The sequence below is a fragment of the Misgurnus anguillicaudatus genome, chromosome 2 (assembly GCF_027580225.2).
Source record: "Misgurnus anguillicaudatus chromosome 2, ASM2758022v2, whole genome shotgun sequence".
Taxonomy (NCBI): Eukaryota; Metazoa; Chordata; class Actinopteri; order Cypriniformes; family Cobitidae; genus Misgurnus; species Misgurnus anguillicaudatus.
The window spans coordinates 34,056,155-34,128,243 of record NC_073338.2 but is presented as its reverse complement, the minus strand read 5'-3'; the positions used below and the strand labels follow the sequence as shown (position 1 = coordinate 34,128,243).

Sequence of the window (72,089 nt, the reverse complement as noted above, 5' to 3'; positions counted from 1 at the left end):
TTTCAATAATTTTGTGTAATTCTTTTCAGTACACAACACTAAAAATTATCATTCATTTGCATTGGACGATTATGATCTGCTGTGACAGTAGAATAGAAATGTTACATTAGTGTCAATAGTAACATGTTCTAAAATGTCCTGTATCATTATATATATATATATATATATATATATATATATATATATATATATATATATATATATATATATATATACTGTTAGAAATTACCAGCATTTTACAATCATTAACAGTGTTATTTTACCATAACTTGTTGTAATTAAGTTTCCCTGTAATATCCCAATGAATACCTGTGAAAACTATAGTATCCTTGGATTTTACAGCATTTATCTCTTATTTTACAGTAAAATATTGCAATCTAAAACCTGCTGTTATATCACAAAAAGGTCTGTAATATCACAGCAACGCAGTAAAAAAATTAAGGATTTCACAGCATTAAACTGTATTATTACAGTGAAATATTGTATTGAAATATGCCCTGGGAAGTCACATGACATAACCAAACTGTTTTGAACCATAGACTGTATAAAAACATGGACGTAGTCTGACTTATTAAAATAAATATGGAATCAGAAAAATATAAATTTATTTTAAAAAATATGGCACGTTGATGTAGATGAACCCAGCTAACAGAAAAATGTTCTAAGAACGTTCACTGAAAGTTCCCAAGGTTCCCAAAAACGTTTTGCCAACGTAAAAAGTGTCCAGTTTTCTTGACGTTCTAAGAACATTTTTGTGTTGTCTGAACGTTAGAGGAATGTTTTTTACCATTTTTAAATGTTATGACAATGTCATGTTTTAATGTTCACACAATGTTTAAAACCACAACTGTTTATTATATTGACTTGTTTAATTGTTATGTAAATTATATAGAAACATTGCATTTTATTTCATTGTGTACATGATTCTAACTGATTATAGAAAATATCTGACCACTATGCCATGTCTGTGATTCAATGGTGTTTCATCTAATGAAGTCTCTGCTTTACCTGTGTCATTCTGTGGGTCAGTGTTAAATCATGTGCTTTATCTGTGTCATTCTGTGTGTCAGGTTAGCACATGCCTATCAGACACTGCAGGCAGGGGTAACTTCTGTCCCTCAGTAATTATTATTATGATAGGCATCATGTGTTTCTATTTGTTATACCCATTTACTGTAACATTGCCAGATTGTCACTTAAGTAGCATAGGTTAAGATTTCTGGCTCAATAATGATAATGTATTTGTACACACATTTATTAGAACTTCAGATTCATCTAGAATTATCTAGTGAGTGAAAGATGAGGTTATTTATGAATTGACAAAATTGATATGGAAATGTACTTTATTGTTAACATTAATTAACTGATGGAAAATATCATACATTTTTTAAGACAGCAATAAATATTCGCGACTGTAAATGTAATAAAATAAATGCTTTAACATTGTAATAATATGCAAAATAGCCCGCTTCCATGCCCGCTACACGCTCATCATATGTACACGCATGCGCAGACATCCTCCGGAGCCTCGTTTTATTAAGTAAACTCAACTTACTCTGCAACATAACCTGCTCCGGAGCAGGTTATCTTCAGAGAGTCAGTTGCTATGGTTACTTACATAACCCGAAAGTTACCTCCGTTTTTGGAACCGAAAGCAGAGGTTATCCACTTACTACTAAACTTACCCAGGTAAGTCACATAACCTGCTTTCTGGAATACATCCCAGATGTCTTTGTTATGACAACTTAACATAAACCAATACATCATAACTTATTATGACAACTTGACATTACAAAGACAGCATAACTTGTCATAAATCTGTCATAAACATGACAGATAAATTATCAAAATTAAAAAACTACCTAGCTTTATGGGTTAACATTACAATAAACATGTGGTTGGTTTTGACATTGGCTGTCATGAGGCCATTATAATTGTGTCTGACCACTTTTTTACCAGGTTATACAAATTGAACTTGTCATTAAAATATCATTATCAAGTGTTAATACGCTGTCAAGTAGTTTTAAAACAGTGTCATGAATATTTTTCTTGACCTCAAAAGTGGTACATTGAATTGTGATTGTGAACTACAGTACATGACCTTAACAAATCCTTGCCAGAAGTCAGAATTGGTTTTCACGCCTTGCAGGTGTGGCTTTTGTATCTGTGGAGGGGTAGGAATGCAACACAATGGTGGTGAGAATGCTGTCTTTAATTAGGTTAGAATGTGGGAGGTGTTTTTACTGTAAAAATTTTAAAGATCTTTGTTATTCATGACATCTTGTTTTATTTGTTAACGTCAAACCTATTATCATTGTCTATATTCATTGGGATGTGGCGAGCCCAGTCTCCTGAAGATGCGTATAAATAGCACGAAGTGTAAAACTCGTGCAATACATACGCCAAATTCCACTTTGGCGTGCATATGATACGCAAGTCCTTCCCATTCACTTTAACGGTGCATCTTTTTTGTCGTTTTATTTATGGTTTCTCAATTTTTTTGCTATTTTTTACCATTTTCGCTTGGGTTACCAGTATCTTTAAAATGGGAAAGTCAGTTGAGTGTTTATACATGAAATAGACCAAGACTTCGTGTTTTTAACCTTTTCAGGTGATGGTTAAAAATGTCACAACTGTCCCTTTGGTAACTGCAATTTTTAATTGACTTGTTTGAGTTTTTATGGCGACACATCAAGCTTCACGCAATCTGATAGTTAGCAGCATCTTTCTCATTCAACACATTGTAAGTTATTTAAACAAACCATACTAAACATATTAAAGCAACACTATGTAGTTTCCATGTAAAAATGACTTACAGCTCCCCCATGTGGTTGAAAAGCCCAACAGTGTCTGGTATCAGACACTCTTCTGCAGGCAGGGGGAGGGGCGGGGCTGTGTGCTCTACCCTCCACATCCACTTTCAGAGTGTGCTTGTAGCAGCTAGGAGGCTGCTCAGGTTGCAGCAACAGTACAATTTGTCCAGTTAAAAGTTGTTCTATCACTGAAATAATTTTAAAGACATTATTTAAAGGTAAAAAAAACTACATAGTGTTGCTTTAAACTATTAGATGTATTCAGTATTGTTTTTCGTTTTATGAAAATATTATTACATCGCTTCTTATGCACTAGATGGAGACATGAGCTTATGGAATTATTATCTTATTTTAAAATTATTTGCTTTTTTATTTAAAACATAACAAAAGTACACGTAAACACATTACGAACTATTATAAACATTAACTAATAAGCAGTTAAACCAATACATCATAACTTGTCATAAATCTGTCATAAACATGACATAGCAGACAAATTATCAAAATTAAGAAACTACCTAGCTTTATGGGTTAACATTACAATAAACATGTGGTTGGTTTTGAGGCCATTATAATTGCATTATAATTGTGTCTGACCACTTTTTACCGGGTTATACAAATTGAACTTGTCATTAAAATATCATCATCAAGTGTTAATACGCTGTCAAGTAGTTCTATAACAGTATCATGAATATTTTTCTTCACCTCAAAAGTGGTACAAATTAAATTTGACATTAAAATGTCATTAAGTGTTAATACTCTTTGAAATAGTTTTATAACAGCTTCATGAATATTTTTCTTGACCTCAACTACAGTTGTACAAACTACATTTTTCATTAAAAGGTAATTAAGTGTTAATACTCATATGTCAATGTTTAAAAACATTGTGAATATTTTCCCCCTTGGTATCTTTCAATAGCAGGGGACTATTTTCAGGCAGTGCGTAATATCATTGCACCTCCTGCGGCCGTGTTGCGGCGGCGAAGTCCTTGATTATTAAGCCAGAATGAGAGTATTAGTACAGAAGATTAAAGTTTTAAATAGGAAAAATATTGAAACTCTTTGGTCAATTTTGAGCGCGATGCATAGACTGTAAAAAAGATGGACGACGCAACGTCGCCTCCCACCATTGTAATGAATTGAAGCCAAAAATGTCCGACCACGGTCGCCGCCATGTTACGTAAAAACGTCAGTTTGGAGCCAAGGCATGCGCAGAAGGAATCGTCCATGGGGCCAGAGGCGGAGCCGCGGTATCAAACTTCCACCCAAACGCTCGCGCGACCAATTCAACCACGCCAATCATAACGACACGCCCCGTTTCTATAGCATTAAATTACTAGCTAAAATGAAACTTACCACAATAATTAACAACTACTTGAAAGGACCAAAACCATCTTTCAGAAACTTTTATTGGAAGTGTAAATAATTGTTTTATTTAGAGCAGAGTCCCATTCGTTTCAATGGAGAGGGCGGGGTTTATGACTTGTACTGCAGCCAGCCACCGGGGGGTGATCAAAGGCTTCACTTTTCAAGGCTTATGAGGCACACCAGGCACGATGCTAATGGTCTAATCAGATTCAGTGGATTATGCTAAGCTATGCTAAAAGTGGTACCGCCAGACATTGAGATCAGCTGAATGGATTCCAAAACGGTAAAAATCAAATGTTTGTCTAGGGGAGCTGGAAAATTTGCATATTTTCAAAAAACGTGGTGTGTATCTTTAATGGAAATTATACAGCAATCTTAATGGTATGAAGAATTTATAAATGTTTTACGTTTTGTAGCTGTAAAAATTTATTAATACTACAATTAAATGTTGTAAATACATCTACATTGTACGCTTCAGCATCTACTTAAACGTATACATAGTGTATTTTCGAAAGTTAATATTAATATATTAATATTACGTATTAATAGCCTACATATTAACAGGCTGCACAGAAATAGCTGTAAAGTGGTTGATGTTGGCAAGCTTGCACATAAAAAACAAGGAAACACATACATTACATAATGTTATTTCATTTTAACGTATGAATGTTTTTTTGTTTTAATACAGACCTATTGTCGTCATTTCAAATTAATGTTTTTAAAAGATGTACAGGGAAGAGAGTTTAAAAGAAAGCAGTGAACACTGAACCTTGTGAATTGGAAACCATATTTGAGTAGAATATAAATATTTAACATATCTGCAGTTGTTTATATTTTAGTTGTGTTGGCAGATATACAGTCTTCTTGGACTTATACTGACACCTGGCAGCGTGGATGCAGCATTACACTAAAATGTTTTGCTGTCTGTCTGCAATCAGCCACCTTTATTATATTAATGATATTACTTGATTATATTAGTGATGTGACTCTGCCTCTCATGCATTTCTATTAATTCCTTTGTGTTTGAAATATTTGTAATAAAACATATCTTTATCACCATCTGCCAACTTTGGCATATAGCACCATCTGGTGAGACAAAGTAGAAAAGATTACTGAAAATTAGAATTTGCGCCTTGAGACCCCCATAAGACATTGCTAAGAAGTTAATCCGTATGTCCTGTTAAAAATAAGATCACACTGTGTTTCCTGCAAAATAAATGGTGCCTTATTAAACTTTATAACCACCATAAAGTTCCATACAAGTTTTCAAAAATTAACAAAAACATAATAAAAACAAAAGCTTACATTAAAATGTTAGTACTGTTTTCTAAATGTTTTCTGGAGCCATCTACAAACCAACAGTGAGGTCCTATTATATTAGAAAAAAATAGCCTGAGGTCAACAAATAAGGAAACGACTAGACAAAAAAAACCATCTATGTAATTACATAGAGCCCTCTGGGTACAACATGTGCATGTGTGCCTGTTGTTTCTTATGTGTGGTTTGTCTTGTCTATTGACTAATTATTGCTGCACTTTGACTGTAAATGAAATTTAACTGCAGATGGCGTGGATCTGCTCTCTCCTCTGGCTCTCTTAATGGATTTAGTAATGGATGATATTCTTATCATTCTCGTCTCTGCTCATCTGGAACATCTGACTAATGACCCTCATTGAGTCTTGGCCACAGAGATACATCAAACAGTTTTTCTTCAGAAGAACATTTTTGTCCATTTATATTAATATGAGAATGGTTTTAAATTGTGAATACCTACATTTTAAAGGCATTTTGGCTTACCGTTCGCTCAGTTATTCTGTAATTGATAACAATGACAGAAATATAATCATTCAAGTGATGCTGAGCAATAAAACAGTTACATTTTAAGAATTAAGCAAAACGTTTACAAAGCAAACCTACATGTAATGTCAATTTAAACTGTTAAGCGTCGCTGTCCCGAATACGGGACACCTAAGTTTGCCTTAATATTGTTGATGTACATTTTAATCTATCACTACAAACTATATATCGTTGGAAAGGTTTAAGCCTCCAGAATAGACATTTCAACAGTGTTTTATAAAATAATGTAGGGAGAGTATTGATTCATTTATGAAGAGAGTGTGCCTCAAAAAATTTATTTTCTGCTAAATGTCACTGTCCCACCAGCAGGACGACTACATTTACTTCAATGTTTGCATATGAATTCTTATCGAATCATGACAAACTGTATATTGTTTGAAAGCTCCAAGAGTGTAGATTTAACTCAATAGGGTGGTGACGCTTAAAAGGTTAATCTTCCTGTTCCTTTATAGCTCAGTGGTAGAGCATTGAATTAGAAAAAGACATGGGTTTAAACACAGGGAACACATAATGATAAAAATGTATACCTTGTAATGCACTATGGACAAGTCACTTTGGATAAAAGCATCTGACAAATGCATAAATATGAATGTTAATGTAATCTAATAAAAAATAGTTATTTTGTAAGTGATAAAACAACAAATAATAGATGTCCACAGTTGTGATGATCTTTGGTTACTCTAGGACACTAGTTTGAATGGCAGCTGATTCACTAAAAATTACTTTGAGGCCATGCAGATGGTAACAGTAGCTGTAAAAGGCAGGAAAAGGGACGTTAGTCCTGAGAAAATCTCTAGCAAATTTTGCATAGATATTTAACAGTTTGAATTTGTGTTAGGTAATGCAAGAACATTAATATTTAAGGTTCGAAAGGGCACAATATAATTACATTTTCCATAATATCAACAATTGCCACTAGAGGTCATCAAAGTACTGAGATGGTAAAGACCTTACTATTTTGATAATGTCAAAATAACTACTAGGGATGCACCGATAGGATTTTTTTGGGCCGATACCGATACCGATTTAAACAGACAACTTCTGGCCGATACCGATGCCGATACCGATATTAAACAGTTTACAACACTATACAGTTGTTCTATTAGCTAGTTTATTTCTGCATCAAATTATTTTTACTGAACATGGATAGTATCTAATTAACATTCAACTGACCAACATAATAAGAGGCACAAATTAAGCTAAAACAAATATAATAAGACAACATGACAACCTTCAAAGGTGGTTTTTGCTATTCAGCATTTCTTTTATTAACAACATTAACAATTTATTTTTACATATAATGGATTTCTTTAATAAACATAAATAATGCCAGTGCTATTTCTTTAAACAGAGTATAAATATTGCTACTTCAAAAAAAGTTGGACTTCTTGCCCCACTAAAGTGCAGTCTGTTTCTTTTATTGTCCAAGACATTTGAGCCAGCTCAACAAAGGTTTTCTGTCTGTGCTTAAGTATAGTGCACACTAGGGCTGGACCAGAATGTTCGAATATTCGTTCCGTTGGTTGACATTTGATTTTCAGTTTTGAGATTCGAATATATATATATATTTTACAGCGTTAATGCAGAGCTTTTGCCAAGCAGGAAGTGCGCTTCACGCTCCAGCTCTATAGGTGGCGCAGAGAGATCAACATCCATAGCCAACAGCCACCAAACGCAGCCAGTAGAAGAAGAGATCGCCTCAAACGGAAAGCGGGCTTCCTGCTTTGGCATTCACGCTAATAGTGTTGTAAATAACGTTCAGTTTCTTGCAAAAACGGATTGATTTGCTTCACAAGACGTCAATATGTCACACGGAGTTATGGGGGATTACTTTTGTATTAGATATATATGCTTAAAGTGGCGGATCGGTTGACTTGCATGACGGAGCACTGGGGTTTCTGCAAAATATCTTCTTTATTGGTTTACTGATGAAAAAACATATTGGATGGTGTAAGTGTTAGTAAATAAACTTGATTTTGAAAGTATGCTACCGTTTTATTACAGTTTGTTGAACTTCATTAATTCGTTCATTTATTTACGTTGTTTTATTTAAATGGCCTAAGTTACCCTTTACGTAATAAATAATTACTATGCTTCTAATTTCTGATACGGGAGTGTTTGTTTGTTAGAAAAATGTTAGGCTACCTTATTAAAAGTATTGCTGGTGTTTTGTTTCACTAATGCTGTTCTCGCAGCACGCGTGACAGGCACGCCGCTACATACACACACAGATTCCTGCCTTTATTAAAGAGAAAATATGTATGTTCAGCTCCTCCTTCCGAAGCTTTGAATATTTGATTTGATTTCTACTAGAGCTTCGAAGCTCAAATGGTATTCGGAACAGTCCTAGTGCACACCCAAACATTAAATCATTTTAATTGAACAACAGACATGCAAGTCATTGCCTTTATGCGGTTAATTAATAAACAATCGGTATCGGCCTTTCTCGTGCTATTGCCGATATGCCGATGGTTTCAAATTCATCAAAAATCGGCCGATAAATATCGGCGGCCGATGCATCGGTGCATCACTAATAACTACCCCCCCCCCCCCCCACACACACACACAAAAAGAAATTTACATAGTCACGGCAATTTTTTAAACCACATTACAATTTTATTTATGCAAATATTTTGGTATATCTGATGTAGGGTTAACTGCAGCAAATTTTTACAAAGCTATGTGTGGTCTAGTTTTATTTAATATGAAATAAAATGCTCAGGAATACAAACTATGTTAATAACGAGATTGACTACTTGTTCTGTTTGTCTAGACAGAAGTGATAAATATCCATTTTCTCAGATGTACTTCAATGAACTGTGTGGGCAAAAAGTGACAGACATATAGACAGAAGTGGCTATTCATTACTAGCTTTGCACTCAGAAATTTCAGTTTTGTGTTATTAATACTTTGTAGCCTAATATGCATAATATGTAAGCTAGATATATGCAGTGCATACATTCATTGTGGACAGACTTTAATGTAGGACATTTGACTTAAATTTCGTAGATGACTACATATTGACAATCTGGGATTCAGTGATCAGAGCTGTTATGATATTAAATTAACAAGATCACAAAACTCCAAGACTTTTAGTAGTTCGAGGTAGAGCTTTCTGGCACCTAAACTTCCTGACACTGTTCTGGGTTCAGACACTCTCTCAGAGTAAATCTAGACTAAAGACACATGTGTTACACATAATGCATCCAGCATTCTAAGCTAATTTTATACATTACCAAAACTCTATCCGTTACCTTAAATATCTAAACTGCTGTTATGCTTTTTCTGCTCTTCTATCTTTGGATGCCCATCATGAGGCACCCAGTGGTTACACCAGCTCCATGTCAGATCCAGCCTCCCACAAGGAAGTCAGATGACCCAACACCAGTGGAAGATGATGCCAGACTGTGGAAGGACCTCATAGGACACCCACAAAGACATCAGATAACCCAACACCATGGAAGATGACACCGGCCCACGAAAAGACTTCAAGGGATTTCATATGACCCCATTCTGAACACCTATTTGAAATTATTCTTTGTAGTTTTTCTTGTAGTGCTGTGTTTCTTAGACTTTGATTTTTCTGTGTTTAATGTATGTTGAGTAGGGGAGAGCGGGGCACAAAGTAACGCTTTTTGGCATTGGCTCTATCATTAAAAAAAAATTAAGATAGATTTATCTTTTTTACACAATCAGTACACACATCTGTGCTACAAATGAACACTTAAAGTTTGTTTGTGGGACCTACCGTTATCGTACAATTACACCGTAAGTGACAGTAGTGCAAACGTTACAACTTACCCCATAGGTGGGGTTAATTGTAACAAACAGAGGTTTTGTTGTAACACATAGAAAATTGTGTTTAATTCACAATTTAATACAATTCTGTCTTTACATTGTTTATATATCAGCCTATAATAGATAGATATCCACACATTCATCCATCCACGATCCTTCATATAACTATCCTTGTATTATGCATCAATGCATATAAATAGTTTTTTTTTGAAAGGGCTGATAATTGTCCCTGATATTGTATTACCAGTTATCATTTTGATTAATTGTATTTACATTGGTTTTTATTTTATTATCATTGTATACCTGAGGCTTAACACTGTGTTACTAACTAGCTCACTGTGTAAAAATGTGTTCAATCCCATCTATCAGTTATAGGAGTTGCTGACATGTTAAAAATGCCGTTATGTTTTAGGTAACAAGACATTGATTAAAAGGCTGGATTTGGTGACTTACACATCAAACTCAGAAATAAAAAAACACAAGATGAAGAAAATTTACTTTCAAACACTCTCTGTTCAATATCTTAACAAAAACACATCAACACTTTTCACACTTTCTGTGGCAGTAAGAGAACAAGACCAAAAGCACAGATTGCTCAGCCCTGTATAAATATGTAAAGTAGCTGTGTTACAATTAACCCCACATTAGTTTGTGCCCCACTCGCCCCTATATGTAAATTTGATTTTGTGCCTTCTGTAAAGCTGCTTTGCAACAGTGTGAAATGTGAAAAGTGCAATACAAATAATAAAGTTGAATTGAATTAAATGATTTTATATTCTGCTCTGTTTCTAAGACATTAGTCAAATGTATGACTACTATTGTACAAAATGTCATATATTTCCTTTCACTGATGCACACAAACACGCTTTTTGTAACATTTTATAATGGTAAAATATTGATCAGTGGCCAGTTGCATAAACATAGCCATTGACTTGTGTCTAATCTGACCGAATAGCAATTAGTTAGGACTAAACAGTCTTTGTTTTGCTTCAAATTAGAAAAATCACAAATTACTGACTTTTGAAAAGTCTTGAAGAAAAAATCAGACGAATAAGGTGTAAGAGGTCTAAGCAGTTGCAACTGGACACTGTCTTTTATACAAAATATGCCATCTCAACTACAGTAAGTGCCCTCTTTAGGGGGGACTTACTAACATACTATCACATAATTCAACACTTTATTCAAATGAATATACTAACAATACAATTTTCTTTAGAAAATTTTAGAAACATTTGTATACAGGTCTCAGACATGCGGACCGCATTGTAGCTGACTGAGATCACTCACGCCTAATTGCTTAGGAGAGAGAGAGAGAGAGAGAGAGAGAGAGAGAGAGAGAGAGCAGCGCTCAAGAGATTGAGGGGGAGGAGTTAAAACACTATCACCTAGTAACCAGTAACGTAAACGGAACAGAAGGGTCGTAAATACGAAACCCGATCCGCGAAGTCTGGTCTTTTGTGCAGCTTTTCGTAGACCGAAGTTGTCTCGAGATCGAGAGGGAAAGGTGTTTCGGCGACCCGTGCGAATTTTAACGGAATAAAGAAACGGAAATAGCAATGTGCACGCGACACATGGACAACTTGGGAACGCGCGTATGTGGAAGACTGGCAATAAAAGACACGAGTTCATAAATAGACAACGAATGCTTCCTCCCCAAGCCAGTGGATTAAACCTGTAGTTTTTCCGCTTGCTTTGTGTTTGGTAGGTTGTGAGATTTATGTCTTATAATTTTCTGCAATCATATACATATTTCCTGCGCTTTCTGTTAAAACTGGACAGTATAGGCGTCGGAAAGGTAAGTAACTTTACGGATCGCTGTTTTGTAGTAAAGCGAATGAATCGAGAAACTTTTCATTTAAGTTTGTGATAAATACTAGCAACCTAGAGATTCGTTTAGATATACAAATATTATGAGCATCAACTAACGGTCAAGGATGAAACATGGGCTACTTGTCGTTGAACTAGTTGTGACTGTTTATTTCTGGGTGCATCTTGTAACGTTAGACCTTTGAAGTTCGTAGAGTTAACAAACAGTCGGCCAGGAGAAGTTTCTCAGTGCATTGCTCCGTTGCCTCGCTTCCTTTGATTCTTGTTCTTTTTGTTTATAGTGCTCTGTTTGTCAGAACTAGACTGTACTGTCCAAGTGTCCGCAGTACTGAATACTCGTGATCAAAGCGAGCGCGTACCTGAGTGACGTGGCGAGTTGACCGAGCGGTCATCAGATGCTGTGTTGCAACACAAAAAAATGCGCTTATGCCGTCAGGTAGTATCGCAATAATATTACGAAGTTTACTTACACTGGGTTGCGAGTTGCTCAGCACGATGTCGTGTGGTGAGTAATAGCACGTGGGAATAGAATAGTAACTTTAGTAGCCTACGCACATACATGAAAATCTTATACAAACAGATGACAAGGCAACTGTAAACAAAAATGGCATACATTATAGCTAATATATGGCCAGTATATATAAATGCCAAATACAAACGTAGTGTTATTGCACAAAAAAACAAAATATTATTGTACAAACCCTGTAACTTTGTACAGTGTATTATCTCTTTATTTTAAATGGAGTTCAAGTCAGTGATGTCACATGGATACAAACTGTTCATGACTCTGGAGGTGTGTGTCATATGCTCTGTCCTTGCTTTATATAACCAGAGCATTCAAACAAACTCTCAAGACACTTGAAACCACACTAATTTTCTTAGCATTTTTTTAAAGACTCATGTAGGTTAATGTGGTTTAGTATACATTACCGTGCAAAATGGGACACCATGCTACCATTAGATTTGTTGTTTTTTGCAATTGTATAGTGATCATATATAATTATTTCTCAGTCTCTTTATTAGAATACAACCAGAAAATACAGGAAATGTGTATGTAGTATTAAAAACAGTATTAAAGTATAAGCTGAAGTGTCAAGTATTTAGGGTAAACTCCCCTTCCACTTGAGCAATAGCAGGCAGCTGCAGGATCTCTTAAACCTGAATGAAATAACATCCTAATTTCTAATTCTAATTGAATGACTTCAGGACTTTAATCTTCTCAAAAAAGCTCAAGATGTGTTTTGTGCCAAGAGAGGTCACACTGAACACTGACTGATGCATAAAGAAGACATTTAGATCTATATATTTCCTGTATTTTCTGTTTTTATCTTAATAAAAAAGAGTGAAAAATAAATATGGATAGACAAAACTTTGCTAAAACAACAAAGCTGGTGGTGGTGGCCTGCTCTTCAGTGACACACGAGATATAATGCATGGCATGGAAGAAGTTAAGTGTGCTAAGTGTGGCATATGTAGGTCACATACACTTCATGCCATCAATCACAAAGCTGTAAGTACACGCTGACTTTATCCACCCCCCCCCCCCCCACACACACACACACACACAAGTACATTAGGGTTGGTTTCTTCATTGTATGGCTTTATGTGTGCACTGCATGGATAATTTATAGCTTTTTATCTGGTTGGGTTAGTGAGTGTTGGCGTACAGCATAATGGCTTGGCCAAATGCTTGTGTGATCAAACATTATTGACTTGAGCAGTCAATAACCGTGACAACTGTGGTTTTTCATTTCAATGCCACAGAACAGTGCAAGTTCAAGTGGTGTGCAATAAAGAGCCTGCCACACATTTTTTAAGCATTTATAGAGAAGAAAAGAAGCTGGTCACTCCGCATGGCTTACTTTAACATACTAGCATGTGTGTTACTAATTAAATCCGTTTGATATAATTAATGTTAGTTTTTTTTTCAGTTTAAATTGAGGAGAGAGTGCACAGTTTTTGATAAAGTTCATGTTTTGGTATGGAAATTAATAATGTAGATTTATCAAGTTTTCAGTAACGTTTAGAAGTGAATAGACTTCATCATTTTGGCATCCATGTTTGCCGTGGAGCTTTGAAACCGGTCCTGATGAATCATCTTGAAAACCAGATGTTTTCTGAGTCTGTTTACTCCTTACTGACATGCCATATCCCTTCAGAGCATGCATCTCAAAGCGCATCATACTTGGTCGTCAGTGTCATGCAGCAAAAACCTTTGTGCCATTACTGGGTGGAGAAGATGTCCGGGGAGAGGGCCATTTAATTTTTTGTGAGCTCTCTGCTTCTAGTGCACGTTGATGAGGTGTGGTTTTATTGGACCCTTTTACCCCTCTCATAAAGTGCTGAGTGTGAGACCGTAAATGAGTTCAGCATTACTCGCACATCATGAGCCTCAAAAAGGACCTAATCATCGTCATACTCTGTTCAGTCTTTTGTTTTGTTTTTGTGATTATAACATAATTGTAAAAAACATTCAAATATTTATATTTCTTCTCATTGTACTTGTTTGTGCAATGTTCAAAATCCAATTTAGTTTTTCATTTGCTCTTTTCAAAGATGCCAGTTTATGATATAATTGTCTCTTCACGAGATGGCAAGACTTTAGACCGCCCAGAGTCTGTCCGGTAAACGTCTTATGCACAATATGCACAATAAAAAGGAGAAAGACTGTCTAAAATTGTTGGTGTTTACCAGTTCTGGAGCCAAAATCATGTTTACATGGTGCTAGGTTGAAATCCAGTGATTTAGTTTATTTATCAAAGTTGATTAAGTTTGTGATATCAAATCTTTGAAAGAAATGTAGAATTTGGTTTGTAGCACTTGTCATCAATCATACTGTTTATATTTTCCTTATTATTTCTGTGACCAATAGACCCCTTCACGGTTCACGTCACAGGCGGTTCCCACTGCGCATGTCGGGGTCAGGAAAGTCATTACAGCAGATTGAGTTGCGTATTATTCGGTATCGTCAAAAATGCCTACTTACGTCGTGGGCCGTGAAAATCGCACCAGTTCTTCCGTTAAAGGAATAATCCATTTTCTTAAAATAAAAATCCAGATACTCTACTCACCACCATGTCATCCAAAATGTTGATGTGCTTTAAAAGTGTATATTTGTTATTTTTCTTGTCAAAAATGACAATCGTTTTGCTAGATAAGACGCTTATGCCTCGTTTGGGATTGTTTATAGTCCTTTGAAACTCCGTTAAAAAAAACTGTTACGTGTTGAGTTAAGTGTTAATTGTTGGTGTCTATTAAAGTCCATTAAAATGAGAAAAATCCTGCAATGTTTCCTCAAAAAACATAATTTCTTCTCGACTGAACAAAGAAAGACATCAACATTTTGGATGACATGGTGGTGAGTAAATTATCTGGATTTTTCTTTTAAGTTTTAAGTTTTCGCGATTCATGCATAATCTCAAAAACAAAAAATACAACATCTGCGGCTGCAAGCAATTAACGTGCAGACTGGGACAATGCAAATATCAAAGAGGCTTGTATTTGTAGTGCTCACTTCATTTCAGGTAAATCATAATTTTTCTGCCCTGTTAGATTAAACTAGAAAGCCTAAATTGTATGAACAGTTTGACCCCATGCTGCGCGCGCACCCGATAGTCATTCAGTGTTTACAAACCTTTAAGGGGTCTATTAGAAAATATAGTATAGATCTTTTCTGCCACATTTTTAGTGATTTCTGTATAGTCTGTACTGTTTATGATGCATTCAAATTTGATTTAAACAGAAATTCAGAATAAGTCTTTTTTAGAACATGACCTACATGATAGTGGAGGTTAAACTCTTTGTTTATTACTTAAGGTGGCCATATCCTCCCCTGTTTAGTCAAATACTGTATTCAAAGTACCCATACTTCAGTTTGTTTGAGTGAGTCTTTTGTATTCAGTCCGATGATGTAATTTCTGAGTTTTATCTTGCTTGACTTTGATTTGACTAGCCCGATCATGCCTGAATCATCTGCTACACCTGGAAATGGACACAATTATTCTCTTCATTTCATTCTCTTTGTGTCATATTGAGGTATGAATGCACAGCAGATTCTAAAACGCTTAATGTAAAAAATAAAGTGGGTGGTAAACCGGCTGTTTTTGAAGGTTTGATTGTGTTTACGGGGTGCACTGTAACATGTCCATGCTTCAAAAAAAAATTTTTTCACATATTTTACCATTATGCTACACCGCAGTTTCCATTTTCCTATCACAGGCAGTTGAGTTTTTGGTTCTATAAAGCCTCTTTCTCATAAATACAGTATGCAATATGCTCAGATTGGTTAGGTGGCCCAGTCTATTGAGGTTCGCCAACTACCTACCGCACATTGTCCAGAAATGTCATGCTCCTTACCATGACAGGTAGTTGCATGTGCTTTGATATTGTAAACAGTGTGATCTGTTTGATATTTGAGCCCGTGAAGAGGATCAAGCATAAACTGCGCGAGCACAAATCTTGCAGGGTGTTTCAGAATGACATATGTTTTTTTTTTTGTTGTCTCATACTCGCTGTTATTTGTAGGTATTGCGGACCTACAGTGATCACTTCTGACTGTAAAGCACTGGGAGTTTTGTCTGTATAGAAGAGTCAGTGTAGCCAAGTATCTGTCACTGGAACTTTCAGCCCATTTAAAAAAAAAACATGGCTTTACTATAGTGGCCAAACAAAACAGAGAACCATGTTTAACATGCCTGGACACAAACGGGAGTGGACACAAACATTGCAGACGCGGGCGGGAGTGGGCGGTCCTGGTCAGAAAATCAGCGGGTGCGGATTTGAGAAAACAATCCCGCGCCGGGCTCTAGTTTTTTGTAGATGTTTGTCGGATATGTATAAATACGCATTTAGCTAACTAGGTAGCGAAGCCAAATCGCGCTGACCTTTGTTTACATAAAAAGCAGCCCTAAACCCCTTTGTTGTGTGTTCTTGGGGAGGCAGGGTTTGTGTACATTTTGGGAAGAAGCTCACTGTAGTTGGGTAGTTTATTCAGCCATTTGTTTGTAGTTTATAAGAAGCGATTTCTGGTAAAGAGCACCAATTTCCTTTGGGGTGTAAGTGTGTATTAGTACATGTTAACGATATGCAAAAGGTACAAATCCCAAAGTTAACGATCACGTAAGTTTAGTTATCGTTTCCATGTAAATCTATTTTCTTGGACTACAACAAACACACAGTTCGTAGGCAACAGTTTACTTCCTGGGCCGGTTGACGTGGACAAAGCGCTCGTTATCATAATTCCTCCCACTTCTGCTATATGGCCTGTAATTAGTTTATGTTTTCATATTTAAAGAATTTACTACTGACTAAAACTATGAAGTTTTGAGCAGTGTAGAGTAGTGCTTGTTCGTCGTTTCTACAATCACAAATGCAGACATGGTTTTAAAGGGACACTTCACTTTTTTGAAAATATGCTCATTTTCCAGCTCCCCTAATCCATAGAATTTGATTAGACCATTAGCATCACGGTCAAAAATAACCAAAGAGTTTCGATATTTTTCCACTTTAAAACTTGACATTTCTGTAGTTACATTGTGTACTAAGACCGACGGAAAATCAAAAGTTGCAATTTTCTGGGCGATATGGCTAGAAACTATACTATTATTCTGGCGTAATAATCAAGGACTTTGCTGCTGTAACATGGCTGCAGCAGCCTTAGTGATATTACGCAGTGCCTGAAAATAGTCCCCCGCTATTGAAAGTAACCAAGGGGACTATTTTCGGGCAGTGCGTAATATCACTACAAATATCGAAACTCTTTGGTTATTTTTTTAGTGCGATGCTAATGGTCTAATCAGATTCAATGGATTATGCTAAGCTATGCTAAAAGTGGTACAGCCAGACCCGGAGATAGGCTGAATGGATTCCAAAATGGTACAAATCAAATGTTTAACTCTAAGGAAGCTGGAAAATGAGCATATTTTCAAAAAAGTGGAGTGTCCCTTTAATGTTTTAATATCCTTACATTACCAATCTGTTATGTCCTGCTCAAGCTGGCAAAGTTGATCTATCAATTTGGTCATCTGCACTTTTTGGATCAGATTCGGCTCGTATTGATAAGGTAGTAAAGACGATATTAACTCCTGTCAGCATTGCATTATGAGCTAATCTTTAAAACATGGTGAGAAGCGTTACATTTTTCCGGGTCAGAGGTATTAAGGCCAATCACAACGTCTGGCAAATCAGAGGACAATGCGCTTTTCAGAACAATGAGCTATGTACAAAATCAGTGCGTTTGAGGGAGGAAGGGATTAATGAAGCAAAAATAATGTATGGTATGTGGAAAATAATGTGTGCTCTTAACCATTAACCAGGCAAACACATAGTATTATACCAAATACACAAAATAATGTTGTTTTAGCAATGTAATAGGTGCTCTTTAAAGAAAATATCTCCCTTTGAATTGAACTTTGAGTGTTTGAACTTTGAACCGCAAAGTTACACGCTAACTGAAGTCAAAAAAGAGAAATCAACCAAGGACCCCTTTAACAAGGCAATGAGAGAGTACAATTAAAAGACCAAATTCAGTACACACCCTATTAATATTACTAATGCATAAGAGACTAGAATATTAATGTAATAAAGTGCTAACTAGCATTTTCTATGGGTGGAAAGTAACACATTCAAAAGTGAAAAGTTGGATAAACTTAAAAAAATTACTTGAATTGTTTCAACTTAAATGTTTCTCATCAACTCTGAAACTAAAGTTAAATTTTAAGTTGAAAAAAACTTTATAGTGTATATGTAATGTATGCTGTATCAATATTAGCGTGTGAACTGAATTTGGTTTTACAATATCTCCATCTCAGTACATTTTGCGGTTTTCACTTAAATTTTAAAAAAGAGTCCCTATTTTGCCTTTTCATGCCACTTTTAACATATTTAAGTATGGTGACCATTTTAGTAGGGTAATCATTTGGGTATGACCTTCTGATATTAGTTAAATTCACCCTAGATCATCAGAACTGAGAGGGTGTCACTTATTGCATCTCCAATTTATGATTCCTAATCATTAAAGGCAAATCATTGCACGTTACGCTCTGTTAGACTGATCAGTAGCTTCACTGTTTAAATAACATTTTGATGTTCCTAAAGTGTTGGAAAGAATTGAGATAATACAGCTTATCAAAAATACACTTTGTGTTTAACTATTCTCTGTTTTTCTCTTTACCTCCTCTGTTACAATTAGAAATATTTTGAAGGATCAGACAAGTGTGACTTGATGGATCTTTTCCTGCGTTTGCAAAATAAAATGAAGACATAAACAAAAGGCGACAGAGTGATAAAATGCACTTCCTTTTAAACTAAGCTGTAATCTTATTTGCTGCTTTTATGGGTTTACAGCTAATGTTCCAAAACCACACTGCTGAATTTTTATTGGAGATTCAGCACACTTTTTTTTTTTTTTACATAAAAAGGCTTTCTCGTAGAGCACCAGCCCCTGTTTGATATCAAATGAATTTTTAAATTATTTAGTAATATTTGCGAGTTATAAATGTTTGTCTGAACTAATGCTAGCAAATATGTAAGCATATTTAATATGCTAGTGAACTTGCCTCTGCAATTCTGTCATTGTCTAAGCTGTCTTCTGGTGAAGCACTTTAAAGCATGCAATTTTTTTTTTAAGCAAATTACCTCAGATCATGTGAAGTTTTGTTTAAGCATTAAGAAGTCACACATTGCAGCACACTGTAGAGTGAGTGTTGTTGACATTAATGTCATCTTCCACTTCCTGTTGCCCTCCCCACAGTTCTGTTTATTGAGGTTTGACTTGTGGTAAGTTAGCATATGTATGTGCATTTTAACATTAAGAGAGATTGGGCATCTGTTTGTTCTAATCAAATCCACTTTTAATAGTTGTAACACAATCTGTTTCCTTAAATTGTTCTGAAATGACACTTTGTGTGAATGTGTGAAAGAAAAAAATGTGTCATGACAATGTTAACACATTTGTACTGTGCTGCTAAAAACGCTCTGCGATTGTGAACTTTATTAATCTGATTTAATTCATCTGTTTGGTAAAGGTGATGTTGCGGCTTGATGCCTAAAACCGGTGGGAAATCATAAAGCCCTCATGTAAAACATGGTGAGAGGGCTCCTTGAAACTTATGGGAGGACACACAGCTGCAAGCACAGACTGCTCTAGATGACCTGAATGATGGGAATGATTATAAAACACATAGCGACAATGAACCAGTCACATTGACAGATCAGTCGCACGCCCCCACCCCTCCTCACGCTGCTGCCCGTCAGCATGCTGCGGATACTTCCGCTCAAATTTGGCCGCGTGTACCGGTGCGGCAAGTTCCTCTTCATTGTAGCGCTTTGCGTTATCCTGCTGATGAACACTCACAACCTTTTTGCCTCTTTCCAGAGGAATGAGCTCACCGATCGCCGGTTCATCGGCCTCAACAAGTGTCCGGCGTGTTTCGGCACCAGCTGGTGTCGTAAGTTCATGAACGGCCAGGTGACCTTCGAAACGTGGGGTCGTCTGCGCTTTCTAGACTTTTTTAACGTAAAGAACGTTTATTTTGCCCAGTACGGAGAGCCCAGGGAAGGAACCCGCAGGGTCGTGCTCAAACGCCTGGGCTCTAACCAAGAGCTGGCAGAGATCGATCAGAAAATATGCAAAAGGGCCACAGGAAGACCCCGCTGTGATCTTATTCAGTCCATGTACAAAACTGAGTTTGCCCGACTAAATGGGGATGTAAGGCTGCTGACCCCAGAGGTCGTCGAGGGGTGGTCAGATCTCGTCCACTGTCCGTCCCAAAGGCTTTTAGACCGGGTGGTCAGGAGATATGCAGAAACAAAGGACTCCGGAAGCTTCCTGCTGAAGAATCTTAAGGATACGGAGCGGATGCAGCTGCTTATGACTTTGGCCTTCAACCCAGAGCCTCTTGTGTTGCAGGTATTTACACACTAAAAAATCTCTTTATAAACTATTCACTGACTATTTTTGATTGCAAAATGCTTGCTCTAATGGGACATTATGCTCATTTTCCAGCTCCCCTAGAGTTAAACATTTAGATTTTTATCGTTTTAGCATAGCTTAGCACAATCCATTGAATCTGATTAGACCATTAGCATTGCCCTAAAAAATAACCAAAGAGTTTGGATACTTTCCCTATTTAAAACTTGACTCTTCTGTAGTTACATCGTGTATTAAGACCGAAAGAAAATTAAAATCTGCGATTCGGGGGATGTAGTGATATTACCCACTGCCCAAAAATAGTCCCCTTGGTTACTTTCAATTGCAGGGGACTAGTTTTAGGCAGTGCGCAACACCACCACGCCTGCAGCAGCCATGTTAGGCCTACATCAGCAAAGTCACTAACCATTACGCCAGAATGAGAGTATAGTTCCTAGCCATATCTGCCCAAAAAATCACAACTTTTAATTTTCAGTCGGTTTTAGTACACAATGTATCGAAAGTCTTTGGTTATTTTTTAGGGCAATGCTAATGGTCTAATCAGATTCAATGGATTGTGCTAAGCTATGCTAAAAGTGCTAGCGCCAGACCCGGAGATCAGCTGAATGGATTTCAAAATGGTAAAAATCAAATGCTGGAAAATTAGCATATTTTCAAAAAAAGTGGAATGTCCCTTTAAAAGCAAAAAGGATTAACAGTGTATCTTTGCATATTTTAAATTGTTGCGCAAGACTTTGTAAATAATAGAGAGTTTGCTGCTGTCAGCGGCCAGTCTCTAAGAGATTTTACTGCTTTGGGCATTAGCGCGGTTGTCCTGAGGAATTGCTGCACACATGAATCATGGCTATTTGTTATTCCGATTGCAAATTATAGGAAATTTAAAGAGAGAAACTTGTGTATCAGTCCAAAAAACGTAAGTATTTATGTCCTCTGTATTTATTTGCACCAACGACAGTTCTTGTCAGCTCCCTATTTTGCACACCTCTATCCGGCATTGATTTTTAGGCCCCAGCTAATCTATTCCAATTTCTTTTGCGATTGACCCGGTTGTCGAAGGGTTGGCCAAACAAAAGGACATCTCTATGTGAGCAGCCAATATCCGTTCTCACCTCCTGTCATTCACTCCGTCTGCCACACCTTAAGCATTCTTGGTGATAAAGGCAATCTGATCTCTCTCTGGAAGACCAGCCGTTAAATTTGATTAGCCACATACAGTTTAGCCCACGCTCGTCCTGCGACCTCTGCAGCAACGCTGTCAACATAATGAAATGTCATTAGTTTGCAGTGGGGTGCCGCTAATGAATTGTCTCCTAAGCCATGGATGAGATTACCTGTGAGCACTCACTGTTTCCGCTGTTGAAAACATAATGTAAAAGTTGGCTGATGTTTGTCCTTCAGAATGTTTTAAATGATTCATCACACTTCCTGAGGCAAAGACAGATTTACTAGTTTGCTGCAAGTTGTAGCAAGCGTTTCAGTGTAAAGGGACAACTGCTTTTTCAGTTTTGGCTGTCTCAATGACTATTTAGTCAGTAACTAAACACATGCCATTTTGAGTACTTTTACGCGACAAGGATGTAATAAAAACAAAAAAAGATTGCGTTTTTCACTTGCAGACGACAATGTCTATTTAAAGGGGACATTTCATTAAAATCGTACTTTTTCCATGTTTAAGTGTTATAATTGGGTTTCCAGTGCTTTTATCATCTTGGAAAATGTAAAAAGAACAACCCAGGCAGTAACTTTATTTTGGTAAACCATTCTCTGCAAGCATGTGAAAAAATAGGTCATTGAAATTTAGCTCTCCTTATGATGTCAGAAGGGGATAATACCGCCTCTTAATTTGCACTATCCAACCACGGCACTGCCATTTAGTGCAGAGATCAGCTCATTTGCATATAAAAGGACACATCCAAAATGGCACATTTTGCTCACACATACAAATGGCAATTTTAACATGCTATTATAAATTATCTATATGGTATTTTGAGCTAGAACTTCACATAGGTAAACTGGGGACACCAAAGATTTATTTGATATCTTAAATTCTTGTGAAACGTCCCCTTTTAATGGATCTGCCAAAATGACTAAAACGCTGTATTATGCATCCCAGGCCAGTAGTTTGCGATGTCACATGATGTTTGAACAAAATACCCATTTTGCGCATTATGTCACCATTTTCACAAATTCACGTTTTTGTTGTTTATTCAGAAATTATATTGTTTTTGAAAGTGTGCACTTTAAAAAGTTTTACATTATTAGTTTACAAACTTTGTGTATCAAAGGTATCTCATTTCAAATAGGCTCCCAAATCCACCAGAATAAGCTTAAAGTCTGCGGTCGTCTGCACACCCCATTCGCGTGTAGCCCAAATTTTGAGACTGCGTGGACGTGCACGTACAACAATGCATGCGCTAAAACAATGTTGAGACAGGAGAGTTCACTATACACAATACAGACAAGACACATAGTCGTCTTTATTCGTTTTTTTTCTTCTTGCAAGAATGCTAAGAGGCATTTCCTTCACTAAAATGTTTAATTCCTGTTTTTTGTTGTTTATTATTTGATCTGTTACTTTCCTTAATATTTTCAGAATTTGCGCATGTCTTGTAAATGCCCCGAATCAGTAATGCCCTGATTGTCCAGTAGAGTATAACAATTATTTCTACCGTGTATGTGCCACTTGTAAAAGCTGTTTGGACGTGTGCGCCTATGGGAAGTTACACAAACATTCAATATGGATGTTGCTTGTTACCTTTTTTCTCCATATACCGCTGGCAAAGGATCTTGGACACAATCTTAGGTGGCTATTTAGACAGACACACTTTAAGGTGACCATATTAGCAATTAGTCATCTGTTTGTAGCAAGAGAAATCAAACTTAAATGCGTTCATATGGCGTCAATGCTATTTTCCATACAGCATGGATCTTGAGTTAGTCGAGTTCAGGTTTTTGTGGCATGTCTGTGTGTGTATTTTTAGGTGTAAGTAAAAAATAGGCCAATTTTGCATTAGCAGTCGATGGTGGCACAAGGCTAATGTTTAGCTCCGGGGAGAATAAGAAGCTCTGGAACAACCAAGACACTGAGAGGATTACAAAATCAGCATGTGACAAGAATTCAGATGCCCTGTTTTTTTGTCCAGTAGCATTTTTACAACTATTTATATATCCACCCTTCTTTCTCTCAAAAGGTCAGAAACACAATTTGTTCCCCTTGGCCTAGTGTTTTGTCAGATTGTGATGAAATATGTGTCTATTGGATAAAAAGCTGCTCGCTCGCGTGCCTTCTTTCTTCCATTGAGAACGTGGCCCATCTGCTCGCCGGGGCTGAGAATAGCACAGGCAGAGCCCCGAGGGTCACGTCCATCATGGCATTAATCTCGTACACAACCCAGTGTGTGTCGTGCGCCTCGTCTCCCTTCACCTGACAATGAGGTTATTATGAGGTTGCCATGCCTGCAGCACCTTCCTAAACAGTCCCAGAGCTGACACGAGTCAACTGCTGTTTGTGTGCAAGGTTTTCACAAACAAGACTGAGCACAGCAAGGTTGTTATCAAGGACGTGCCTATTATTTAGGACGTTTAAACCGGTGTACTCCTCCCTTATGGATCTGCAGAGCTTTAAAAAATAAAATCTGTTAGAAACGCCTTTGAAATATGAGATTTATCAGACTATACAACAATAGCACTACACCATTAGTAACTAATGTTGCTTTTAAGTTAAATATGGGGTTTATTTGAAGAATTTATATTAATTCTTATGTACGCATCTACGTTCAGATCAGTAAACAATAACCATGAAAGGTTTTTAAAGAATGCGGCATTTCTACTTTACATTTTTTAGCAAAATGGACAAGAGGTATAAAGCATAATTTGCATTTTAATATTTTTTTTGTTCTTTCTAATAGCAAATAATAATTCAATGTCAGGAAGTTTTAGAGGAGAGATTGGGAATAGCATCAGTAAAATCATGGCTTAATGTTTTGGCGCACTACGCCACTTGCTTGTAACATCATTACACCATTACTGTTTTTTTGTCTGTTTGTCACTTACAGCATGGCCATCTGTGCAGAGTTGATATTCCCACCTCACACTTCAGCACCAGTTTGACAGGCTCTATAATTGCAGAGAGTGTGAGCAGACTGTAGTCTTGGGAGCTTTGAAAGTTGCAGTTATTTGTTAGTTGTCAAGCAGATGCGTTCTTCTTTAAAGAAACTTGAGTACATATATTACCAGCGCAGTCTTACTTGGATCCCCCTGGGGTTAAGCATTTGAGTGAGGTGGAATGACAACACCTATCCAGTTGTGAAACGGCTCTTTTCGGGGTTTGAACCAACTGCTTTTAGGATAGTAGCAGAGGTTTTAAACCATTAAACTGTCATGTGCCATCTCTTATATTTTGTAGTTGTGTTTGAACCACTTCATTCCCCTCTTTTTTACCCACAATGCACTCTGATTGTACTTGCTATCGTGTTCCAGCATAAGACTGCCGCCTGACTGTGCGTTCACACCAGATGCGGAAGAGGTGGCAAAAACATGCTATTCGTGCGTAGTTGGACGCTTGAACATTTTTAGTTTACTCGCTTAATTCGCACCATGAGGGGCTTATATAGCTCAAATTGAGAACTTACCAGATTGTTCGACCTCCTCTCTCACTTTCAAACAAGATCATTTTAATTCCTGTTAAAGTACGAAGATGTCTCGTGTAGCGATGATGATTGTCCTCCATTGTCGTTTTGTTTTTCTGTCTCCGCTCACTTCCTGTAATCACGTCACTGCTAGAGCAAGCTCCTGATTGGTTAACGCGGCGCGAAAATCCGTCAAAGTTCAGATTTTTTTATTTGCACTGAGCGCCGCATCATCCGCGCCACGCTTACCGCACCGCAGGATGCCTATTCGCGTCTTTGCATTGACTTGACATTAGGCTTGCCGCGATAGTCGGTGAAACGGTGATAACCGGTGCTTCAGCCTCTCACCGGTTAGATCACTTGCCCACCGCGACACCATCTTTCACCGTCGTTTTGATATTTTCGTGTAATTAAATCATTTAGTTTCGTTAGAGAGAGCAAACTGAATGTGTCTTGTGCCTGAATTAAGCGGAGCTGAACGCGCTTCACGTCACAAAGCAGCAGGTGTCAAATTTCATTTATTCCTGTCAGAGTTTGCGAGGCAAGCTGACTGACCAGACGAAGGCAGAAGCCGCGTGCCTACTCGTTTTTGTTATAATATCCATATATGATGTTTAATATACGCGAGATCGTTTTGTTGTTTGTATTTTTCAATAAGAAAAATAATAAACTCATCATTCAAGCAGCGCTTTATGGAGGAGTAGCCGGTTGTTCTGCTTGGGACTGGCGGGTTATGTGAAAATTTCCTGCGCACATTGACTCAAGCACTTAATTAAACCAGCTGTTGCACTCGCATTGCACGCAAATGCATACGCAATTTAACGTAGCGTACGCAAGCACTGCATTTAAACAGTTGCGTAATTCAAAAGTGAAAGTAAAATGTGCACGTCTGCATGCGCATTTATAAGCCCCTCCCACACGGTGACACCGGTATCACCGGGTTTGTGACGCGCTGATTAACCGGTGGGAAAATTACGTCACCGCGGCAACCCTACTTGACATGTAAATCACTTGCGCTTGCCGTAGGGCTGCAGCTATTGATTCTTTTTGTAATCGATTAATCTAGCACTGAATCGATCGATTAATCGAGTAATCGGATAAAACATTTTGTGTTTTTTTTAAACGACCAAAACAAATAATGCATAACGAAAATGACGTGGCTGTAAAATGTTTAAGCATTTGGCTTTTATTTCTAAAAAAAACTTGACATTTGGCTCCAAAAAATAAGCCTATTTATTTCAATTTTTACCCATTTAGTGTTTATAAGTGCCAGTGCCAACAATTAAGCACTTTCATTTATTAATATGCACAACAGGTTTCATGCTGTAATCTAGCCCTGACGTCAAAGTAAATATCTGTTTTATGTAGATTTCTACACCTGCAGCATTTACCATTTACCATTGCTAACAAATAATATATGATTTCTGGGGTGAGCCTATTTGCTAACAACCTCTGTGTGTGCGCACGCGTGCAGTGCGTGAGGAAGAGTGACACCCCAGTCAGACATTCTGTTGCTTCATTGCAGTTTGGTACGGCAGAAATACATACATTCAGTTTCAATAGAACCCTGCATTTTGGTTTGCATCACTTGCATTGGGGTGCATTTAAGGTTAAGAATCCGTTCGAAAAATCACAACATCACGTCCCGCTGTATTCAGTGAATGAATGCATGCTGAAATTATTGTTGCTTGGCTACATTAAAGTTTAAGCATATGTGATGCATTGCACGATCGGTCTGACTCGCATGAGAGAGAGATGAGGGTGCATGCGTGTGTGTGAAGGCGGGGGTCCTTTTTAAGCTATACTCTCTTGCAATTGAACGTGAATACATTTACTACTTAAAAACATCAAAGCTAAACATCATATCTAGTCAAACCGCATAATGACATCGCTACAAATACAGTATGGGATTAAAATCAGCGAAAGCTACGTTACCTTGATTCAGTGACGCTTGGTAAAACAGCAGTGGATGTTTTCGGTTCAGATGCTGAATGTAATGTAATGATAAGAATGTAATGATCCCAAACTTTAGACATTCTCTGCCGTTTATGGACATATTTACTCTCCGCCATCGCGTCAACTAAATTCAAAATGTATCACGCGCTATGATGTGCTTTCTGAACATTGAACATGGTCCGTGTAAATCAGATCTCGGCGCGTGTAGTGGGCGTCATAGGAATTTAACGAGGCTTTGAGGCAGAATTTTTGCCTCGAGGAATTTTTTGAATCGAGTTAATCGAGTAACTCGATGAATCGTTTCAGCCCTATCTTGCCGCCTCAGCCGCGTCTGGTGTGAACGCTACATGAGTGGTGTTAACTTGGGAACACTGAGGGTTTGTGCACACTAAAGCTTTAAAACGCGTCTCAAAATGCCTGGAGGACGCCTAATGCCAGCTTTTTTAGCTGAGTGCCAGTTTTCTTCAACTGAGTGCTTTGGTAGCTGTAATACTTGAGCTGTGAGCTGGTTGGTTGTTGTGATGCTTGTCCCGCCCCCCTCCTTTGTGATTGGACGGCCGTGTGAAAACTGACATTGACGAGCGAAGCTTTTCACCCAAAGTTGAATCTTTCAACTTTCAACTCGGCACAGAATGCGGAAAAACCACTGAGCGCCGGCTTTCAGAGCGGAAAAAAAATGGTAGCTGCTGGCTTATTTGAAAAACGCTACGCTTCCATTGAAAACAATTAAAAACATGCCAGCCGTGGGCTTAAAAGCTTTGATGTGCACGTCCCCTGAAAGTAAACTCACCAATGATGTTGTCTACACACAGTTGACAGTTATTTTTTAAAAAGGAGCAGTGCAACGCTGCTTTTTCTATTTCTAAGCAACCGCAGAGTCAGCTGTCTTGTCAATCAAATATTGAAGCGTGAACTGTCATATTAGCAGAAACTTTAAAAAGAGGGCGCTTGCTTTGACCTTGTTTGAGTGTGAGAGGTGCACAAACACGCAGGAGAGAGTGAGCGAGTGGAGTCCGGTTCTTCAAAGCTACTGTAAACTTCCCTCACCACAACATAAGGCCCGCCTCTCCCCTCATTCGATTGGACAATGGAAAGACGCAAGTGACATCGGGTGCTTATTCGCTCTCAACGCTCCTTCAAAAGCGCGTGCTGCGGCTGGCAGCAAAAACCGCAAGGCGCTCGGCGTGCATAAACAACACGCAAACGGTCCCTGCCCATAGAATATCATTAAAAAAAGGTGCCTGCAACTGCTATAAACGCTTTTGGTGTGATCAGCCCATATTAAGAAGGCTTTATATATAGTGTATGAAAATATAAAAATGTTTATGATGCTTTTATAATACTTTGTAAGGGTAACGCACAGGAAAGGTCTGGATCGAGCTCAATACCGAGTCGAAGTATCGATGCATCCCTACATGTAATATAAGTAAACAATAGTAAATGTTTGTAATCTCTTTATCATTGAATTAAATGAACGTGACAGACCGTGAGAAAACCAACCTTACGATAAAATCTAAGGTAAAATTAGCAAATTTATTTTATCGTAGGTTTTATCGTAAGGTTGGTTTTCTCACGGTCTGTCATGTTCATTTAATTCAACGATAAAGAGATTACAAACATTTACTATTGTTTACTTATATTAGGGATGCATAGATTAATGTTTATGAAGAAAATGTCTGACAGTACTCTCATAATCTCAGTATTTACACTAGTGTCCGAAATCCCTTGCTTATTTTTATTTTTGTCTTCTACATATTGTAGACTCAAAGGTCATTTGTTATAGGAATTAGTGAAGGAGTAAACAAGTGAGCAGTTTTCAAAACAGCAAGTGTCTTTTTGGATACAGATGATTAGCACCTGGTCATCTGTCATAACATGATGTTAACAGTGCTTTTAGCCTTTCACCTGCTTTCAGCCCAGCTATCACACGGCTCTTCATTCATTGTTGGAGTTTATGTAGGGGTGGAGTGCAAACATATGTGGACATGCTCTCCAATTCTTGATGGGCTGGATTTTCCACTGAATCGTGAAACGGTCTCTGAGCCTGTTCTCTACACCTCTTATGTTAAGGGCTGTGCAAAACTACACATTTTCAAAGCCAGTCAATGGGTTGGCAAGTTAAATAGCAAGTCAACTAATCCGTTTTAAAAATGCAGGTTAGTCAGGTTTACATCGGCCGTTTACACAGTATAACATCTACAGAACAGTTTCCAGAGACGTTTTAAATTATTTTTCACTTATAAATGCTGTCTCAAAAGGATAATGCTTTTGATAATATTGTGCAAAAAGCATGCAGGGTGCATCACTTGTTCAATGGATATATCGTCTAAGCTTTAAGAGGAATGTGTATGTGAAATACATTTCTATAAGATAGACAGATAAACTAGTTAACCACACTAATTCACTAGGGTTACATGTCTATATGACTAGTGCTAATTAACTTGTGTGTATTTACAGCTTGTCATTTCCTGAAAGAGAAGTAGTGCACTTATGTTAGAGGACTTGCGTGTTATATTGGTGTTTTTTTTTCATTATGCTTCTCAGATCTATGCGTGTTTCTTGGTAAAGCCCTTTGCCATCTCAAAAAAGGTTTTATATGACAGTTACATTGTTCACGTACTGTGACTTTGCTCAAGGACTCAGGCAGCAATGTTAAGTGTTATTGACTGAGCCTGTAATATAGGGTGTGATGATAGGGAATGGTAGTTCAGTTTGAAAGAACAGGAAGTGTGTGACGTGTGCCTTGTTATACAATGAATAGCCAAATGCAACTGAACAATTTAAAGGTCACGTTCTTCCTGATCCCATTTTCAAACTTTAGTTTTTGTGTAACGTTGCTGTTACTGTGGGTTTATACCAAACGCGAAGCATGCAATCACATCGCTCGCTCTAGATTACTCGCGGGATTTAATTGCGTGTCATGCAAATTTTTCGCTCGAGTTGAATATTTCAACTTGGGCGAAGACTCATTTGAGGCGAATAGCGCGTGTTTTCACGGCAAACGCGTCGCCCATATCGCATCATTCGCATTGCCCCACGCGAGGATGCGTCTAAACGCGTCTTTGCATTGACTATGTAATCTACTCGCGCAAAACGTTAAACTCGCATCTGGTGTAAACCCACTGTTAGATCATAAATAATACCTGCAAAATACTAAAGCTCAAAGTTCACTGCCAGGCAATATATTTTCTTTAACAGAATTCCCCTTTCAAACCCTACAGCGAATGGTCGGTTTGGACTACAGCCCTCTACTTCCTGCTTTAATGACATCATTATAAGAGTTTTTGACTAAACTCACACAGTCAGTCGTTAGCTAAGCTCAAACGGCTCTGGCTAAGCTACGCTGCTATCGAATCACAACACACTAAAAAACTACACAATCAGATCTTGTTACGTATTTCTGAAGGAGGGACTTCATAGAACAAAGAAGACATCAGACTATTTTTTGGGACATTGAAAACAGCGGTATACAGATAAGTAAATTGTGTGAAAATACCGCATTTTTTACACACAAAATATAAACAAATGTTATATTGTGCACCATAAACGCAATCAAAGCTTCAAAAACACATGAAAAACGGGACCTTAAATGGCCTATGTGTATGGTGGGTTTATAGAAATTTTAAAAGCTTTTCATGAAACGTAAAGTATAAAAAAACGTTGCTCCATATTTGGTAATGCTACAGTCTCATTTAACAGGTAAATGTTTGTGATAAGAATGTTCAGCTTTAGTTTAGACTACAGGTCAGTGCCTTGTTGCACACCTAATGTTTTATGAGTCTCTTAAAATGCAACGCCTTAGAAATTTGATAGCAAAGTGTAACAATGCAGGCTGTTAAAATGCCATTGTGCTATTTAATACCATCAAGGCAATACGTAGGCTAAGCAGAAAGCATTCAGTTCAAGTAAATGGAATGTTTACAAGGTATCTAATGCATCGCGTGCTGCACATGCTCACAAAACGGGCATGTAAGTTCATGAGTCAAGATTGTATTGTCATTTCAACCATGGATACAGTAGCATTGCAGTACATTTCTCCAAAGGCCATGGTGCTAAATGCATACAGACACAGAGCTAAAGACAAAAATGAGTACAATGCATGTGTGCAGACAGTGCCAGACAAGAGACAGTGCAACAACAATACAATACAATACAGTATGCCTGAAATAACAAAAAAAGCAATAAAGCTTTCTAGATTTTGATGGTTACAGAGTGACTGAAAACCCGAAAAAGTACTCATTTAAAATAAGAAACTGTACTCTGTCAAACCAAAGTGAAAAAAGTTTATTTAGCTTAAAAGTTTTATGTGTGTTTAACAATTTCACTGCTTTGAGTTACACAAACTCAAATAAAATGAGTCAAAGAATTTAGCCAACTAAAAAATGTTATTTATAACTACCAAACGGAGTAATTTCAATACAGCAGCCTCATTTTAACAAACACTGCAAATAGTTACAAACTTTTCGTGGTTATGTTGAGGTTTGTGGCATTCATTCTACCAGTTAAAGGGAGACTCCACTTTTTTTAAATATGCTCATTTTCCAGCTCTCACAGAGTGAAACATTTGATTTTTACCGTTTTGGAATCCATTCAGCTGATCTCCGGTTCTGGTGGTACCACTTTTAGCGTAGCTTAGCATACTCCATTGAATCTGATTAGACCATTAGCATGGCGCTTAAAAAAACAAAGTTTCAATATTTTTCTTATTTAAAGCTTGATTCTTCTGTAGTTACATCATGTACTAAGACCAACAGAAAATTAAAAGTTGTGATTTTTTTTTTTTAGGCAGATATGGCTAGGAACTATACTCTCATTACGGCGTAATATTCAAGGACTTTGCTGCCGTAACATGGCAATGATATTACGCAGCGCCTAAAAATAGTCCCCTTGGTAACTTTCAATAGCAGGGGACTATTTTCGGACACTGCGTAATATCATTGTTTTATTTTTTGTGCGATGCTAATGGTCTAATCAGATTCAATGGATTATGCTAAGCTATGCTAAAAGTGGTACCGTCAGACACGGAAATCAGCTGAATGGATTCCAAAACGGTAAAAATCAAATGTTTAACTCTAGGGGAGCTGGAAAATTAGCAAATTAAAAAAAAGTGGAATGTCCCTTTAAGCTAAGAAAGAGTCTGGCTCTGCAAATTTACTTCAGTTTAACATGAAGTTAACACAATTGTTTAAAGAGGATTTGTAGTTCCTAGCATGCTTTGCATGAGCATGCATTACGAGTAGGGCTGCACGATAAATCGCACATGATTGTCACGCGCATCTCGTCAGTAAAGCCGGTTCTTTGATTAGTAATAAATTTAGCAGGCGATTCATCCGCGATTATGAACTTTGGCTCTGTGTAGTAAATGCCGCTTCATCTGAAAGCAGCTGATGGCAGTTTAATACTTTTCAAGGAACCGGCTTTACCTGACATGATGCGTGTGACAATCGCGTGCAATTTATCGTGCAGCCCTAATAACGAGAGCATTGTTTTGTGACATTTTTATGTGGTTTTCAGTGAAGAGAAGGACTTTTTTAGTGTCAAACGTTCATTTATGTTGGAGATTTAGAGTTTGAGTTTGCTTTTTAAATGAGCTATTTTTAAGTTTTGTGGTTACCATTGTTCAAAACAAGTGTAGTGTCTGTGCTTAGGCTGTAGGCCGGATAGGTGTTGCTTTATCATATAAACAATAACTGTGTGGAGTCAATGCCAGCACTGAGCTTATGTTTTTTACACTTACAAACACATGAGTCATATTGTCTGTTTCTGTGACTTGTGAACAAAAAATAAATGGTAACACTACTTAGTAGTTAGTTAAGTATAGTATAGTGTACTCAAAAGTTTATATTTCCATTATATTTAATGTTTAAGTTTGGAATAATTGTAATTTATAAATATGTTTTCCTAAAAATTGTAAGGTTTGTTTACTTTAAAAACTTTTGTAGAAAACGATTACCCAAAACCATTTAAGTACTCTGAACTTGTCGGGTTTTACAGTGTACACTTGATAATTTAAACTGGTTACATACTAGAAGTAATTCTAGGATTAAAAAGCATTTCTGATTGAAGATAATATGCATTTATTACTGATAATTTGCCTATTAATAAATATGATATAATTTTCTCATCCTCATGTTTTTCCAAACCATAGACTGTAAATAATATGGAGGTAGTGTCCGTGACGTCACTCATAGGTTTGTGAAGATCGTTTTTGAAGCCAATAGTAGGTGGTGCCTGCCGTTGTTGCTAAAACCATGCCCACCTAGCGTGACACTCATGTAGCCACGCCCTTAATTATGCAGTACTTTAAGGCTTAATATAATTTAAATGGATGAGTTACAAAAAAAATGTACCCCACTTAGAGTTGTCATGAATGGCAAAATAAGCTAAAAAGACCAAAAACAATTGTTGTACTAGAAAAGTTTGTGCGACCTGCCGATCACACAACCAGACATTCATTGTGTTTGGATGTTTGGAGCACAAATGTATATTCATATGGTCATACTGTAAGTCATATACTGGTTTAGGTTGAATGACAGCATTTTATTTTTAGATGGTCATGTAATTTTCTTTCTATATTGTTTTTATTATTTTTTTCTATATGAGACTGACAGACTAAAAAGATGAGAGATGTGGTCTAAAATTTTCGTTTTCATCTATGATGTACAAAGTTCAACAGCAGAGTGTAGCATCACCCACTGAATTTTAGCACAGGGCACAGAGAGTTATTTTTTTTGGGAGACAGAACAATTCAATCTCACTCTTACACAGGACTACCCTTTCACAGACATTTGATGCTGTCAGACAAAGAAACTGAAGAGACAAAATGTTCCCAAGAGCAGGGCCAGTGCCACCCTGTTCTTTACTTGAAGCTCATTGGTTGTCAGAGAGTGGGCGATAATAAGAGCCAGACCTGCGAAACAATTTAATAAGCACTAAACATTGATTCAGTACTCAAGGACATTATTCCTGGTTGTTGAAAAGTACATTGTGATGTTGTCCAATATAAGTAGTGGAGATAAACCGATTTAATTAACATTCATGGATTTGGCAGAACACTCTTACAGTTCATTACATGATATACATTACTGTGCAAAAGTCTAAGGCCTCCATGCTTTCATTAGATTTGTTGTTTTTGCAATGTTATAGTGATCATATATAATTATTTCTCAGTTTCTTTATTAGAATACAACCAGAAAATACAGGAAATGTAGTATTAAAAACATTATAAAGTATAAGCTGAAATGTCAAGTATTTAGGCCAAACTCCCCTTCCACTTGAGCAATAGCAGGAAACTGCAGGATCTCTTAAACCTAAATAAAAGTAAATCCTAATTCTAATCGAATGACTTCAGGACTTCAGTCTCCTCAAAAAAGCTCAAGATGTGTTTCGTGCCAAGAGATGTCACACTTAATACTGACTGATGCCTGAAGAAGACATATAGTTCTGAAAACTGTTTTATTTTAAATTTTGTGTACATATTTCCTGTATTTTCTTGTATCTTAAAAAAGAGTGAAAAATAAATATGGATGGACATTAAAACTTTGCTAAGACATCAAAGCTGGTTATGGTGGCCTAAGACTTTTGCACAGCACTATACATTGATCAGTATGTGTGTTCCCATTAGGGTTGGTAAAAAATATATATTTTTCTATTAATCTTTTTTACGTGGATTCTCAAAGAGCAGAATCGATTTTTTATCTTTTGTATTGTTCGCATACATTGAACGTAAGATTAACGTTAATCTAATTACTAGTCTTCTTCACTAGATGTCACCCTCTTTTTTGTCTTGCGCAATGTTACCAAGGAGCGAGAGGCGAGCCTATTATTTATTCATTTAGTGCTTAAAATGGTGGTTTCACGTGCTTCGTCAAAGTTGATTCCACCTTCACATAAAAAGTCAGAGGTTTGGAAGCATTTTAGATTTAGCAAGCAAGACGACGACGATAGTGTTGTGGCATTTAATTTCTTTTTATTAATTTACCACTTGTAAACTGCTGTTCACTGTTCTTTTTTATTAATATAGTATTTGTATTAAATCTATATTCATTGAGTTGAATCGAGAATCGAGTATTAAAACTGGCCCGAGAACCGGAATCGAAAATTGAATTGAGAATTGAAATTGAATCGATTTGATAGCTTGTGAATCAAAATCAAATCGATCTGGAACATCCGAATCGATACCCAGCCCTAGTTCCCATAGGATCGAACCCATAACTTTTGCGTTGCATGCGTGCATTGTACAGGACTTAAGGGTTTGGGATTATGCATTGTTTACTAGTCTAGAATTAAAAGACCATATTTATTTTTTGCTGTATTCATCAAATAAATGTTATTGACCTCATAAATATGTGAATATGAACATTAACCCAGGGTTTACAAATATGAAACCTTAAATGTCAAAGATTAATTCCATTCAAGCCCCGGGTTAACATTTTCAAGTGAGAGCGGCTATTAGGGTTGTGTGAACGGACAAGAGGTTATTTTTAACTGATTTGTTGTGCCAGAGGTCCATCACGAACCATGCTGTGAGCTGCAGTCTCTACGTGATTCAGTCTCTCCTGCCCAGACTATAGTGGCCAGATGTTGGATAGTCCTGCTGGTTACCAAAAGCTGTGTTTTGTCCTTTAAATCATTTGAGTCTTCGGAATAAAAATTTAATGGTAGCTTATCCATTTTTAATGATTTAGCTCGAAATGGGGCTATCGAGTATCCGCACTCCTTAAGAAAAGTTTGTTATGACTGCTTTGCTCTAAGCTTATAGTGCAATTCAGCAGTTGGCTTACAGGGGACCAAATGATCTTTCGCCCATGTTTGTGGTAGAAAATTGTATTTGTTCCTAAACCTAATAAGCTGCCTATAGGGGCTGTATTTTAAAGCGGCATTTGTTAGCCAGGTCTCCTGTAAAGTGTTATTTGTGTGCCGTCGCGGCCTATGTAGAGCTTTCTGGATCAGTCACTTGAACCCCATTCACACAGACCTTTGGTCCCAGAAAATACCAGAAAAATTGCCAGACAAGCTTCTGTGGGAATGCAAACATGTCCCTTAAATCTTCTGGGATCGTTGCTGGAAAGAGGACCCAGTAAGATACCCGGAAAACCCTCTGTGTGAACAAGAAGGCCGTAATGGGTGTTTCATACAAAAGTTATGGTTCAGCTCTTTAAAACGAGAGATTTACATTCACGACGAGAAATGTCGCAAACTAGACTGAAGCAGTTATCAGGAAATGATAAATGAGAAGCATAAACAATGCTGGGAGTGCTGTAGTGAGGATGCGCATGTCAGGGCAACATGAAGTTGGTTCAACTCTTTAAAATGAGGGATTTACATGCAGATCAACATTCACGACGAGAAATGTCAGCAAACTGGACTGACGCAGGTATCAGGTAAGTTAGCTCGTCACTTAACGTACTAAAGCGGAGATCATTCAGCAGCATAAAAGAATATTGCGTCACGGGCTCATTTGAGCTTATAATAAACAAAAATGCCTGCGTGTCATCCCAACAAGATATATCGTTCAGCTCCTCAAAACAGGGGTTCTAAATGCATATTAAATATCCTGGAGACTTTATCACCAGCATAGAACAGCGCGTCATGCACTTCTTTAGAGAGAGAAATAATTATTAATATGCAAACTTCAGACGCTGCATAGAAGATAGTGCAGGACTTTAAACAGGTCACGTGTCTTTCCGGGACCTTGCAGATTCCGGCAAATCATTGTCAGTGTGATTGAACAAAAAAATCAAACGATCCTGGAAAAATCCAGGGTGCATTTTACGTGTATTTTCTGGAATGTTTGTGTGAAAAGGGCTTTGCCGTATGAGTATTCATGCAGAAGGCAAAGTTTGGAACAGAGCCGTTGTCATGTGCATGTAAAAAATCAGACTCACCTTGACTCTCTTTCCTCATGTTTCATCTCTATAGAGTTTTCCCTCCGATGAGGGCTGGCCGTTCGCCAAGTACCTGGGGGCCTGTGGCCGGATGGTGGCGGTGAATTATGTGGGCGAGGAGCTGTGGAGTTTCTACAACGCACCCTGGGAAAAAAGAGTGGACCTGGCCAAGCAGCTGATGGACATCGCCGAGCAGCTGACCAATAACGACTTTGACTTTGCCCTTTATCTGCTGGACGTCACATTCGACAACTTTGCGGTCGGGCCTCGTGACGGAAAAGTCATCGTGGTCGACGCGGAAAACGTCATAGTGGCGGACAAGAGATTAATAAAACAGAGTGAGTTTGCTTTTGTTTCACTTTTTTGTGCTTTGCTTGGTTTATAACATTAATAAATTGTGCTGGAAACTGTTATCCGGGTTAGATTATGTTTTTTTCCACTGACTTTTATATATCCTGACCCACTTTTAGTCTATTCCCCAGCCAGGCTGGAGCACAGGTTGGGTTCATTGTCAACATAAATGTTTCACAAAACGTACATGCGGCATTACAGCCGCCCCGCAGACCAGGTGGAAACCGGTGTTTTGCCTCCCACCATCCTAGACTTTAAGTACTAAAATAGAAACTGCTAACACTTTAAGTTAAAGTTCACGTAACGCTACACCTGAATAAAGCACCGACAGTCAGCAAATGCTCCTGTAGGGCAGTAGAGCCCATAACTTGATAATGCATAGAATTTCAGTTTCAAATAGGATTTGCATAGCAATAGATGAACGTGGCCTAAAGCTGCACTTTTGAATTTGGAGGGTAACTGGTTGGCAGGTATTTATGCAGTGCTAAGGCAGTATATCTGCCATCCAGAGAGGCCAAACTAGGCTGGCAGATGATCTTGGAGCATGTGCGGTACATTACAACAGCTGTTTGCTACTCTGTGCCAGCGTTTATTTGAATGGAGCTTGTGTGTGTTGTTGTAGATAGGTCTTTCTGAAGTGTTTGATAACAAGCTTTTTAAAATGTAGTTTCTGTTCTGAATTCATGCGGAGGTTTTATGTAAAAGCACTACATTAGACCTGTGTGGGAATCAAGGTTGCAAGGCATTTGCGAAGGGCAGTGGGTGGACGAGCTTTTATTCATCTTTGAATTGAAATCATTTCTGGGTTCAGGTTCTCGGTGTGGTGCAATACGTGATCACGCCAAGGTCATAATTTGTGCACACATAAGTGATGTCTGTCCACAGGAGGTGGATTACTTAACAGACATTCTTAATATTTCAAGTAGTCAAACGTACACCATTTGAAATCAGTGATCATGCATAAAATACTGAATGACGTACTGCCTTTAAGAAAACACACTTTATTGTAGCCCACAATGCATTGCTCTCTGCTTGACCTTCTGTTTTCAGATTGTGAAAAAGGTACTTGCTCTTTATAATTTAAAAATTGTCATGCCTTGATTAGCCAGAAGTTAAAATAGTTGCGTTAAATTAGATAATTCAAATGTATTTATTTTGATGATGATGATGATTGGTTTCTACACACTGAGCTAAGAAGTGAAGTCATATAGCAACGATGGAGCTAACTACAGTTGAATTTTTATTGAAAAATCGTAATATAAAGCTAAAATAGCTAAACAATATGACCCTGTCTGTGAAATCCAGGCTAAAGTCTCATAATCTAATTATCAGATTAGGAGCATCAACGTTTGATTTCATTCATAAAAACACTACATAATCACACACTAAAAACATTAGATTTTCATAGCCAGAAAAGTAATAAAGCCATTATGCATTCAGAATCTGTATATCATAATAGACTCTATGCACTGCGCACCCCCTACATATTTCTGATTAAATCTCATGGGGTTGAAGCTCTTCCGGTCTGTGTTAAGTCATAGCACATGTGCTTTGCTAGCGGTATTCTTTTTGGAAGTTAGCAAGTAGTATAGACTGCTAAAATGCATTTTATTGTTATAATATTATATATTGACACCGGACCACAAAACCAGTCATAAGTAGCACGGGTATATTCATAGCAGTAGCCAATACAATATAAAAATTAACTATTTTTGTAATGCCAAAAATCATCAGGATATTAAGTAAGGAAAACTTTAAAGATCACCTATTTCATTGCTAAAAGCATAGTTATTTGTGTATTTGGTATAATACAATGTGTTCGCGTGGTTTATGGTTAAAAAACACATTATTTTCAACACACTTTAAATTTTTGTAGCTTCAGATACCCCTTTCTTCCTGAAACGCACCGCTTTTGTACAAAACTCATAGATTTGAAAAGCGCTGTGTCCACTGATCTATATAAATGACTGGATTGCGCATGACATCACAACTGTGAAGCCACTGCGCCGCCATGTTGGTATACCCAAACATTCCATTAAATCAATGGACGCGATCAGATTTTAATGATTAAACATCACTTTACAAGTCTTCGTCTTTATATCTGAAGTTACCCTGTACATTATTACAACACAAACGTCCTAAGCATGTACATAGTTATTTACTGAAAGTTGTACATTTTAGTTTTTAATCAGTTATTATACATTCATCTTCATTACACTATCAGATCAGCAGACAGACCGCAATATATTTAGTATTAATGACAAACGTGCTCATTCTGAAATCTATATAAATAATCATACTTTGTACCGTATGTGCATGCAATAATTTGCTGGTTTTATGTTATCTAAACTTACAAGTTACCTAAACTTATTTAGAGAAATAACGCTGACCGTGTAGCTGAATGTCAAAAAAACCTTTATTTATACTCGTGTCATTAACAGAACGACACACTCACCTTAACGGTTTTTTATAAATCCATTTTCCTGCCCAATTAAAACATAAACATTGCAAATAACACCAGAATTAACAGTTAATTTACGTACACATATCCTAAAAATAATCTTGCGTGACTGATACGCTGTAAAGCGGGTGAATTTAAAACATGATTTTGAATGGAAGTCAATGACACCCTCTGCCGGTTGGGTATACCAAGATGGCGGCTCGAACTCTGCGCTGGCTTCACCTCACGCTGTTACGTTAAGCGTTCTATGCGCAATCCAGTCACCCATATAGATCAGTGGCTGTGTCCCTGATTGGCCAGCTAATTTGTACGTTGTGATTGGCCTGAATACCTCTGACGTCAGGGTAAATGTGACGCTCCTTACCATGTTTGAAAGATTCACAATGCTTACAGGAGTTAACTTACAGGCTTTGTCCGAAGCAGGAGAAATTATGGTAAAGTCGGTCTTGTCCACGTCAACAAGCCTAGGAAGTAAACTGTTGCCTACAATACGTGTGTTTGTTGTAGTCCAAGAAAAGAGATTTACGTTAGGGGTATGCGATACGACGTTATTTGGTTGTGAACGATTAAAATGTCTTCATGTTCCTTTTTTTTTAAAACATCATCGTAATTCGTGTCTACATCATGTATGTGACCAGGCTGCCCGCTACGTGACAAGGCTGCCCGCTACAAGGTGCGGGCTACATGAAGGCGAGGTTAGGGCCGTGTTTTTGCCTAAACCAATAGTTATATTATATTTTTCCCATATCGCCCACCCCTAATTTGCATTGAAAACGATAACTCGTTTCATCCTTTATTTTGGGATTTGTACCTTTTGCATATCGTTAACGTACTAATACACACTTACACACCAAAAGAAATGTAAAAATGTGAATCGGACCATACAGTAGGCGCTCTTTAAATGCGATTTTCTCAATATTTAGATTTTTCAGATTCCAGGTTTTATCTCAACCAAATATTGTCCTATTCTAACAAATACATCACATATTTATCCATTACTTATTTATTTAACTTTCAGATTATGTATACATGTCAATTTCAAAAATTGACAATTGACACTTTTTTGTGGTCCTGCGTCACATATATTAAACATGCCACAGTGCTATAATACAAAACATAATTAGTTGTAAGAGCTTATTCAGCATTAAAATACCTCTGACAGGGCGCATTGTCTATTTGCTCCCCTGAGAGTGATTGGCAGCACCATGACTTCATTTTTTTCTAATTAGTTATTGGCTTTATATCGAGCTGAATCAAATGACCAAGACCGCAGATCTCTCACTCTTTAAGGGGCTTTATGACTCAATACAGATCTGCTGATAAATAGTTGTCACAGTCCAGTCTATTTCTGCACCCTCACCACCTCCTTCAAAAAAGCCCTGCAAGGATTCCTCAGCGTTATTGATTTGTTCAGCATTAAAATGGGTGTAGAAGTGCACCTACTGTCAGACAGATCTCTTATTTATTCTCTACTGAAAGAGTTGGATCAAGTCAACATCTTTATCTTATAAAAAACGCAACATGTATCAAAGTGGAATAACGTTTGTAGAAATAAAGTCTAAAAAAGCATTTGTTTTTATGTGGCCTGCTACACAGAATCTAATTACAAGTTATTTTAATAGAAAAAGAATTTTAAAATATTTGTGCTATCATAAATTTACACCATCAACAACATATAACACATTGTAAGTGTGAAATGTGTGTTGGACAGACCTCTTCCCTGAGCTGGTTCCTCACTGCATTTCTCACTTTTTAATGCTTTTTTCACTTTTTAATTATATATACACACACACACACACACACAGGTTTCCATGTTTTGTGGGGACATTCCATAGACATAATGCATTTTATACCGTACAAACTGTATGTTCTATTCCCCTAACCTACACAATTCCCTAACCCCAACCATCACAGAAAACTTTCTCCTACTTCACATTTTCAAGAAACATAATTCCGTTTGATTTATAAGCTTGTTTCCTCATGGGGACATCAAAATGTCCCCACAAGGTCACAAAAACACTGGTATTCCTATCTTTGTGGGGACAATTGGTCCCCACAACGTGATAATTACCAGGTACACACACACACACACACACACACACACACACACACACACTAGGGCTGTAATGATTAATCATAAAATTCGCGTTTCTCAATGAATTTTAATGGATTACGATGAAATCTCGGCACATCCAAAAGCCAGAGGACGCTCTAGTGCAGAAACTCCAATTGTGCCAAAGAAGACGTACCATTACAAACACTATAAAGTAGGGATCGACCGATATGCATTTTTCAGTGCCGATACCGATTTTTGTTTCATCAGCCTAAGCCAATGACCGATACAGGCTGTCGATTTTCTTGAGCCGATATTTTAAGCCGATACTGATTTTGCTCACTCAATTTACATCATAAAACTGACACAATGATGATGCCAAATGTTACAAGTCCTTAAAAAAAACTATATTTAACAAATAGTAAAAACAGGTGAGGGTGCTATGGAACCATCTTTTGATGTTGTCATGGAAAGGTCGGTTGATTTTAGTCACATGACCTGCAATCGCTTGCGGCTTCCATCACTGTCTGTAAATAATGCCGGAAAAAAATCGTCAAACACTGCAGCCACGTATCGGCCGATGCCGATACACATAAAACTCGCAAATATCGGCCCGATATATCGGCCGGCCGATATATCGGTCTATCACTACTATAAAGGGTATGCATGTGACATAACCCTCAATGAAATTGACTGCGGTTATGCCCACTGAGTGGCAAAAAGTCTGAGCGACAGCATTAGCATGGCCTGAAAACGCATCTAAATTGGGAAAAGTAGTTTTGTGATCGATTGCGCTAACAGATTCAACTAAAATTTGTAGCAGTCTTTTTCCAAACTGCAAAAAACACTCAAAGTAGAAGTAATTCAGTAGCAGTACCCATATGTCAGGTATGTAAAATTTTGGGATAAAAAATCCTATAAAATATACACCAATGAATACTCTTATTCTGTCTAATTGCAAAGTTTTGTTAGTGAGTCTTCATTAAAAAACATCCATAATGATGAGCCTTGTGTTCTACAAAGGTGGGATGGTTTAATAATGGTTAGGCAAGACAAACATATATGTCAAGAAAAGCAATGTCTGGCCATACTGTATGCAAATGTCCACATACTACTGGTTGTTTGGCAAGTTGTTAGGTTTACTGTTAAGGCTAAATTCAATTTAAGCTGATAATAGTCAGTTTTACTGGCGTTTTCGCAACATCCGCTATGAAAACCAGCCATTTTGTTGAACGTTTTGCCACTCAACAGTGCGAGCTCCGGCGTGGTCATGTGGAAAAGTGACATTGTTGCATACCCTCTATTCCAGGAAATCTCTATGGGGTGGTTTCCCAGACAAGGATTAGCTTAAACCAGGACTAGGCCTTAGTTTAATTAGAAAATATAACTGGTTTTAACAAACGTGACTTACTAAAAAACATTACTTGTGTGCATTTTGAGGCAAAACAAAAGGCACTGATGTATTTTAAGATTTGTCAGTTAGTGATGCACGATATATCGGCCGATAACTGCTTATTTTTAATATTATCGGTCTGATAGCAAAATTAGGCCGATAAATGAAAGCCGATAAATTAAATTATGGATTATTTTGGTTTGTTGAATCACTTCACTTGCTCATTGCTGGCCATGTGGAGTTTTGATTGGTGCTTTCTGTGACATAGCACAAAGATGACACATTCTGCGGGCTTAAGAAGAGTATGCTAGTCTAGCGCAAATACAAGATGTCCGCGGTCTGGGAGTTTTTCATTGTGAAATTAATATGAATATTTATCTGCCTATATACATACATACATACATACATACATACATACATACATACATACATATATAGGTTATCGGCCCCTAAATATAAAGAGTTATCGGCCAAAATTTCCATATCGGTGCATCCCTAATGTCAGTGCAAGTTGTTTTCAGTTTGGACAGCTCTTACATTTATTTTGGTCTAGGACTAGTATAATCTCTGTCCGGGAAATCACCACATTAAGAATATTTATATCGCCATTTTTCAAATTGTTTCAGGTATTTTCATGATAATAAAGAATATTTTGAATGATTTTGTATAACGAGTGTTGCTTTTTTAATGCATGTTATGGGTTAAGGATGGCCGTAGGATTTCTTTGTATTTGTTATTTGGTATCTAGCACATGTGAATACAGTCACTTTTTGTGTGTGCATTATAATAATAAATAAAAGAATCATGAATGGTAGAGCATTTGTGTTAGCAAAGTAAGAGTCGTGGGTGCACACACACTGATAGAATGTTGCTTTGGATAAAAGCTTTTAGCAAAATATTACAAACTTCCTTCTGCGGCGGATCCTGTTTCACTTTCAAACTGAAGTTGCGCATTCAATTTCATGTTGACTAAAATGAATTCATATGTAGTATTTTGTCAGATATTGTTCATTTCCTAACCATTTTTTGTTTAACCCTCAGATAAACCAGAAAACTATGACATTTGGTACGAGAGCCGCTATGAGGAATGCGACAAAGAAGCCTGTCTCTCCTTCTCCAAGGACATCCTCTGCTCCAGAGTCACAGTGGACCACAACTACTACGCTGTCTGTCAGAACCTGCTCTCAAGATTCGCCACCTGGCGAGGGTCCACAGGCGGTCTTCTCCACGACCCCCCTGATGACGTGGTCAAAGATGGCCGCCTCATAGCCTTGCTGGATGAGTGCACCAGACCTCAGAAACAATACGGTCGATTCCAGGCAGCTAAAGAACTCCGGGAATATCTGACACAACTCACACAGCTGAGCAGTACTAACAGGTAGTGTCAAGAGCAGGGGACGAGCTCCCCTCCATGATAAATAAACAACAGTAGTACAAGGATTCGTGGACCTGCGAGGGTAAGGATTCGCTCTCGGTTGACGTATATCAATCACACCTTTGGTTCCGGTTCTGTCCGGGCCTGATTAAAGGAGTTTGCACATGAACATGGATCATAATCTGGAGCATTATCTGTATATTTGTGTGTGTGCTGCCAAATCCAGCTTAAGCTGGTAGGTGTGTTTTAGATCATACTGGTTTCCAGCTGGTCAAATCTGATCCAGATTCGTTGGTCGGTCACTGGCTGTTCCCAAAATCTGTAGACCACCTGATGCTGCTTAGACCAGTTCAGACCAGCTACTACTGTATGTTCATTACCACTGCTACCAGTTTAGTCTGAGTTTCCCAGCAAGGCTTTGTGTACGTGTGATCGGATTGTAATATCTGATGCTTCAGTAAACCCCTCAGGCATTGTAGATTCTGATTTGGATCCTACGGTGCAGTTTCGATTTAATTTATAATGGTGAGTGCACCATAAGCAGGGGTCATTACTGGAATGACACAGGAAGCTAATTTTCTGTTTTTCTTCTTGGCTATATTGTATTTCTAAGCTCTATATTGAATTAACCACCTGGTTCCTTTGCTACGGGAACCTTAGTCATGTCTTAACTGAATTTAAAGGCCTGCTTGGCCAAATTATGCCTCTGATTGAAGGGAAATTTGATCAAGTCTTTCCTCTCACAATGAACCTGCTCGGCGAGACTTTGATGCTTTATGTTAAAAATGGCAATCAGTTTCAGTGGCGTTGGGATTTATTTGAAATAAAGATGAAAATGGATTTGAAACAATAAAGTATGCAAGTAACAATGCCAAAGAGAAATAAAATCGTTGTATGGATTATTTGGTTTCTTTAGCAACGCTTTAACCAGGATCATTTAAAAGGGAAATGAAATGAAAGCTCTTATGTTTCATGTTTTTGTCAACAAAAGAAACTTCTGTTTTTTGTACCTTCCTGTTTTCGGACCAATGCAGTTACAAAGTCATCTTGTGACAACAACCATGTGATTCTGTTCCCTTCACTTGCACTGTACTTTTGCATTAAGTTTACAGACAAGTTGCACTACATTGTCATGATCATTATTATTACCCATCATCCTTGCTTTTTGTCCTCTTATTGATTCTTTTTGTGCATATTTTAATGTTTATTTTGTCACTCTGTGTCTGTGCAACTTTACGTTTATATTAAGCAATATTGTGAGTCAATATTGGAGTGTAATGAATTTTGCTTTAAAATATCATTTTTGTTCGTATACTCATGCATGGTTGAAGATGTTCCTATCTTCCACCTTCACCACAACTACAAAATCCTCAGTTCGTGTTAAAATGATTTATTTGTTCATTTTCTGTAAAACAAAACTGTTTGCTCTCTCTATGTGTTTGTTTTGAGACTGCAGAAACGTCTGGTCTTACTGTGCCTTCATTCAAAGTTGTATTTTCAACTGGAAAGTATATTAAAGTATATCTATACTTACTGTATGTGGGCTGATTTGTATTTTTTAAATCAGTAAAATTTGTCATATTAAAAAATGGTATTGTCAACAGCATCATTATTTTGATTTTAAAGCTAATGAAATGTATTTGGGTGTATGCGTGCATGTGTTGGATACTATGGAGGACCACAAGAGTCATGCAAAATGTAATAAAGAACTTCAATATTTAATAACTATCTGCACAATAAAAATAGCAATTAATACATCTGTTAAAAAATTTGTTTATTAATCTATAAATAAATAGACAAAGTTACAAAAAAACCACTAAGCAACATTTTATTAGGCAATAAAAAGTGAGATTATAAAAACAATGTAGAAATGAAATATTAATCCATTAATAGTTCGAATTAATATAACAATTTACAGAATCAGCATAAAGCACTCAATGGGTTCATCATTTGAAGTTGCATTTACAAATTCTTAATTAAATAATGAAATTTCAAAATGTATCTCAAAAAGCGATCCAAAAAGAGAAATAAATAACTGGATCCATAAATTGAACTACAAATACAAATTAAGCATTTAAAAGGGCATTTCCGTTCAACATCTCTGCTTTCATTCTCCCGATGGTTCTCCTTATTCTTTTCGCTATTCGATTTGCTTTTCGTCCCAGCCTCTCTATTCAGCTTTTCCGTGACTCTTTGGGTCCTCATCCAAGATCTATAAATCTGCGCATGACGTACAATCAGGGCCAATCAGCGAGCTTGATATACCCCCCAGCCCAAACCTAATTTGCTTTTCTCAATTCACCATTTGCAAGGCCCCAAAGAGTCACGGAAAAGCCAAATAGAGAGGCCAAAACAAAAAGCAAATCGAATAGCGAAAAGAATATGGAGGACCATCGGGAAAATGAAAACAGAAATGTTAAACGAAAAATGCCCTTTTAAATGCCTAATTTGGACCTGTATTTGTGGTTCAATTTGTAGATCCAGTTGTTTGTTTCTCTTTATAAATTGCTTTTAAAATACATTTTAAAATTCCATTATTTAATTGGGAATTTGTAAATGCAATTTAGAATGATGAACTTATTGAGTGTTTTATGTTGTTTTTGTAAATTGTTATATTAATTTGAACTATTTATTAATGGATTAATGTTTCATTTCTACATTATTTTTGTGATCTCACTTTTTATTGCCTATTTAAATGTTACACAATGATTTTTTTTTGTAACTTTGTCTATTTATTTATAGATTAATAAATGAATTTTTAAACAAATGTATTAATTGCTATTTTTATTGTCCAGGTAGTTATTGGGTGTTGAAGTTCTTTATTGCGTTTTGCATGACTCTTGTGGTCCTCCATAGGAAACCACCATATGGTTTCATCTGGAATGTATCCAACCCATGTATCTGAAGCAGAAGAGTGTGAAAAACTGCTAGATGCACCGAACAAAACATGCAATCTTTTGCAGTTCGACAGCTTATTTTAAGCCATTTAAACTACCGTTTATAGTCATGTTCAGCATAAAGTGTGGTTAAAACCTAAAAATAATCCAACTGTTTGCATTTCGGTTGACCGCAGATGTGATTAATATAAAGGCTTTGAGCTAGAACCAAGGTCTGCGCTCCTTCGAGAGGCTCCTGGTGATGAATGGAGCGACTCTGCTCTAAAGTTAAACACATTCACCCATGGCATCTAAATATAGATTTCCCCTGTTTGCAAAATCCACTGTAGGGATTAAAGAGTACAGAGTCAGCGCTGCTTCTACGAAATCTTGTGGTGAGAAAAACCCAGTTTAAAAAAAGTCATCCAATATCCCAGACACTCCGAAAGTGTTTATATTATTCCTTCATTTTATATACCCCAGGCTAAATCGTGCCAGATGTCAAACAAGCAGAAAGTTTCGAGCTTCTTAAGGACTGTGGAAAGTGGGGAAAAAAGTACCTCAACGCGGCGGTATTTTAATATTTTCGCAATTTCAATGTGTGACTATCAGCTTACCGGCGTGCGTCTGATCAGGGCTTTTTTAAGATGGATGAGGTTCTGCTGTGTGTCTTTAGTTATAGGATAAGGTGGAGAAGAGAAGTGGACTTTCCCAGAATGCAACACTTTATTTCACACTAATGTGAGTCTTGGTCAGTACAGTATGGGCAGTAGGCATTAAAGGATTAGTCCAATTTCTTAAAAAAAATTCAGATAATGAAAATGTTGATGTCTTTCTTAGTTCAGTTGAGAAGGAATTATGGTTTTTTTGAGGAAAACATTCCAAGGGCCTCATGTATAAAACTGTGCGTAGGATTCTTACTAAAAGTCTACGTACGCACAAAAGCCAAAAGTGGCATACACCAAAAATTATTATGAAGACTTATAAAACAAAGCAATGTTCCCTTTATAAATCACAGATCATCTGCAAGTGTGCGTACATGAATCATAATATCCCACCCTGCAAGCCCATTCTCCCATAAAATTTTTTTTTTATAAATCACAACCTTTGCGTGGGAACTGGTGTACGCACGTTTCCAGCCCTGTTTTGCGCGTACGCATGCTTTATAAATGAAGCCCCAGGATTTTTCTCATTTTAATGGACTTTAATGGACCCCAACACTTAAAGACACACTATGCAGTTATTTTACTTTAATATAACAGCTTCAAAGTTATTGCGGTGGTAAACAAAGTCATAGTAGGGCGAATCATCCTCCTGTTGAAGCTCGGGGAGGACGCCGCTAGCAAAACCAGCAATGCAAGCTTGACAGAACCGCCCCTTACAAATCTCGCGAGAATCACGACTTGCTTTACGGCAAAGACGTCACACACGTTAGGCTTGTTCGACTTTGTGTGGCGCTGCAAGAACCGACCGCCGGATGATGTCAAAGTACCGCGAGAATGATCCGAGACGGCACTTTGACGTCATCCGGCTGTCGGTTCTTGCAGCGCTGCATGAAGTTGATCAAGCCTATAACAACAACTGCACGCGCAAATTTGAGACGTGAGGCTAAACGATTTCAAAGTTAAGAAAGCGCGTTCGGAAGAGAGTAGGAAAAGCATGGCCGGATTACCATACGGGCAACTGGGGCAGTTGCCCCAGGGCCTCTGGCCACCAGGGGGCCCCCGACGACATGTCATGTAACGTGCATTTTTTTTTTTTTTTTTTTTGCACAACGACATCAAATACAAAAAACACATTTTGTACATAAAACATATTTTGATGTAATGTGCATTTATGTCACTAAAATAAATTAAAATGTGCATGTCAACAGTCTAATGTTAACACACTCACTGACAGTGAGTCACTGTATAAGCGTGACAAATTGACCAATTAAATAGTGTGAATATTTTCTACCAGAAGACATGCCCTTTACGATTGGTACAATCGTAAGGGAGGGCGGGTTTAATGTCAATTCTTGACTAAATTAAGAAACAAACGTAGCTAGACCACAAAACCAGAAAAAATGGATCGACGCACTCCTAGCGGATATATTAAGAGAAAGCAAAAAAAAGAGAAAGACGCGAGAGGAGCAGCTCTTTTACAAAGTGTGCCGTCTATCGACAGCTTTTTTAAAAAGGAGGTTGCTAGTGGCTCGTTAGACAAGGCACCTGTTGCTAACGATAGCAATGAGGCTGATTGTGAGACGGAGACCACCAGCCCCGCTTGCGAGCCCGAGCCGCCGGAGAGTCTCTCGCCACCGCAGGAGACGCTCTCGCCACCACCTGGAACAAGCAGTGCTACACGCGACACGGAGGTTTGTGCAACCAGCTCAAGCACAACCCGTAGAAATATAAATGACCCGTCTTTGTGGGGCACGATGGACGAGCGACTTCGAACAGCGTTAATTGAAAGCGGGGTGTCTGCCTTCCAAAACCGAGCGGCCAAATATCCAGCGTCAACACGGGACGTTGCTGGCGGTAGGACACGTTCACTAACTAATGATTTATTTTCTTGCCGCTTACAAAATGGAGAAACAGTTTCAAGGGATTGGCTAATTTACTCACCGAGTACTGGACATGTGTTCTGCTTTGCCTGCAAGGTTTTGTCTACAAAAACAAATGTGTTTACAACAGGATTTAGCGATTGGAAACACTCTGATCGTATAACTGAACATGAGAAGAGCTTACAGCATAGAACCAACATGATTGCATTATCACAGCGATGTAATGCAACTGGTACTGTTGATGCATCACTTGTGCGGCAAGTGGAGGGAGAGAGCAAGTATTGGAAAGAGGTGCTGAGGCGCGTTGTTGCCGTGATAAAGTTTTTAAGTGAGAGAGGCCTACCATTCCGTGGCGACGATGAGCTTCTAGGGTCAGCGCACAATGGAAACTATTTGGGGATTTTGGAGCTGATTTCACAGTTTGATCCCTTTTTGGCTGATCACATTCAGAAATATGGTCAGAAGGGTAGAGGCAGTACCTCTTATTTGTCTTCTACAATATGCGAGGAATTCATTGTGCTAATGGGGGAGAAAATAAAGCGGGTCATTGCAGCCGAGCTGCAGCATGCCAAATATTTTTCAGTGATTGTTGATTCAACCCCGGACCTATCTCATGTGGACCAGCTTACTTTTATTTTCAGGTTTGTCAATAATGAGGGGAAAGTTGTTGAACGATTTATTGGATTCGAGCCTATTGAAAGCCATACTGGAGTGAGCCTGGCTGAAAGTGTACTTGCAATGATCAATGACCTGGGCTTGGATCTGTCTAATTGTCGTGGCCAATCATATGATAACGCCAGTAACATGTCCGGCCGATACAATGGTCTTCAGGCCCATTTAAAAAAGCAAAATCCCCTAATTCATTACATACCGTGCGCTGCACATTCTTTGAATTTGGTTGGTGTCAATACCATTGAAAACAGCTGTCAAGAGGCTAGAAATTTTTTTGGTATACTGCAGTCCATGTACAGTTTTTGCGCTGCGTCAACTCACCGGTGGAATAAAGTTTTTCACAATGCTGACATCACAGTAAATATGACTCTGAAATCCCTATCAAGCACGCGATGGAGCTGTCGTGCTGACTCAACATCAGCACTTTGGAAGAACTACAGCTCAATAAGGGATGCTTTGATCAGTTTGTCAGGTGACATGCATGAAGCTTTTGATACACGACGTGAGGCAGCTTCGTTGTGTGACAAAATGGAACGCTTGGAAACAGCCTTCATGGCCCATTTCTGGGATGCCGTCCTACACAGGTTTAAAATGACAAGTGAGCTGTTGCAGAAAAGTGACATTGATTTAAAGACTGCTGTGCGACTACTGGAGTCTTTGCTGTCATTTGTGGCATCACTTAGGGCAGGGGCGCAATGAACAGTTTCAAGAGGGGTATGCAAGACAGAATTTTGGGCCCCTTCCTTTAGATGATTGTTTGATTTTTATACCATAATGTGTAGCTATATAAAATGACTCAGTTGAGTGCGTTTATTTAATTTTACAGGTCACATTTGCAACTAAAAATAAATGCATGAAGCAAAAAAAAAGATTTATTCGAAAAACGAATACCATTTTAATCTGGAAAGGCAGAAAACATTCACGTGATTTTAAATAGATCACTAAAAGAAGAATAATGAATGGAGAGGCATTTCTGAATTTATGGAAATCCTATGGAAGGTGCTTTGAAATTCGCGGCAGTCGAGTTTTCTGCGCGGTATTAGAAGCTAAATGTGTACAATTATGTTTAGCCTCTAATAGTTCATTCTTCAGAGTTCATATTGATGATCTTTTAGTCCATTTAAAAATGTTCTTACGAACTGACTGTATTAATCAGAAAAACACCAAATAACTTAAATTATCTTTATGTTGCTGTTCTCTGTATGTATTTGTGGTATTCCGTCCTCCACTCATGACAAAAAAGCGTGGCCGGCAAAATTAAAATTAATATTACGTTGATCTTTAAGAGTATGCGCTTCGCACGCGCACGCCCTTCGCCAGTGACACAGAAATTGCAAAAAGCACAATCGGCTAAAGTTTTAAATATGACGTTGATTTTTAAAAGTCAAAAGCATGCCGCAATCAAATGTGCTGCTGATGGGCATGCAAATTTAATTCTGTGCACTGAAGGCTGTTTTTTGAAAAGCGATTAAAGATAATACTGCATGTTTTGGCATTTCATAGTATATTGCAGTAGTTTATATTTGTTACGTAATGAGATGCAGAGTGTTTTTTTTAATGTTCTTTTTCTTTAATATTCACAACACTTATCAACAAAACATTGATTAAAATTAAGAGACAAATTATATTAAACGAAATTCATTTGAAGCAAACATATGAAGCAAACAAAAGTTAATTTAAACTTAAAATTATGTCTTATAACCCCATTTGTATCGTTATATTAGCCTTCAATCCATTACAACGCCCAATGGCGTTTAAAATTAGAGTCTAATCGAATTAAATTAAAACAAAACATTAACAACATTACAACAATATTTAAACACAACAATACTCAAACATAAATATAAAACAGACATTCTCTATTAGGATACATGTTAAAAACAATCTGATATAGCGTTTATAATAGCTGCACTTACTATTTTGGGCAAAACCTCCGTTGCAAACCTGAATAAAAATGAATCACTTTCACTTTGAAAATGATGCGCTGTTACATTAAAACCAGCTCTTAGTCATTTAAAATTTAACTCAATTATGGCTTAGACAATTCTCCTATTTCATGTTTATTTAGGAAATACTATTTTTAACTCCGCCTATTAAGTTATTGTCCGTCTTAAAAATGCAATAGTTGTCAGCAGTCGCTATGCTAATATTGTATTAACATAAATATTTTTCATTTTTCATGAAACATACAGTTTGGGATCAGCATGAACGTTTTTTAGTGGCATGTGAGATCTTACCTTGAAATGTCAAACTGGGCTGTCGACTATTTGTGGTAACTTTGCATAGCAAACCCACCAAACTGATCCCAAATCAAAATGTTGCCTACTCACCCATATCCATACCCGCACAATCAAATTAAAAACCACCAGAACCGCCAAATATGTAATTGCATGTTCATGCTTGCACGCTGTTTTTTTAAAGTGTCTCACTTTTACTTAACACAAAGTCATTCACAGAAGTTTTATATTAATTTACTTTACATTTTACTACAGTGTTAATATTTAAACGTGTACAATAAAAAAACGGAAAAGTGATGACGGCGGGGCCCCCTAGCGTACTTATGGGCCCATATGCCTGGCATACTCTGAACCCCCCCTTACGGCGCCCCTGACTTAGGGATCAGTTTTCAGACTTTGAAAAGACTGCCATGGGTGTAAGAGATGTGTGCCAGACCTATCAGCACGACCTTCATCGGTTAAGGAAACGGAAAGCATTTGCAGATGAAACCAAGGAGCATGAAGTCACAATTGAGGGGAGCCACAAATTTCAAGTTGAGACTTTCAACGTGATTATTGATCAGTTACTTAGCTGTCTCAATCAACGACTGGATGCATACAGGCCTCTAAATGATTGCTTTGGAGTTCTGTTTGATGGCAAGGAGTCTGACACCAGTGATATTCGTAAGCGTGCCAATACACTTTCCTCTGCTTACCCAACTGATTTGGATCAGAGCTTTGCAGACGAGCTCATTCAATTTAAATTTTTTGTAAGAGATGAGCAGGATAATTCACCCTCAAAACTTTTGCAGATTGTGTTAAGAAATGGCCTACAATCAACCTTTCCAAACGTGTTTGTTGCCCTAAGACTTTTTTTGACTCTACCTGTAACTAATTGTGAGGGTGAACGATCCTTTTCGCAAATGGCAAGAATTAAAAACGAACTCAGAACAAGTATGTGTCAGAAACGCCTTAGTGCGCTTTCATTGATGGCTATTGAGTCTGAACTTGTCAGAGAACTGGACTTTGATGACGTGGTGACTGAATTCTCGAGGAAGAAATCAAGAAAAAGGCCAATCTTCTAAGGTAGAGGCATGTTTATTTATTATTACATGCTATTATGCTTGCTACTGGTGTGTATGATTTAAAGGGATAGTTCACCCCAAAATGAAAATTCTGTCATCATTTACTCACTCTCATGTTGTTACAAACCTGTATGAATTTCTTTGTTCTGATGAACACAAAAGAAGATATTTTGAGAAATGTTTGTAACCAAACCATTAGTGGACCCTATTCACTTCCATAATAGGAAAAAAGAATACTATGGAAGTAAATGGGGTCCACAAACTGTTTGGTTACAAACATTTCTCACAATATCTTGTATGTTGTGTTCATCAGAACAAAGAAATTTATACAGGTTTGTAACAACATAAGGGTGAGTAAATGGTGACAGAATTTTCATTTTTGGGTGAACTATCCCTTTAATTACATTTATAGATGGTGTGGTGTTCATTTTTCACTGGCTGCTGTAGCCTACTGAACAATCAATTGCATTTTGTAACCGACAAAGTTTTAAATATATAACTAGCTGAGGTTGAGTTGATAGGAAGAGGGGTGGGAGGGGCCCATGATGCCTTTGTGCCCAGGGGCCCAGAATTTGTTAATCCGGCCCTGAGGAAAAGGAAAAGAGAATCTGACCACATTAGGAACCGGACAAGAGTCCCACTCGGTCAGGTTTTTACTCGTTGGTGTGAGCTAAAAGACAGCACTGGATGGGATGCTGATCTGGCTATCTTGTTGATGGACTAGTAAGTAAATCTCTTATTTGTAAACTTGTTTGCGATCTATGTTGTATGTTGTGCGCTTGCTTGTAGTATGTCATGCGATTATCATGACAACAGTTGTCAATATCTCACGTAATTATCGGGACATAAATAAGCCTAGAGGTTGTAAATAGTGTAAACATGCACAATTTGCAAACTATTATGATAAATAGCAATAATCATGTATAGTGACATTATAGCGAACAATGTTATGAAATAATGCAACGTACACAATTAACTTTATGGCATTTTGTAATGTTTACAAGAACACAAATGAAATGATACAGTAGACAAAGACTATAGACTGTTTACTTGTGATTTAGCTGCAATCATGTAAAAACGTTATAAGTCAGCAAACGCGGTACTTTATTATTATATGCACTCTACACTTGGAATAAACTTCTTATTATCCTATTACAATCATCTGTAGTTTAGTAGACTATGCAGTAGCCTAATATTTGTATGAAATTGTGAAACATTACCTGGTCATTATGTTCGGAGGTGTACAAGAGTGGGAAATTACGACAGTTGCAAGTATTCTCCAGCGACTCTAGGGGTCGCTGTTTGACAAAAACGCCGAAAATGCATAGAGCGGCTTTAAGTGTTGGGGTCCATTAAAGTCCATTAAAATGAGAAAAATCCTGTAATGTTTTCATCAAAAAACATAATTTCTTCTTGACTTAACAAAGAAAGACATTAATATTTTGGATGACATGTTGGTTAGTAAATTATCTGGATTTTTTAAAGAAAATTGACTAATTCTTTAACTTTCCAGATATCATTGTTTTATTAGCTTATTATTTAATTAGCTGCATGTAAAAATGTTAAAGGAAAACACCACCATTTTTCAATATTTACTATGTTCTTACCTCTACTTAGATGAATTAATATAAACCCATCTTTTTTCAATGCACGCACTTAATCTTTGTACAGCGTGTTGTGAATGTGTTAGCATACTCGTGTAACTACTCATGTAACAGTCTTTAAATAGGAAAACATGGACGTGTTTGGTGGCTTCTAAATTCATCCGTGTTTGGATCCAAAGGAATGAATGTGGCTAGGCTAAATGCTAACACATTCACGACGCACTGTACAAAGATTTAGTGCACGCATTGAAAAAAGATGGGTTTGTATTAATTCGTCTAAGTTGAGGTAAAAACAGTAAAATATTGAAAAACGGTTGTGTTTTCCTTTAAGACATTGGCTGCAGCTTATTGGGAAACTCAAACCTTTTTTGTTAGTGGTGGAGAATAGCCTGTGATACTGGACCACATGACAGGAACAAAATCAAATCATCTTTGGAAAACTGGCAGAAAGTGGAAAATTGGGAATTGTACAATGGCGTGTGTTATGCTAAAACGGTTAGATAATGCACACAAGGGGAAAACATTTGTTATGAAGACCTGCAAAACAAGTTTAATGTAAATTAGCATTTTTTATGGATTTTGCCAACAAAGCAGTATCTCTGAATAGCCTGATGCCAGGATGAAGCAGATTTGAAGCGAATGTATTTCATTTTTGATGGAGGTGACGTTTAGTGGTTGATCTCCTCAAATATTGTCAGTGATAATTGCCATATGGAGCTTAAGTTGTATTAAACAAAAACATTTCTGGTGAAGTGATTTAACGGCCTCTTTTATAATCTTAGTAAAACAAACATGCCAGCTGTGCACCGGGGTATTTAGTTAGATTCACAAAATAAACTATGAATCAATTTGAGTAATATAGTCTCAACAGGACACTTTTTCACATCATGACCACTTTGTTTTTGATTATGTGGACAATAGTATCACATTATAAATGTCAGCGGGTATGATTTCATAAAATGTTAGCTGTTATCACAGATGATACAGTCAGTCAGGGCTGTATAGGATTGATCTAAAAAGTGGAGGGAACAATATGAAGCTCAATTTGTTCATGAATATTAATGAAGTAATATAACTATAATGCATTGGTAATATAACTATAATGAGCATGTATTTCATTGCTAAAAAACAACTTTATTTTGTGTAGTTGGTATCATACAATGTGTTTGTGTGGTTTATGGTTAAAAACATTATTTTCCACATACCGTACATTTTTGTAGCTCCAGATTTCATTCTCTTCCTGACACACACAGATTTGAAAAGCGTTGTGTCCCTGATTGGTCAGCTAATCTGTACGTTGTGATTGGTCTGAATAACTTTGACGTCGGCAGGAAATGTGACACTCCCTATCATGTTTGAAAGATTCGCGCACAATGCAATGCTATCAGGAATTAACTTACATCGTAAGTCTGAAGCGGGAGGAATTATGATAATGTCGGTCTTGTCTACATACCCAATCCCAGGAAGTAAACTGTTGCCTACAATCTGTGTGTTTGTTGTAGTCCAAGAAGAGAGATTTACGTTAGAGACAATAACTTGCATCATCGTTTACTTTGGGGTTTGTACCTTTTGCATATCGTTAACATGTACTGATACACACTTACACACCAAAAGAATTGCAAAAAATTGTGAATCAGACCATTGGTGCTCTTTAACTGATAAAAGACAGACATTGGGAGCATAGTTAACAATAGTTCACCTCTGTATTTCACTATAAATCAAGAAAACTTTTTTAGAGCGGCCTCTAGTGGTGAGATTATGAATTGCAACCAACTATTCGAAACGCAATGATAATCAACGGTAGCTAGCTGCCAGACTCGCTTACACGTGACCTGAATTGTCCTCGTGCTAAAAAAACGTGACTTGTCGCACACCTGACTTCACTTCCCGAGACGCAAGAAGAAATATACAAGAAAATATATATTTTACTAAGGAAAATTTCAAAAATAGTAACGCACAGTGACTTGGATAAGTAACTTTAATCTGATTACTGGTTTGTAAATATTAACGCGTTAGATTACTCGTTACTAAAAAAAATGGTGAGATTAGAGCAACGCGTTACTAAGTAACGCGTTACCGGCATCACTGGCTGCCACGACAAACATGTCGTCATCGTCTGAGACAATGTAGGGATGAAACGCGCTCTGTAGAACAGTTTTTCTATTTAGGGCTACTGTAGAAACATAACGGCGACTTCCATGTAAGGGTACCCACTGTATAGACAAAAGCAGCGCATTCTAGGGTAATAAAATCAATACAGTTCATTATGTAAGGTCTTTATACACCACTGATAATATAGTTTAAAGTAGTGCAGAGCGAATCCAATAATTCTAATGAAAACCGAAATGTAATAATTCAGACCTGATGCTACTAACAATACAAGTTGAGCTGCGTCCAACGTCATCCCAGAGCACACATACAGAGTCTTATCTGTCATCCCAGCCCTGCGGTATTACAGACACGGAGGTTAAAGAAACAGAGTACTTGGAAAGCCAACACAGCAGGGTGTCTGAACAGCTGTGCCCCCATTACTCCCTGTGCCCGCATGACCATCCTACAGAACACACATAGGATGTAATTACTATTGACCTGTGCAAAAGAAAAAGAGAGCACCATCCATACCCCCGCCACCCCTCGGGGGACTTTTAGAGCTGTGTTAGCCTCATGATTACAGATCTGTGTGTGCGCGGGTGTCTGGAGCAACACACTGACCCCTCTGCCATCCATCTCTATTACTGGCAAAAAATAACACGGCACTGCAGGACACTGTTGTTTAGTGCTTTATCATTGCACTTGTCCTTTACTGCTAACTCAAGAAGTCTCTGTTTTATTTAAAGGAGCAGTTTAACCGGAATGGAAAATTCAGTCACCATTTATACACCCCCATGTCATTCCAGACCCAGATGACCTTTTCCGTGATTTTTGTTAGTGGTGGAGAATAGCCTGTGATACTGGACCACATGACAGGAACAAAATCAAATCATCTTTGGAAAACTGGCAGAAAGTGGAAAATTGGGAATTGTACAATGGCGTGTGTTATGCTAAAACGGTTAGATAATGCACACAAGGGGAAAACATTTGTTATGAAGACCTGCAAAACAAGTTTAATGTAAATTAGCATTTTTTATGGATTTTGCCAACAAAGCAGTATCTCTGAATAGCCTGATGCCAGGATGAAGCAGATTTGAAGCGAATGTATTTCATTTTTGATGGAGGTGACGTTTAGTGGTTGATCTCCTCAAATATTGTCAGTGATAATTGCCATATGGAGCTTAAGTTGTATTAAACAAAAACATTTCTGGTGAAGTGATTTAACGGCCTCTTTTATAATCTTAGTAAAACAAACATGCCAGCTGTGCACCGGGGTATTTAGTTAGATTCACAAAATAAACTATGAATCAATTTGAGTAATATAGTCTCAACAGGACACTTTTTCACATCATGACCACTTTGTTTTTGATTATGTGGACAATAGTATCACATTATAAATGTCAGCGGGTATGATTTCATAAAATGTTAGCTGTTATCACAGATGATACAGTCAGTCAGGGCTGTATAGGATTGATCTAAAAAGTGGAGGGAACAATATGAAGCTCAATTTGTTCATGAATATTAATGAAGTAATATAACTATAATGCATTGGTAATATAACTATAATGAGCATGTATTTCATTGCTAAAAAACAACTTTATTTTGTGTAGTTGGTATCATACAATGTGTTTGTGTGGTTTATGGTTAAAAACATTATTTTCCACATACCGTACATTTTTGTAGCTCCAGATTTCATTCTCTTCCTGACACACACAGATTTGAAAAGCGTTGTGTCCCTGATTGGTCAGCTAATCTGTACGTTGTGATTGGTCTGAATAACTTTGACGTCGGCAGGAAATGTGACACTCCCTATCATGTTTGAAAGATTCGCGCACAATGCAATGCTATCAGGAATTAACTTACATCGTAAGTCTGAAGCGGGAGGAATTATGATAATGTCGGTCTTGTCTACATACCCAATCCCAGGAAGTAAACTGTTGCCTACAATCTGTGTGTTTGTTGTAGTCCAAGAAGAGAGATTTACGTTAGAGACAATAACTTGCATCATCGTTTACTTTGGGGTTTGTACCTTTTGCATATCGTTAACATGTACTGATACACACTTACACACCAAAAGAATTGCAAAAAATTGTGAATCAGACCATTGGTGCTCTTTAACTGATAAAAGACAGACATTGGGAGCATAGTTAACAATAGTTCACCTCTGTATTTCACTATAAATCAAGAAAACTTTTTTAGAGCGGCCTCTAGTGGTGAGATTATGAATTGCAACCAACTATTCGAAACGCAATGATAATCAACGGTAGCTAGCTGCCAGACTCGCTTACACGTGACCTGAATTGTCCTCGTGCTAAAAAAACGTGACTTGTCGCACACCTGACTTCACTTCCCGAGACGCAAGAAGAAATATACAAGAAAATATATATTTTACTAAGGAAAATTTCAAAAATAGTAACGCACAGTGACTTGGATAAGTAACTTTAATCTGATTACTGGTTTGTAAATATTAACGCGTTAGATTACTCGTTACTAAAAAAAATGGTGAGATTAGAGCAACGCGTTACTAAGTAACGCGTTACCGGCATCACTGGCTGCCACGACAAACATGTCGTCATCGTCTGAGACAATGTAGGGATGAAACGCGCTCTGTAGAACAGTTTTTCTATTTAGGGCTACTGTAGAAACATAACGGCGACTTCCATGTAAGGGTACCCACTGTATAGACAAAAGCAGCGCATTCTAGGGTAATAAAATCAATACAGTTCATTATGTAAGGTCTTTATACACCACTGATAATATAGTTTAAAGTAGTGCAGAGCGAATCCAATAATTCTAATGAAAACCGAAATGTAATAATTCAGACCTGATGCTACTAACAATACAAGTTGAGCTGCGTCCAACGTCATCCCAGAGCACACATACAGAGTCTTATCTGTCATCCCAGCCCTGCGGTATTACAGACACGGAGGTTAAAGAAACAGAGTACTTGGAAAGCCAACACAGCAGGGTGTCTGAACAGCTGTGCCCCCATTACTCCCTGTGCCCGCATGACCATCCTACAGAACACACATAGGATGTAATTACTATTGACCTGTGCAAAAGAAAAAGAGAGCACCATCCATACCCCCGCCACCCCTCGGGGGACTTTTAGAGCTGTGTTAGCCTCATGATTACAGATCTGTGTGTGCGCGGGTGTCTGGAGCAACACACTGACCCCTCTGCCATCCATCTCTATTACTGGCAAAAAATAACACGGCACTGCAGGACACTGTTGTTTAGTGCTTTATCATTGCACTTGTCCTTTACTGCTAACTCAAGAAGTCTCTGTTTTATTTAAAGGAGCAGTTTAACCGGAATGGAAAATTCAGTCACCATTTATACACCCCCATGTCATTCCAGACCCAGATGACCTTTTCCGTGATTCCGTGAAGCACAAAAGGGAGACGTGTGTTTAACAGTGTACTGGCAGTATTTTTACCACAGAATATTGAAAGGGATCAGGAATAATCACGTGTACATTCAGGTATGCCCTATAAGAGGACACGTTACAACAGGTTTGCTAATGATGGGACAAAAGCCAATGCAATTTCATTCCAGAAGAATTTTTTTTATTGCTCAGTGGTTGCAGTTTTATAGCTCAGGAGATTTCACCGAGTTCTCTGTAGTTGTTGTTTTTAAAGGGGACATTTTACAAGACTTTTTTAAGATGTCAAATAAATCTTTGGTGTCTCCAGAGTATGTATGCTCAAAATACCATATAGATCATTTATTATAGCATGTTAAAATTGCCACTTTCTAGATGTGAACAAAAATGTGCCATTTTGGTTGTCCTTTTAAATGCCAGTGAGCTGATCTCTGCACTAAATGCCTGTGTCGTGGTTGGATCGTGCAGATTAGGGGCGGTGTTATCCCCTTCTGACATCACAGGGGGAGACGAATTTCAATGACTTATTTTTACACATGCTTGCAGAGAATGGTTAACTGGGTTGATCTTGTCCACATTTTCTAGGTGGATAGAAGCACTGGGGACCCAATTATAGCACTTAAACATGGAAAAAGTCCCCTTTAAATAACTTCAATGTTTTAGTGCTTAAGGAATGAGTACAACTGTCTTAAATGGGTTAAGTATTTTTTTGGCTGAATTAATAGTAATTGATCACATGCACAAGGCTCCAAATATATCATCATTAGAATCATTGATATATTTTACTGTGTTTGTGGCGAGAATAATGAACATCCAGTTTACTCTCAACAGTTTAAGGCAATGATGCTCAACTAAGACCTTGCAGCCTAAAAAACATCTATTGTGGCTTTTTGTGCTGAATCAGCATTTCCCTTCTTTGAGAGCAGAGCAGGTTTTTCATCTCTATTAAATGAATGGAGAGGTGCTTACACAGATCAGATGCATCGATATGCTGACTCAAGCACAGGACGCTCGGACACGCAGGAAAGCGGAGACGCAGGAAATCCTGTGTAGTAAAGTGAATCAATAGCGAAAAGCTTGTGATTTGGACACAGTGCCAGGTAAACAATACAGGATGCTTCGACTTCATCATTTGATCGACATTTCCCTCTGATCAAGATACAGTTCAGTGCAATGTGATGTGGGTGATGTCAAAACGTGGGTGTAGCTCACAACAAGGTTTGACAAGGTCTATAGTTTTACAGATATAGAACCAAAACTGGATGTATGGATGGATGGATGGATGGATGAGAGATTGATTCAGTTCACTGGTCTCAGCACGTCAGGTCTAAGTGGAGTCTCACTAAAGACACAGCAACCAGCTGGAGCTGTGGCTCCACATGTGATTCCTCGTGTGGAAAACTGAATAACCCGGGTAGTTGAAAGCCCAGTGAATGTCAACACCAGCATGATTGCTGCCCTCTCTAAGGGGACTTTTTATATGGGTATTTTATATCACAGGGTAACAGACTCTGTCTAATTGTGACAGATCACAATTGTGCCCATATATGACGCGATATTGCCATCAGGTTGTCGTTTTGGACTTCCTGAATGCAGGACAAAAAGACTGCGTAATTCATTTGTGACTGTGGCCGTAAAACTATTAATGGGATAGTTCACCCAAAAATGAAAATTGTGTCATCATTTACTCATCCTCATGTTGTTCTAAATCTGTATGTGATTTCTTTATTTTGATAAACACAAAAGAAGATATTTTGATAAATGATGGTACGCACACAGCTGATTGTAACCATTGACTTCCATAGTAGAAAAAACACATACGATAGAATTCAATGCGTACTGTCGACTGTGTGCTTACCATCATTTATCAAAATATCTTCTTCATCATTTATCACAATACTTTTTCCTACTATGGAAGTCAATGGTGACAGCAGTGTGCTTACCATAATTTTTCAAAATACCTTCTTTTGTGTTCATCAAAATAAAATACAAGGTTTGTAACAAATTAAGGGTGATTAAATAATGACAGAACTTTCATGTTTGGGTGAACTATCTCTTTAAATTGCTTATTATGTAAACAATGTCTCCATTTATGTTTTTAAAGAGCCAGTAAGATGCAAATTTTAAGCGTCCTGTCACTGTTAAAAAGTCCTGGACAAAAGGTTTAAATGCATGCAAGGTCAAAACACACTGTAATTTTCTCAAAATATTAATTTAAAATTACCCCATTTCTCAGAGATCCCCAAACGATTCGTGTGAAGCCATTCAACGACTCAGTCTGCCTACACCCACCTTTCAGTAGCCTACTCTGCTCCGATTGGTCAACTGACACAGTCTCCGCACAGTGGCACAGATCAACAATAGTGCAACATAGTGCTAACATGATTTACTGAGAAGCCATTATCGACATCAACATTCATCATTAATCCAAGCAATAAAAACGATGACATAAACTAACATTTTACACTCATTTAAGCATTTATGTAAGCTAACCGAACCATAGCAAAAATTTAAGCACTTAGTGCAGATGCGTTAGCCGCTTGCTAACGTGACTCTCTGACAGTATATTAAGAGTTTAAACAACGACATCATTTATCATTAATCCAAGCAATAAAAATGATGACACATACTAACATTTACACTCATTTAAGCAAGTATGTAACTTACAGGTTGTGGTTAGGAGACATGTTGTTCCAAATAAAGTGGGTACTGAACCATATGGGTATCTTTTCTCCTTGATAAAAAAAATTATAACCACAGATTCTTCATATCTTCATCCTTTAGTAGTGAAAACAACACAAACTGAAAACACAGCGTGATATGATGTTTACACACTAACTACCCTTACGAAAATTAACCATGGTTTTATTATGGTAAAAGTGTAGTAACATGGTTTTTTGGTCAATTGATTACTATGAGCAAAATCATGGTTTTACTACACTAACCATGGTTTAACTATGGTTTTGAAAACCATGGTTGTCAAAACCATGGTTATTTTGGGGTAACCATGGTTTTACTACAGTAACCATGGTTTTTTGGTCTTAACTGTAGTAAAACCATGGTTAATTTTCGTAAGGGTAGCTGTGGGCAGGTCAAGGCTGTAGGTGGAGATTATTATGGAAAGTGTTGGTATTACGTGGATAAAGACATCAGGAGATTCAATCCATATGACGACTCGTTTCAGCGAATCAGAGTTCACTTCCTACTTTAGAAGCCGATAACTTTATTAATCGTGCACATTTTGGTTCAACTACTTTGCACATTGCTTACATTGATGGACAGCTACACGACACTCTGCAATACTAAATTATTTTATACTAAATAATTTTCATTTTTGGATCTGTGTGGCTTTTTAACTTTAACGTGTGGGCATTTAATTTTTTTCATTGAGAAAGTTTATCATCATATTAGTGTTACTGATGTGTATATGAAAGTGACTGGTGTTATCCTGGCAGCCAGATGTGATCTTAGTTTCCCTAAAAGGGACAATAAAGTTGAGTCTGAAGGCATCAGTCCAGCTTCACTCACTAGCTAACAATCTCTCTGTGTGTGTGTGTGTGTGTGTGTGTGTGTGTGTGTGTGTGTGTGTGTGTGTGTGTGTGTGTGTGTGTGTGTGTGTGTGTGTGTGTGTGTGTGTGTGTGTGTGTGTGTGTGTGTGTGTGTGCATGTGTGTGTGTGCTGTTAGTGTAAAATGGTGATGCTAATTAGTGCTAATTATGAAACCAGAACCACGCAAAAAAATAGATGAATGCGTTTTCCTCAAGGGAAGCTTTTTCATTGCCACCGTGTAATGGCATTTAGAGAAGGGGAGACATGATGCAATGCTATTTTCAGCCTCATCAAAGAGTCACACCACCATAAAAACAAACCAGTCACACTGATATAAAGTCAATTCACAAACATGGCTGTAAAGCAAAGGCAGATGATAAGAGACTCCTGTCCTCATTTATTTACATTTATGCCAAGACACGTTAATCCAAAGTAACTTCCATATTATCAGTACGTGCATAGTTAAAAAACATGACTTTGGTGTTGCTAGTGCAATGCTCTACAAAAACGCTGTCACAGAGAAATGTAAAAAAAGAAAATCACAGCTCATACAGATGGGAAGGAGTTGCTAACTGTGCTCATATGTTTTTTTTTACTTATGCTGATGCTTTACCAATGGCTCCCATCTCGGAAATACTGAAAAGTCCCTTGGAGACATGAAAAGCTAAAACTCACCCAGTGCTTTTAAAGCCGAGCTGTGTTTATTTGTTGAATGGCCAGCCATCTGGTGGAACGTTCGTCGAGTGAAAGCTTATATGGCGCACACTTATGTGTCATTTCTAAGTCCACGGTGTCTAATCCAGACAAGAATAGAGACAATTTACCACTTTTAAAGGATTGGGAGAGAAATCCTACAGTTATATATGACACTAATGAGATTGTTTTCCTTTTGGGGAAATCCATCTTCATTTTTCAACATCTAAGGTGGATGGGCTTCAGTGATCTTGGTAATAGGGAAACACAGGTGGTGTCTGTGATACGGTGACAAATGGATCATTTCAAATCAAACTGTTGGAAATATTTGACCAATTTTTTATTTTTAGTCAAGCAAAAAATAAATAAATAAAGAAAAACTCAGCGACAGATTGGGCAGCAGATGATCAATAAAATTCAAAAAGCGTTGCATTTCCTCTGGGCATATGTTGATGCTCCATCAAAGTTAATACAGTCAGCTGTGTGCTGTGTCCAGAAATGAAATGATCACTGGCAATAATTAGCACACAGCTTACTGACTTAGAATTTAGTGACAAATCCAAACTAAAAGCAACATTTCCGGCAGATGATGAGTAAAACGCAAGTCATAACAACTGCAGAATTTAAAAAGATAAAGAAAATATCAAAAGGTTTAAAGGTGCAGTGTGTACATTTTTGCGGCATCTAGTGGTGAGGTTGCACATTGCAACCAACAGCTCAATCCAATGCTCAACCCTCGCTTTTGAAACGCATAGAGGAGCTACAATAGCCGCCACCAGACAAACATGTCATCGTCGGAGACAACTTAGTAAAAAAATGTGTCCGTTAAGGGCTTCTGTAGAAACATGGAGGCACAAAATGGCGACTTTCATGTAAGGGGACCCTCGGTGTGTGTAGATAAAAACATCTCATTCTAAGGTAATAAAAACATAACGGTGCATTATGAAAGGTCTTTATACACTTCTGATCATATAGATTTGTATAATATTTTTCATTTATGTCAAGAGATCCTTCTAAAAATTACACACTGCACCTTTAAGAGATGGGAAAGGGTCAGTGACAAAAACGGTTTGGCAAGATGAAATATATATAAAAAAAATTGTTTTAAAACCACGCATCAGGTTTAGTTCAATGAACATAGTGTATTTATGTTAATTTTATGCAATAAAAAATTACATTTGCACCATTTTTATGAGAGTTAAGACTGAACGGACCTGAAAATGTCAAATGGTGTAACCGCCAATTGCACCAAAGAATGAGAAATACTAAATATTTTATCCACCTTGATGGCATGTAAATGTAATCATCAAAGATATCATTTTATTAGTTATTTCTAAATGTAATTTTGAATGCGTTTTTGTAATATTTGTCCTGACATATGCTGAAAACAGCTAAATAATCTTTGACAACACCAATGATGTAAAAATTAGGGCTGTCAAAGGATTAATCGCTATTAATCACATCCAAAATAAAAGTTTGTGTTTACATAACATAATGTGTGTACTGTGTATAATTGTTATTTATTTATAAAAACACACATAATCATGAATATATATAAGAAAAATTAATCATATTTATATATAAAATATTTATATTTATAAATTATATAAATGTATATAGGGTATATAAATGCAAATATTTCTTAAATATATACATGAATGTGTGTGTATTTATATATACATAATATTTACACACAGTACACACACATATGTTATGTAAACAAACTTTTATTTTGGATGCGATTAATCGCGATTAATCTTTTGACAGCCCTAGTAAAAGTGTATGTTAAAAAATCATATTACACTAAACTAGATTACCGTATTCCACATTTTTTAATAAATATATTGCTATTTTCATAAAAAAATACTAGTTACACCAACTGACACAGACCCATTACATTTTTCCAATTATCCCCCAAATATTCTTTCAAAATGAAATAAAACCAGAAATTTTAGACTTGGTTCTCAAAAAAAAAGAGAATGTATGCAAGTAATCTGCAAATTTATTTTGAAATTTTAACCCTTTTACATTTAATTGAACAATACGGACCCAAATAATTAATGTCACGTCATTGACCAAAAAATGATATAGTAAAGTGTAAAGGTGATTTTTTTATCTATAAAACAATACAAAATATTTTATATTTTACAATAATTATAAATTCCACAGTCATAAAATTTACTTTGCAAAATAATTTAATTATTTATAGGCACATGATCATGTGATCCCACCAGCCAGTGCGAAGAGGTCTCTGTATATAGCCATCCCTCACCTAGGTCCCATTTTTGTAGCATCCCTTCTTCACCCTATCGCCTCACTCTCAGCTGGTATCTATCCCAGTTAAGACGGGGAGCTCTGAGCCGTCCTCTTAAACAGCACGCCAAATATGCTTTATTATCATATTAGATATTTGATGTTAATGACGTTAAACTCGTGAAACTATTAGTGGTCATTACACAAAACCATTGACCAGTTAATTGTTAATTATCTGTTATTATCTACAACATATATTTTAGGAAAACAGCAGCATCAAAATTCTCTTATAAATCACTGTAAAAAAATCTTTGCTGTCTTTTTTGTTGAATCAACTCAGATTTACAAGTCATGTCAACTTAATACTTATATTGACAAGAGATTAGTTTCTACAACTTTTTAAAATGAAGTTGACCTTTTAAACTATATTTTATTAGTTATAACAACTCACCTGTAGTTATAACAACTCATCTCTAGTCAAGATAAATAACAGTAAGTTGAAATGACTTGTAAATCTGAGTTGATTCAACAAAAAAATTTAAGGCAGCAAACATTTTTTAACAGTAAAAAAAACCCATAGGAACCTCCTGAAGGAACCCATGGATCAAAATTCCTAATAATTGTGGAGATTTTCAGACCTGAACTGCTTTATCGCGGCTGTATATACAGCCTCAGACTGAGAGCAACTGAAAGGAGATGCTGTTGCAATACAAGACCCTCCATGGGATCAATCACTATACCAGCAAGAAGTGGCTGACTTACTATGAAATACTACAGTATGAGTGGCTGTAAAGTGCAAGTCTAAGAGAAAGCAGAGACTTACCATAGCATGACCAGTATAATAGAAACAGAACCATCAATAGAAATATACCACATGAAGATGTGCAAAACATCCTCGAAGACATCTGGCACCTAACAGCAGAATACAAGACACAAGCAGCATAGTGACTAGCACGCTGAAATAACATCTTATAACATCTGTGGTGGGAATTAGCAGAAAAGTTTCAAGTCCAAATGCGAGACAGAACAGAAAGTTACGGAAAATTACATTTTGTTGGGGTTTCAGATCCAGACATGCAAATGCGCTTGGGCCATCTATCCATACTTTGATCAAAATATTAAATATAAAGAGGCGGTTTCCCACACTGTAAAAAATTCTGTAGAAATTACAGTATTACTGGCAGCTGGTTGCCAGTAACTTACTGTAGATTTTACATTTATGTTATTTACTGGCAACGGTTTGTTTAAAGTTATGAACATGAAACATTTTCAGTTTTTATCTTCTACAGTAAGTTACTGGCAACCAGCTGAATAATTACAGCAAATTTTTTACAGTGCAGACAGAGTTTAGATTAATCCAGGACTAACATATTTCACAATCATACCTTACAAAAAACAATTCTGGTTTGCATCTTGAGACAAAACCATGACACTGAAATATGTAAAGATATGTCAGTGCAGGGTTTTTTCAAATGAAGGCAGCTCAAACATGCATTTAAGTCTGGGACTAGGATAAGGCCTGTCTGGGAAACCGCCTCAAAAAGCACTACTATTGATTAATTTTGGAGTCACAACCTTTGTATAGTTCAATTTGTGTCATTCCATGGTTTAAACAAGTTAAACCATTAACTTGTTTAATATAAAACTTTTGTTTAAATGCAGCTTAAATAAATTGATTGCGACCACTTACCTTAAAAAAAAGATTAAATTCAATGAATCATTTTTTTCAGTGTGGCGGCTGGTGACTTCTTTATCGAGGGCACTCGATGCAAAGTTCATCACAACATGTATGTAGCCCATCATGTGTGTGGTTTGTAATTTCAAAATATATGTGCGTCGAGTGATCCTATGTGCATCATGTGTCTTGTCAAAATAAGTGCCCGCTGCAGACGCGTCTAAAGGGTTTATGCCAGATACTCACATAATCTCATGTGTAATCAAGAGTTTACTGTTAAGGGAGTGTCTTGCGTGTATTTTATGAATGTAAGCGTCTCTTTTATCATAAACTGTTTTGACGCGTGTGCAGCAGGCACTTATTTTGACAAAACACGTAATGCACATATCACATGATGCAACAAACACATATTTTGAAAACACAAGGAGCACACATTACACTCCGAACACTTATTTTGAATTTGCGCCCCTCGGAGGGGCATTCACCAGTCGCCACTGTATAATACACAGTTTTAATATATTAAATCAGTGGTTCTCAAATAGGGGGCCGGGGCCCCCAGGGGGGCCGCGAGATGGTGCCGGGGGGCCCCAGTTTTATGACATTTTTAAAATACATTAATTTATCATGAATTCTGTGTAATTAAACGTAAAAAAATAAGGCTTTTAACCAACAGCACTACTTTGTATAATTTAATATGTTTTGTTTAATTAAAATGTTACATTTTAGAACAAATTGGTCGTAAATTTTCTTTGGGGGAACGCAAAGGAATGCACCGTACACAAAGGAGGCCGCATGCTAAAAAAGTTTGAGAACCACTATATTAAATAATTGTATAAGGCAGTTTGATGGTATGCATACCCTCTAAAAAGCTGGGTTGTGTTTAACCCAATGCCTAATATTGGACAGAGCACATTTATTACCCAACATGAGTGCATCTTCTGGACAATTGTACAGATTGTAAATACATGTTGCTTTAAGATGTATAAACAGACAGCTTAAAAAATTCAGTAACAGAACTATCTATCAGGATTTAGGTTCAGGATTTGTAGATTGTGGGCAGCTGAATTAACAAGGTCACGATTAACTTTCTGACTTAACAGAAAATCAATTCCCCTTCGGCAGATTTGCTTCTGCGGGAGGAAACCGTAATTGTGTATGTGTGTATGTTTGAGGCCAAACGATATGTGGGGCATTGGTGCACAATGCCCTCTGAGTATCTAAATGTATGGGAGGTGGGCAAATCTCCCACAGCGGGGCATCATGTGGTGGCGGCTGTCTCCAGCGCTAACAGATGGACCTCTCTCCAACACTTTATAAACTCTCTCTCTCTCTCTCTCTCTCTCTCTCTCTCTCTCTCTCTCTCTCTCTGGCTTCTTATCATGAGAGCCTTGGGGTGAGAGCAGGGCAGCCTGGATAAGGAGCTTAGTGGCAATGCTTTGGCTCACTTCTGAGAGGAAATCAAACTACTTTAAGGGCTTCCTGTGCCCTAGAATAAGCAAGCTTGGATTCTGAGAATAAGAAAGGACGTATTAGTGTGAACACTAGTAATGGCATTAATCACATCTCTCTTGGTTCCAGTATAGCAAAGCAGTTACATTATGGATGAAGTTTTGTGTTAAATATACATCGGTGTGTTCTAGAAGAGTGACAAAAATTTCTTCAGGTGGTATATGGGTGTGAAATTATAGGGTATTAGGCCTGAGGCTTGGAGGAAATCATGGGAGAGAGAGAGGAGATTGACAGCAGAGTGTGTTATATATAGACAGAATTTCTCTGTTCTGCCACTCTGCCTGTCATGGTGAGTGATGTATATTGTCGCAAAGCATAGTGGACAACAGCTTCATGCCTGTCTATGGCCATTTCCCTGGCAGGAGGACTAGTTGGCAATTGCTGAAATGTTGCAGATAAACCACTGTTCAATTATTTATGTTGACTCGTGACGCTTCCCACAGTCAGAATCGGAATCAATAAAAGCTTTGTTGGACGAATTACAATGTTGCCAAATCATTCAAGGTAGTAGGAAAGTCAGAGATGTGAAAAAGTCTTACTTTCTCATAAATAAACTGTATATAGGCTACAGTACAGTCTGTTTTACATTATGTTCTTAAAGCAATATTTTATTTGCTGGCAGAACACAAAATGTTTCTAAGGATGCTTACACAGTGCTTTTTCTATTTAATAAAAGTGTGTATTTATATGTTAAGCTTCAGAATAGATGCAATACACATAAAATGATTCCTTTTTGTGCTGCATGTTCATTTTTCAAAGACCTTGTCCTTTGCTTGTATATTATTGATATTTAAATACTGTATGGTGCATCACAGTTGGTTAAAAGATGGTTAAAACTATGCTTTTATCATCAAACCTTCATGTTTCCATAGGAAATATTTGACTTTACAGTATATGTATAATAATAAGATTTAATTTAATGAAAGATGTTTATTGAAAAACAAATTATGGTTCAGATTTCTTTATTTATTGTAAATAGACTGGCGGCTACAATACACAGTACAGTACATGGAATACAAAAGAGTGAAACCATATACAAACACTGTTACAAAAAGTGGTCAAAATACTATGTACTCCAGCTGTACCATTTCAAGTACAGCTGTACATCTAAAGAGTTTATATTATTACATCAGAGGTACAGGACTGTGCAAAAGTTTTAGGCCACCACCACCAGCTTTGTTGTTTTAGCAAAGTTTTAAAGCTCACATAACACACGCTGTTTCTGCATTTCTGATGTTAA

The 72,089-nt window shown here is 37.4% G+C and overlaps 1 protein-coding gene across 1 annotated transcript; it reads left to right on the top strand.

Annotated features, from left to right (window-relative positions):
- Positions 1–19,657: 19,657 nt before the first annotated feature.
- dipk2aa (divergent protein kinase domain 2Aa) lies at positions 19,658–46,234 on the top strand. The gene is made up of 3 exons (XM_055202820.2): positions 19,658–20,571; positions 37,098–37,401; positions 44,363–46,234. The coding sequence occupies exons 1-3, from the start codon at positions 19,918–19,920 to the stop codon at positions 44,701–44,703; spliced, it is 1,299 nt and encodes a 432-aa protein (XP_055058795.2). The 5' UTR covers positions 19,658–19,917; the 3' UTR covers positions 44,704–46,234.
- Positions 46,235–72,089: the final 25,855 nt, after the last annotated feature.

Excerpts from the sequence above, each read along its gene's own strand:
- dipk2aa (XM_055202820.2), top strand. The coding sequence starts at position 19,918 with ATGCTGCGGATACTTCCGCTCAAATTTGGCCGCGTGTACCGGTGCGGC. Across the intron at positions 20,572-37,097 it reads CAGAGCCTCTTGTGTTGCAG|AGTTTTCCCTCCGATGAGGG; the intron begins GTATTTACACAC and ends TCATCTCTATAG. Across the intron at positions 37,402-44,362 it reads CAAGAGATTAATAAAACAGA|ATAAACCAGAAAACTATGAC; the intron begins GTGAGTTTGCTT and ends TTTAACCCTCAG.